Source organism: Populus alba, chromosome 1 (assembly GCF_005239225.2).
Source record: "Populus alba chromosome 1, ASM523922v2, whole genome shotgun sequence".
NCBI lineage: Eukaryota > Viridiplantae > Streptophyta > Magnoliopsida > Malpighiales > Salicaceae > Populus > Populus alba.
In genome coordinates this window covers 33,815,784-33,867,480 of record NC_133284.1, presented here as the reverse complement: position 1 = coordinate 33,867,480, position 51,697 = coordinate 33,815,784, and the positions used below count along the sequence as shown (strand labels likewise).

Sequence of the window (51,697 nt, the reverse complement as noted above, 5' to 3'; positions counted from 1 at the left end):
GAGCAAAAGATATTAGATAGCTTAATATTTTAATATAAAAGATGAAAAGAATTCTTGGCATTTAAATTCCTACAGGGCATCTCAAATTCGTTTCATTTTGGAAAAGAATTCAATTAGTCTTGCAAGCAACCTAATGCAATGGGACATTTGAGATTTCTTGAAACATGAGATGTTTTGGCTTAACAAACACTGGAATGTTTAGTATATGATGTGCCAAGAAATTAAAAATTCTAAAGGTCTGATGTAGCTCAGCCCAGGTATTTGGGCATGCCATCAGGTGCAATCCGACTACAAGAAAAATCTGGATTTTTTTGTGCATATTTTATTTTATTTTACATATTTTTATGTATATTTTCTTCTACTCTTTCTTTCATTGTAAGTACAATTATTTTTAATATTTTTCTATACACAATTCTATAGATTCTTTTACTTTTTTTTTTTTTTTTTTTTGCATTCAATCATATAAATTCTACCTGTTTTCACATCAATATTTTTATTATACAACCTATATAGTGAATCAAATACCATTCTTTAAACCAATAAAACTCATTTATTATTATTCCATAAGAACCTTTCCACACGGCGAGATATAAATAGTTGTGTTACCCTATGTGTAACCTCTTTCCTTTAAAAAAAATAAAGGTAATCTATGCAATGAATTTTCTCTATAAAAACTTAAGGATCATAGCGAGATAAAGGATCTATGATCCATACAAAAAAAAAAATAGAAAAAACATAATTTATCTTCTTGATTTTTCTTTATTTTTTTAATATGTTTAACAATTTTTTTTTAAAAAAAAAAAAAACTCAAATTGACTTAAGCATTAAGTTTTTATTTTGCATGTAACCCCAACAATAAAAATACAAGCCCAGTCCACTATCAATGAGGAAAAATCCCAAAGATTCATTGAATTTTTTTCAACTTCATTACTACTCTCATGGAAAAAATATTTTAGCTCTACTCATTGTTATTATTTAATGAAACAGTATAATAATATTTTTGTCTCTTCATCTAAAACACTTAAAACATGCTTCTAAAGATATTCAACTCTTTTCACATGGTATGTTTGTCATTATAAAATAAAATGAGGGTAAATGATTATTTTTTCATCTTGATCGACACAATAAAACGACCTCAATATCCTTGAGAGGAAAAAAATAAACTTGGCATCAAAGGGTATTTTTGTATATTCACAATGGTCTTCTGGCTATTATAATTGAAGCTGAGAGACACTTTGATATTTGTACAAATATAAAAAAACAATAATAAATAATTAAAAAGCACAGTGAAACTATAAAGATACCCTTAAAATAAAAAAAAATTAAACCAGAGATCAAGAGGTATTTTTTGCTATTCATAATGATTTTTTTCTTTTTTGTAATTACAAAGTCATTTTAGGAACAATTTTATATTTGGCTAAAAAAAAAAAACACACATGTACAACACTCAGGGGTGCATTGGAGGCGCGTGCACCACTATGGAGGCCCATGTGATTCCTCCTGGTATTCAAAAATACTCTTTCATTATATCATTTAAAGTACAATCATGTTATTTTTTTTATTGGTGCACCGGGTGGTATGATATGGTATTATTTGTCTCTTTTGTTTTTGTTCTTTTTCTTTTAAATTTTTCTTCTCACTCCACCTATAAAATTTTTGATTTGAACCTCTTTGTTGTTTACACTTCAACTCCAGTGCATAATGTTTTTTAACTTCTATTATTTTTTTTATTTTTTTTGTCATCACCCTTTTATACAAGGTAGCTACCGAAACAAGACAAAAAAACATAGTAAACAGCTTGTGTCCAAGCAACCATATCCTTGTTCTCAACTGTTACTCCAAGCAGTTGTTCAAAATAATTAAGTGAAGCAAATTCCAAAACTCAGCCACAGTAAAACATATTCAAATGAATCTCCATCAGCTTCAAAAAATACCAAATGTCTGGGGAAAACTCTGTTGAATTCACAACCAGGCTATAAAATCACAATTCCCAGACACACCTTGTTGAGCCAGACCATCACCCATATGTGAAAAAGTCAAGGGCCCATGAGAAGCAAGGACGAAGATTTCATGATAATACCATGGCCTAATATGGTTTATGCATCCAGTTGACCACATTAGAAGAGTCAAATTCTACAATAATTTTCACACCAGATAAATCTTCTCTAGAAGAGGATAATTCCAAGGTTTTAACCAAAACTAACAGTTTTGCTTCATTGGAGTCTCTGATCCCTGCAAGGATGGAGAAAATACCAAATACCATTCCTTTATGATCATGAAGAACCCCCCTATACCAGCAGGACCAAGATCATCAAAAAATCCTTTTAGGTATGAGTCCATTTAAGCAAATCCATCAACAAGTCAAGAGCAAAACAACGAAAATCAGGAAATAAGGCTTTAATCCACACACAAGGAAGATTGTGTCATAGTCAGGCTTCTTATGATTAAGAATAAACTCATTTCGCAGAAGCCATAATGACCATGATATAGCAAAAAATTGCAGAGACCATACCTTTTTTTTGAAACACTCCTTATGCTAGATATTCCTACTGCTGAAACAAGGCCGCCATGCTCCTGGAAGAACACCAAGAAAGACCCTACAAATCTATAAAATGAGACCATATAAACCGATGCTTCTGACAGTTGACAAGGAGATGATCAACATATTCCTCTAACAGTAAGCAAGTTGGGCACATAGAGCATCAATGTCAATAGTTTCTCTTCTAGCTCAGCCAACAAAAGACTTCAATTTTCAGGGGGACCATTTCTTTCTACAAACCATTGATGGAGTTAATATGATTAGGGGATGAAAACAGTTTACACATAGACTGGACATAATACTCTCCATTTGAATTTGGCTTCGAAATCAATTTATCCCATGTTTGTTTTCACACTTCGTTTTTGTTAAAGAAAGTTTATAACCATTAAAAAAAGGCTAAAATATTTTATGTGTCAAACAAAGCTAATATAAGTAATATAAGAGAAAAACTACGTCATACACTTAGGTCCTCAATCTTTAAAATAATACAATTTAGAGCCCTTTAAACTTTGAAAATTCCATTTTGATATGAAAATTTTTATTATTTTTTAGTTCCTAGTTAGAGATAGATAATTGGATTGAGAGAGAGAGAGAGAGAGAGATTCTAGATGCTATTTTTTACCACCAAAATGGTTGATTTTTGCATCCACAGGTTCCATGCAATGGAAGGGGTTTGGTGATGGCTATTTAGAGCTTCAATGTTGTCTACAAAAAACAAATATAAGTTAAGAAAAACAAATCTAACCCGATTTTATTTTGATGTTTTTGATAGTTGTTTAGGATTTTTGGGTCGATGTATTGGTTCGTAGGAGTTATAAGGGTGTTTGTGAGGAGGTTTTGGGTTGAAATGGCTTGAAGATTATTTTTTAAAAGCCTAAAGAACATTGACCTGATTTTCCAGCCATCATAATAATTTTCTTATTAAAAATAAAAATAAAAATACAAGGTTAATCTTTAAAAACAAATAAAATAAATAATACTAAGTCAAGGCTCGTGGGTTAAGCTTGAAGGCCACCCACATGGCTGGTCTCTACCCTGTAATGACCCAAACATGCTAAGCCATAGGCTAGGTGATTGCATTTTTTTTGGTCTTTTTGTTTTTTATTTTTTTTATTTTTATATCTAGGTTGAATATAAACTTAAGATAAAATGTACAATTGAATTTGTGATCTAAATCACAAATTTGACGAAGTAAAGTGTAACGACTAGACTATTTTTTTTTCTTTTTAATTTTTTTTGGTTAACTGATACTTTTTTAATTAGTCTTTTTCTTAACAATTTTTTAATTTTTTGTTTTGATTAGTATCCTTCCTGGGTGAATTAATTTTTTTTTTACTTATTTATCTTTTTTGAATTGAGATTTTGTTTTTTAATTGTTTTGTGTATATTTAATTTTTTAAGATATTATTTTAATTTATCTATAGGTTTTTTTTATCTTTTATATAGATAAATTTTTTTAAAATAAAAGAATATTTAGTTTTAGATAATATTTTTAGTATTTATAACCTTGCATAATTTGTTTTTCTTTTTATTTTATTCAATTAGTTTAATGTGGGTATCTATTTCTCTTATCATTTGGTTGAAAAAAAATTAATTTTAATAAATAAATTCAGCAAACATAATCAGCTAAATGTTCTATATTACGAGATTAAATATTTTGCTCTTCATATATATCTTGATTTTTCCAGTTTTATTTTTAGGTATCGTTAATAACTTTTTTTTCTTAACTGTTTACACAAATGATTTTTTATTTATTTAATTAGATACATGTATAGGTTTTTTAATTTATTTTTTTTTTATTTAATTAGATACACGTGTAGGCTTTTCAATATACATTTAGGAATTTTTTTCATGTAAGAAAATGGGTTGAATAAGCCTACATGTATGATTGTTTTCAATGGAAAAAAATATCTGACCTGCGGTGAATCATCACGAATTAAATAGCTAGTAGTTTATCTAAACTTGATTAGAAAGAAGCTCATCCCGAGTACATGAAAATTGACCTCAAAATACCGTAGGGGAAAAAATTCCCTTAAAACAACAAGTCATGCATCATCCAACACAAATAATACCCCAATTAGTTATTATTAGATAATTCCTCACACTACACTACACTGAAGGTTAGATTAAATTTTTTTGGACCTAAAAAAAATATTCAAGTGTTGTTAATTTTTTTTTTTAGTATAAAAGAATTTAAAACTATATAGTAATTGACTTGATATAACCTATTTAATTTGAAAAATTCAAAAATATAATTTGAACAATCATGATAATAACTTTTTTAAAAATTATTAAAATGACAACATATTAGATCAACTTAGATTAATTTAGGTGAATCTGTTAAATCCATTATCTAAGTCATAAAACTTTGATAGCTTTATAAAAAACAAATAAAAAATTATTAAATTCAATTATCAATTAACTTAATGTTAAAAAATAAATTTTTTTTAAAAAAATCAACTAAAAGAACGAGTCGAGTTAACTTACCAAATCTAGGTCATGAGACCAATAGAAAACAAATAAAATATATTGTGAAGCTGAATTTTAATTTTAAAAAGTACACAAAACACCTCCCTAGTCAACCGACAAAGCTAGTAAACCCAGGTTATAAGATCAAATAACCTCATAAAACACAAATCAAAAATAAATTATGAAGCTTAATTCCCAATAAACTTAATATTGAATGATAAAATTAAAAATAATAACAATTAAAATAGGATAAAAACCTGAGTCAACTGGCATAACTTGTGGCTCGAGTCATAAAACAGTGATAACCTCATAGAAAGCAAATAAAAAAATTATAAAGCCCAATTCCCAAATAATTCAACTTTGAGGGATTAAATTGTTGAAAAAAATAAAATAAAAGGATGAAAAAATAACTGAAAACAATTTGGGTTAACCTACCAAACCTGAGTCAGAAAACTAGGATAACTCCATAGAAAGCAAATAAAAAAAAATTATAAATTTTTAATTTTCGATCAATCCAATCTAAATAAAAAAAAATATTCAATTAAAAAAATAACAAAAAAAACTCGAGTCATCTTGGCTACACCACGAGTTAGATCAATTTTTTTAGTATAAGAAAATATCTAGGTGTTGCTAATATATTTTCTAGCAAAAAAAAAAATTAACTATTTAGAAATTAACATGATATAACATAGTCAATTCAATTATTCCAAAGACAATTCAAACACAAAAAAACAATAACTTGAACCAACCTCATTTAATCTATAAAATCTATAATAGAATTATGAAACCATAATAAACAAATCTATTGAAGAATAAATTAAAAAATTCGAAGAAAAAAAGACTTGTGAGAAGGAAAAATGAATTCCCTCCTGAGGTTGATAATAATCCAAGTAAGACGAGTGTCGTCTACACATCAGACGACACATTGTTTTTTAGTACATGGACGACAGATAGTCGCACGACAAGCTTCTTACACGGCCTTATTAAACGACATGCAGCTCATATAAAAAAAAATTGATTCTTATTTAGGAGTACATTGTCTCGAACTAGCCTACTCCGCTCACACTTTCGGGAAAAATGCAAACGCTACTCATGCCGGCAGTTCGCTCCGGCACGGCGGCATCCATGGCGGCGGTTCCAACGCCTCCCCTTATCCACCGTGAAAAACACCTACCTTTCCTCCGTCCTCCAAACTCCATCCTAATCTTTCACAAATCCACACAACCTCTCCCATCATTCTCTTACATTAGCTCATTATCTAGTTATGATCATCTTAGGAACAGAAAACCAAAAAAATTATTTACCCAAACAAACGCTTCTAATGCCACTGCTCCTGCTTTCAATTCCCAAAACGACGAGGCAGAAAGGGCAAAACTCGCTCAGGTTCAAACCCTCTCCAAATTCTTTGCTCAAGATTTCTAAAAGAAAGTTACATTAGAATTTGAAGTCTAATTTACTAACTCACATTGTTATGTGGCCATCCATTTGTGTAGTAAAAGAAAAGGAACTGTCTTTTATAAAGGTTTTTGTTTCCTCTTGATGTTATTTTTGTTTTATGCACTAATTTCTCTTTGCTTAGATGGGGGGCTATACATGCATTATTTTGGAAACCCATTAACATGTCTAAAAAAAGGAGCTGCCTTTCATATGAGATTTTAATTTTTAAATGTCATTTTCGTTTTGCTTTTTGTGTGGTAATTTTTCTGTTTGACTACTAAGCGATGGTGGGAATGAAGAGAAATCGAAGCGAAATGCAATTTTTTGTGAATATGAGACTTGAGTTGAGGATAGGAGCTGCTTTAAGACGGGTTTCTAAATGTCATTTTAGTTTCCGTTCTTGGTTGCTAATTTTTATATTTGGTTACCAAGAAAAATATGGGAACTGTTGTGGAGACTAGAGTAAGATTATTGTTATTGTGTGTGCAGGTAGCTAAGAGATTAGAGAATACATCAAGGTATTTTAAGCGGTTGGGTAGTTTAGGATTTTGGGGGCAGCTAATATGTAGTACAGTGGCAGCTGTGATTCTTTCCTTTTCTGTGGTTTTCACTGGGAAGATCACTTCGCCTCCCACTTTTTATGCTACTCTTGGTGGCATTGCAGCTGCATTCATTTCTGTTTTCTGGTCATTTGGGTACATTCGGCTTTCTGAGAAGCTCCGAAAAACTGTCAATGATCCTTCCAAGGTATGTATACATACTGTTTTAGTTTTTTTACTATGTGTTACTCGCAATCATAAACAGTGTTTATTTTGATCGTTCTGAATAATGGTTGTTTCCAAGGATTTTTAACTTAATCATTGGAAAGGACATGTTACTTATTCAGTTGTCATTTGTATTCTAAATGATTGTTTTAGTTGTCATTTGTATTCTGAATGATTGTTTTTCATGAGGTCTCCTCTCGTCTTGAGGTCTTTTGGATTTGGTAACATGATGAGCTTGATGACTGGCCTCAAATGTGGGCTGCCAAATTGAGCAGGAGTCATAATGCAACTTGCAAAACAAGCCTCATTGTGTACCTGTGTTTGTGGTAGGCCTATTCATTATGATCTGTGGCCCGTCGAAAGTGTCAGGAGGAGATGTTGCTTTGGGTACAATTGTCAGTTGGACTGTCCTCCCCGCATGAGGTAGATTAAGGTGGGAGTGCCATGTGTCCTTTACAATTGGCAAGCAATGTACTATTGTGAGAGCCTATATATTTTTTGTAATTTCAACCCTCATGGTTATCCCATGTCTGGGCTAGCCACCCCTTATTGGTGACGTGTCTGGACGTGAAGCCTTGGACTAGGCCCGTTCCTTAATGGGCCACTTGGCCTTGGGCCTAATCCTAGGCCATATGTCTTGTCCATTCATTCTTGGAATAGTTTTTGAATGATGAAGTTAGGGATTAAAAGTAGGCAATTGAAATTTCGATAAAGAAAGAGGAGAGGAAATGAAAGTTCTTATAAAAGTGCCCATTTGAGAAAGTGATAGCTTCTACTTTTGGGTGCTTTTTGAAAGTGTTTTTGGTTTGAAATGCTTCAAAATAATTTATTTTTCTTATATCAGTACATTAAAATCATTGGAAAGCGCTATAAAAAAACATCAATTTTATGTATTTTCAGGGCAAAAGCACTTTTGAAATGTAGTTGCAAACTCAATGCCAAATAGGACTGTGTAATTACTTGCCATATTATAATTACTACAAAGAAAGGGAGGAAGTTGCAACACACTGACTATCAATAAGTAGAGTTCTTGCTAAAACAAACATGAGCATACCCCATTAGTTTATTGGTTGATTGACAGAAATAACCTGGCAGTCTGTTTAAGAATTTGATTGTGCTCATTGACCTTGAGCAAATTACTTTGTTTATGCTAGTCGTAGTTTGTACAACTTATGCATGATGAAGTCAGTGGGTGTACATGAGAGAATCTTGCTGTTTCTGTATGCCACAGAATTAATTGGTAATATGGTGCTTTAGGGAAATGGGGACATTGTTTCCTTCTAATGCCATTTGCGGTAACTTAATGAGAAGTCCAATGTTGAAGTAAGAAACTTAATGGTTGGTTTCACAATGCTGGGGCATGGGATATTGTGATAAGTGGACATTCAAATTTAGCAAATATTTTCCTTGATATTTTTTTCTCTTAAAGAGGAATGATAAGAGGCAATTAGAGTCTGGATCCCATTTTTATATCTCCAAATAGTCCTTGTAGTTTAAAAAAATTACTGGGCAGGTTTAGTTTGTCAACGAGAATCTCTTGAAGGGACTTTCATGCAGTTTGTATTTTCTGACTCATCTTGTATCCTTTGTCTTTGCTTCCCATCTATCTATCTATGTGATTTTTCTTCTTTATTCATGTGAGTCATTGGTCTACATAAGTAAGACGAACTCCATACCATTGAAGTGCAGAAGATCATCAATAGTAAACTGCTAGTGCTTGTTGGGCTCGGGTTGTACAGCTTTTCACACCTGTTAAAAGAAACAAGAAGAATAGAAAGCCATACTACATGTGGATCGCATTAGGTTCGCATGAGGATGATGTGGTCTAAATATGGTGCTAGAATTAAGCACACATGAAGTGGCTGCTTTGATTGTCATACTGTTACTCAAAGACTCTTTTGCTGAAGTTAAATAACCAGACGTATATTGTTTGCATAATTCTAAAATATTTTTTCTATGCTTGGTGCTCTGTTTATTGTTTATATTTCCAGGCACCTCCTCGTGCTGATGTTGTGAAAAGCTTGAAAAATGGCATAATACTGAATTTGTTGGGAATGGGTGCTGCCATTCTTGGGATGCAAGCCACGGTTGGATTGTTGGTTGCGAAGGCCCTAACTTCTTCTGCAAATCCTTATTACCAGCAAATCTCTCCTGGTTACAGTCCAGTTCTTGCATTAGATGTGTTTTTGGTGCAGGTAAATACTATACAGATCTAATTCCTATCATATTTTAAAGTTCTGCTGACTACAGACTCACGGTAGGTGTTAGGTTCAGAAATCACACTTTGTGTTATTATAGAAGTCACTGTAGCTTTATCTGTTTTCGCATTTATGCTCTCAGCGAAATAAATCAACAAATGAATCAATGAGGATCTTTAATATTTGCCTATATGATGGAACAAGTAATTTTTTTTTACCTTTTATCAATTCCCTAATGTGATGTTCTTTTAACCCAACATCTGTGTTCAGTTCTCTGATAAATCAATGATAACTTTTTAATTGGGGTAAACATTTTGGTCCCAGTTTTTTGATTGATAGCAACCCTTACTGTTTCCCTTGTGCAGGCATCAGCGAACACCATCCTTTCTCATTTCCTGGGGCTTGTATTCTCCTCGGAACTTTTACGCTCAGTGACACTACCACCATCAGAAAATATTCCAGTCTTTAAGGTGGCATAAGCTTCTTCTGCATGATATTGTAGCCGAGGTTGAAGATGGTGATTTTAAAACTTCTGCATGATACTACAAAATGCGCGCAATTCTCGTAGTGATAATTTGTAGCCTACCGTTCCAATGAAATTTGATTGATTCCAAAACCTCGAGCACTTGTAATTGATCTCGTAATAACATCCACCAGCAACAGAGTAACAAGTGAGGTTAGAAACCTGTTTCTATGGTACAGTAGTTGCATAACAGCGAGAATTTTGCCCTTGTTATTATGTCGTGGAAGCAGCTCAGGAGCATGCATTGGTGTATTCAGAAGAAGCAACTTTAAGAAGTTGGATGAAGCAATACATTTGGACTTGTGCGTGATGCTATTCTTCTATTCAATTGTTGTTAAAAGAATGCAAACAGGTTGAAAGGTGGTGGATCCGCGCTTCACGCTTGCAATCGTAAAGTTGAATTTAATAAAAACCATTGTTTATGAAAAAAAGATGGTTGTGTTCCAAGGCTGAAAGGTCGAAAGACCAGGTGAATCAACGCTGTAAAATGACAGATCCAATCCCTGTTATGCCAACAACTGGAGGGGGTAGAGGAAGCGAGCAGCAAGGCAAAAACGTAAAAAGTTGAAGCGATTAAACAAGTACAGAGCTATGATAATACCGCGCTTACTTGCTCTTCAAAGAAGTAAAAGAGTTGGCTGTCATAGAATTCCAATATCAAAAGCTAGTTTCCTCTCCAGTCGGAGAACATAATCCAGTGGGAATGAAATAGTAAGAAATAAAAACAAACAGCAAGGACTGACAAAATTACAGATCAAGAGAATCAAAACAATGGCTTTCTTGCAGATAACAATAATGAAAAATCTACTGTTCTTCATTGGTTGTATTAAGGTTAGTTCTGCTCCTAAAGAGCTACCATGAGTAGCTGATGTTCGATGCTCATATTGACAGCATCCCAACCAAAAAGAAAAATCACCCCTCAACAACTTCATATGCTGAAAATCCATTCACTATGCGACTAGTCACTGTCTGCTGAACAACTTGAAACCCTGTATCCAAAGATAGTTTGCTCAAAATTGTTCAACGAACAAAAGCCAGAGAGATGGAGGACAGAGTAAACCACCAGTGACCAGATCCATCCAGTATGAATTGAGTTTGTCCAAAATGGTTTTAATTCTGACAACAAATGCAGTATATGGATATCCATGTAACAAATAAAGGAAGCAAATTGATGAGCAAGATGACGGTAGCATGCTGATAAACAGACAACCTAGGACATTCATCCCGCCTACCGAGGCTGTTCATGTGGAGATAGTTACAGGGAAGGTCAAAGTAAACAATGCTGAAATGAGCGACCAGATGGGAGGAAGGCCAGTGAATCAACAACATAAGATGAAAATACAATCCGGAGAACTTTCACCAGAGAAAGCAATTTTGGAGAACAATATTTGTAATCGTACATTTGTTGAACAGACTCCTTAATAATAATCCTGAATGCGAGAATCTTGGAGACCCATGTATTGGCAAATTTCAGTATGATCTGTGCTAATTCACCTCCTCGTTGCAACATGCATGAAAACTCAATTTCTTATGGAAAATGATGTTCCAAGGAAGTCTCAAAGAAGAAAAAACCATACCAAGGCAAGTCCATTAATCTATCGACATGTTAAATCACAGGTTAGTTTCACCATGGTGACAATTTCAAGCAAAAGTGTACCAAGCATGTTATTTATAATTCACACAAAAATAAAAAGCAACTAAGACAGCAAATGAGCATGCTTCTCTTCAACACGCATCCAATGTGGCAAAGATGTAATGTTCATTTTGCGCACAAGCTAACAGATCCTCAACATAAAAGTACCATATACTCAAAATGCCCTTGTCATAAGCAACCTAACTGCAGCCCATTTATAATGAAGACTTCTAACCTATTGGAGGTAAATTATCAGATTTTGTACCAAAAACTCTACCAGAGCCTTCATCATGTTGCCTAATCAGTCATGTATCCTTCCACAACATTAGCAAAATCATTGTAGACTCAACAATAATGACATTGAGATTGCACCAATGACATTATCAAAATTTCAAACATAATAAAGGCCACAGCATGCTTTGGCTCCATGTAAAAACACAGCCATAATCTCAGTCAGATGTGCACTATTTAGACACGGAATCATAAATGCTTACCAATGAAATTCTTCCTACTTTAGTCTATATTTACTAGAGAGGCAGAGGCAGCAACTTACCTACTGTGTCTTCTTTTCCTTGTTTGATGGTAATGGAATCTTCTTCAAGATGGCATCATCAATTTTCTTATACTGTTCTTGAATTATTTTATGGGCTAAACAAAGCTTTTCATCAATGTGGTGCTGGTACTTGTCATATACCAAAGGAACTGAAAGACTAAGAAGAACCCCTGTAGATGTAATCAAATATAATGAACTAATGCCTGCCCTCATATAATGGACTGATTAAGAAAACACAATAAGCAATAAAGAACTCACCAATGTAGACAAGAGTTAGGAAGTTGCAGAGACTACCAATATAAGATGCTACACAGAAACCAGAAACAACCTGCAGAACCACATGTGCATCACACATATAAATTCCACCCTCTTGCGATCAACAAAAGTATAGCTAATTCTTTCGTGGAAAGATAGAAATGGCTACTAACCTGGAGGAAAACCTTGAAATTCTTATCGATCACGATTTCACGCGCAATCGACAATGCATAATTGGCATACACGTGAATAATACCAGCTGCCATGGCAACAATCTCCTCGGGAATTTCCAAATTTGGAAGTGGAGGGAATGGCCTAAATCACAACTACTAATAAATATTCATGCCTAGAATCCAAAACCACACATGCACACAAATCTAGATCGTCACCCAAAACAGCAAACAGTGACGGAAAATCAGTAAATAAATTTGAAATTTAAGAATTATCAATGAAACATCTCTCTTTGATGCATGTAATCCATCAAAAAAATTAAGACAACAACATCCATAACTAAAAATTTATACCAATAAAAAATTGTGAAATGTGTTAGAATTTCACATACGAAATCAATAACCACAAAAAAAAATTAGACAAATAAATCCGCGAACATTTAAAAAGGTGCAAAAAAGCATAAATTAATTACCGATTGAGAAGCGAAGCAGATTTAGCCCAAAAGAAGAGAATAACAACAAGAAGGAACAACACGTTAGCCACAAACGATAACAAATTGTAACCAGCTTTCTCAAATAAGATCCAAAGAGTTGTTGCAGACACTAAAACACCGACGCTTGCGTACCATCTCTTCCATAATAACACATCAGCCACTACACATTTAACACCAATACTTAACATTAAAATCAAGATTATAAGTTGATATAAAAAATGTTCAGATCTATTTAGAATCAAAATGATCGAGGAAGGTATATGGTTTTGATGCACACCAGTATTCCTATACATGCATAAATACGTGTATACGTGCAGGTAAACGGATACCTGGGCCGCCGCCGAGAGCTTGATGTACGGAGATGCGACGAGGGGTGACGGACTCGCCCATTGTGATTCAATTTTAGAGGTAGCTAATTCAGAGATCGATCGATGAGTTGACTGATAGAGGAAGTGTGTTAGAGAGAATACTATAAAATACCAAACGGTGGAAACCGACGCAAAATCTAGCTTCCTCTAAAATTGCAAACTGGACGATGTAGAACTGGGCTGGGTCAAAATGGAATCAGCCCAGGCATTAAGGTTTTACTTTAAAGATATCGTTGCTTAACATCACTTTCTAGCCATTTATATCTAAATCAATGTTTTCACAGTAAATACTAAATATGCTACTGGTAATGCCTCCCTATATCTGTAGCTTATCATCTGAGTTGAATGAACTAATTAGTTTTGGTATTAGTGCTGATTAGTGTTGATGTTTAGTCTTTGAAAAATAATTATTGCTTGCTCATTGGGTATATAAATTATGGCAGAAAATGGGCCGATTAGGAATTTTGTTGCAATTGAATTCTTGGGCATTAACTAGTTCACTCGCTCATTCAAAATAATACAAGTGCTCTACAATAAAAAACCTGCTTGGCAATGATGAAATCTCATCTTTATATGTTTTAACCGGCACTCTGATGACGGAATACAATCAACAAGACGAGCATCAATCAAAGTTGACTCTTTCCTTGTCCAGTTCCATCTCTCTATGGAGAGGCACTTCACCGGTTACAAACAAGGGAATCTGACTTCAATAATTAGGAAGTTCGAGCATAACAACTAGAAAGCTGATTGAGATCGTTGCCTAAAGATTCCGGCAGGAATCAAGCTTGAACCTAAGCTTGGACTAAAACGATAAGGTAAAAGCCTGTTTAGTTTCCTGTTTCATCGCCATCATCATCAGAGTCCTCGTCATCTTCTCTCCGGCACTCTTCTCCACCAGCATTTGGTTTCATCTTCTTCTCTTTTTTCCTTTGCTTTTTCCTCTGCCTTTTCAAACGCTTTTTCTCTGTTTGTTCCTCTGCAGCCTTCATCCTTTCCTCTCTCCTCATAGTAAATTCAGCTAACTCTTTCCTTCTCTGGTAATCAGCATCCATCCTTGCAAGCCTGTCTTGCTCTCTCCGTCTCATTTGCCGATACTGTTGTGACCCAAAAAATTAAAAAAAAAAAAAAACAAACAAACAAACAAAATAGTGAGACATGAATATATGCAAACATGGATATTCACACACCCACCCACAACACTCATGTCTTCCTGCTTCACCGATGAACATATTTAATACATGTTAAACATTGAGCGCGCAGATGATACAAAACAACATGGTATTATTAGATAAGTTTAACCTGACATGATTCTTCTTTCAACGACACCAAACACAACTTCAATACAACCCTCAGTCTGTTACAATCCAATTACTTTGATCTCTTGGGATCACCAGGATGTCCTGTGAATTTAGACCTCTGTGTTCCTGCTTTTCTAGATTTTTAGTGGGTGCCAACAAACCATAAATGGCAGAAGAATCCTTTTTTCTAATAGAAGAGGTTTAAACCAATGCATTCCACGGGAAAAGATTATACACTAGGATCACTACTGTCACAACGCCATGAGCATGCATCTCTAATATAAAGCGCTATGGTCGTGCGGAAAAGGTTATCATCATGAATCAGTGTTAATTGCATTTAGTGGCAACGACTGCTAACTCGATACTGCCTAAAACCAAGTTCCAAATCACATTCAGTTTCTACCGAACATACTCGTCTAGACAAACGTTAACCAATCCAGCATCGATCTCTCCTGATATCAAACAAATAAAACCCTAATCTTAATACTGCAGTACAATTATTATTTACTCTTATCTATATAACACCAATACAAAACGCTTTAGAAAGTTGCTAACTGAAAAAACTATTGCACAAAAACTTCTCGGTTTACGATTTCGAAATTAAAAAAGAAATGATCATGTTACCTGGTGAAAATCACCGGAACCAGAACCCGCGGAACTACCGGAGGTATTACTAACTCGAACTGGCACATTCTCAAGTATTCTTCGAAGCTTCAACTCTAGGTCCTCCTCCTCTTCTTTGAGTACTGGCGCCGTGTACTCCACCAACGCCGTCGATCCCGTCCTTGCCGCAAGTGGAAGCGGAGGGAGCGCCGGTTTTGTCTTCTCCGGCGCTGCTACTAACTGCAACTCACCGTCCTTGGCCCCGCCCGTCGACATTCTGATCCAAAACCCTAATTCCCTGCTTCAGGGTTTCTGTCGTTTTGGATATCGGTTTTGATGTGATTATAAAGAATTATTGATTGAAAAATAATGGATGGGTTTAATTTAGTGTTAATCGCTCGTATCGGAGTTCGGAATTCAGCTTGGTTTGGAGATTTTACGGTGCTCGATTACCAAGCTATCCAAAAAACAGAGAAAAAGTAGAAAATAAAACTCCAATAAAAGCGGTCGATGTTTTGCTATACATCAACCACCGTTCATCCCTTGGCTATAGTTAAATTGTTTTTTAGATCCTCCAGCTTTTTATTGTCTTATACTTACATCACTTAACTTTATTTCTTTTTAATCTATTTAGATTTGTTTTCTCTCGCTTGAATAATATATTATAAAACATTCTAACATTAAATTAACAATTAATTTCGAGTTTTATCTTATTGTTTAAAAACAAAATTGAGAAATTAAGAACCAAAATTGGAACCAACGGTGCCCCTTTCTGCAAAAGGCATGTAAAAAGTTTAATTTGATTTTTCATTTTTTTCATCTTGAATCCCTTTTTTTTAGGTTATTATATTTTAATTATAAACTTTATTTTTATTTTTATTATGTTTTAATTCTTAAAAAATTAAGAAACTAAAAAAAAAGTCATCCAAAAAAACTTTAGTGTTTATAGATTTAGCTTTGAAAGATGAACTCAATTAAAATGTTTTTTAAATTTTTAATAATACTAGAAAAAAGAGACGAGGTCTGAAGTTTATTTTAAAATTTATTTATTCTTTAAGTTTTGAAACTAATTAAATTTTATTTATGGTTGCAAATGAATTTTTAAAGGTATAAATTTGGTTTTTCAAAGTGCATAATGATCAAAAACAAGTTTCACGACCAAAAAATGTTGCAGGTAAATGATGCTTTCCTCACAATCTATAAAAAAAAGATCTCGGCTTCCCAAGCTTATATGCGTGGGCTTAGATTGCAGGCCCAGGCCTACATTGTTATTACCCATGTAGAATGAGGATTTATGATTTTCAAGTTGTTGATTGGTATTGTGTTTACAAGATACACACAATGGGCCTTGCTCAAAGATTTTTGAAAACAAACACGATCATGTTTCATTATATTCTGACATTAAATTTTTTGGAAATATAGCAGACGCAGGAAAAAAAGAAGAAGCATAGCTAGAGTGAAAACGCAGGTCCTGGCAGATATTAAACTCAAAATTCAAAATCCTAAATTCTAAACCCAAAATTAAACTTAAATCCTAAATTTAAACCTTGAAATTCATGGGCAATGCTATTACTTGAATGTTTCGAGACTGGTGTTAGCCTAACCCCTTTGATAACACGCCAGCGGGAGCTGAAAAGAACATCCATGATTGCATCGCCATTGCTTCTAAGGTCAATGCCAGCACCTGAAAATCTCTCGCCTCGATCTCCTCCAGCAGTAGAATGTTGTCCTGGGAATCAGCTAGTTATGAGGGTCTCATGGCCCTCCTGGACTAAAATTCATTTTGCTGTGAAGTGTAAAGAGAAGCAATTGTTGATTCGAGTTCTGGCTGAATCGACGATGAAAACTCCTCTCCTCTACATCTCGAATCAAAGGATGTCCCATGAGGTGATATGCTCATAAAAGATGGCGCCTTTTTGGAATTTCCCAAATGAATTTCAAGGTTTGAATTTAAGATTTAGTTCTCAATTTTATAAAATTTGGATTTAGAACGCAAGGTTTGGAGTTTGTATTTAGGATTTAATGTATATGTCGAAAGAGATTGACACGTGCAATCTTGATGCTTTCAGTTCATTTTTCATAACGAGCGTACTTGACAATGTGATAGCGGTTACCATCTTTGTTTGGCTTTTTGCGGTCGATCCTTTGCCCTTTTCTCCAGCCCCAAAGAACCACCATTTAAGAAGAGCAACTTCCCAGGCCACCACACCCATCCCCTAAAAAGAAATGCACAGATCAGGTATCTGTCAATCGAGCACATATTTACCTGACCACTCGAGCTTTATTCCAATGCAGCTCTGCACAGCCACGACACGTAATTAAGCCTACAAAAGCTGCTAAACACGTGGAAGCAGAGTCACACACGTGCTTGCTCACTCATTATGCTATCCATGAAGTCGCAAGATGTTTGTATTTTGTCCGTTCAGCTCCAAAACCTTCTGGCTATCCTGTATGATTTATCATGTCCTCTGAGCTGTTAATGCCATGCTTTATTTTCATCCTTTCATCTTGTTAAATAGAAACAAGATTAAATTCTTGCCAGTGCTATGCTGCATAATAATACTTTTTTTTAATATTTCAAAAGAAATATCTAAATGTTACTAATATTTTTCTAATAAAAAAACATTTAAGTTGTACAGAGATTGACCCGATATAATTTAATTGACTTGATAAGTTTAAAAAATAACTCAAATAACCTGTAAAAATATAGTTTCTCATAAAAATTCAAGAAAATATCTTTTTTTTTTTGAAAAAATATATTAAAATAACAATATATTAAATCAATTAAGTTAACCTGCTAAATCTACGACCCGAGTCATAAGACTATGATAAAAAAGATGACTTGAATTAACCTGTCAGATCTGTGACTCCGATCATAAGATCTAAATAACTTCATAAAAAGTAAGCAGAAAAAAATAACCCGAGTCAACCCGGTTAACTTGCCAAACTCGTGACCCGGGGTATGCAACTTGGATAACTCTATAAAAAACAAATCAAAATAAATTATGAAGCTTAATTTTTAATAAATTTATTGTTGAATAATGAAATTTAAAAATATATATATAAAAATAAAACACAATAAAACAACTTGAATTTACCTGAGTTAACCCGCAAAACATGTAAATAGAATCATAAAAAAGAGATAACCTTATAAAAAAGCAAGCCGTAATAAATCATAAAATCTAATTTCTAAACTCGTGATATAAATTATAAGATCGAGCTAACATTATATTAGCTCTCTCACTGATCGATGGAATGTGTTTTAATACCTCTCTCACTGATCGACGAGGTTCTTGCAGATGTTGCTCATCGCACCACTACTCGTGAAGTACGGCTAGCTTTCACTATCTCTTTTACTATCTTCTTGCTATTTTTTAGCCTCAAAATGACTTACTTGTAACCACGGTTTCCATTTGTGATCACCAACTCCCATTAAAGGACGCCTATTCTATATTACTTACTTTTAACCACAGTTTTAATTACTTTGCATATCTAATTAACCCCTCTCTTAGATTCACCTAGGCTATCCCCCTAGAGCCTAACATGAACAACTACTTCATTTGAATATGATTAATGGAGACTGCTTCATATAAAAAAACAAAAAGATAATGTATGGAGTATTGCTCTCGTGTATCAACACTAGTGTTCTTTTTTTATATATATAATAATTGAATGTATTAATTAAAAGGTAGTCATTTAAAAATTGCTCCTGAAAAGTTGAATGGTTGTTTATAAGAAAATAAAATAATTGTGTTATAAATGACATAAGAGAAAACAAAAACAAACATTTAAATCAATGATGTGTATTTGTTCACATTTAAATACCATATGCATCATAAATGAAGTCGATACCAGTATAGCTAAAATTAGATTATTATATTTTAGCCAAACTGAAAATCTATATAAGATTGAAAATAAACTAGAATCTCAGCCTTGATATACCTTATTAAAAAACCTAATCACTTTTTACGAATAAAAAACTCCATGCGATGTCGAAGAAAAGAAGATTTCAAGCCCAAGTTTGAAATCTACTTTTTACTAAATAAAACCATTGATAAATTAATAAATTTAGATTACAAGGAATATATGTCAGGATACTCCCCTTGTAAGAATTTTTCCCAATTAGTAATATAACAATACACCATTTTAGCCAAACACAAGTGTTAGTTTACAACAATATTTTAGGCATTTCCATGCATATGATTTGTTTCTGTCATATGCAATTCGGATCACTTTAAGAAAACCATATGAGATCATGTACATTGAAAGGCCTCTGTGAGAGAAAATAGTGTAATTTCGAGTGTACTAAATAATAATTCTCGATTCATACCACACCAAGAAAATAAGCAAGCATTATACCAAAAAAATAGAATAAATATCAAAATCTGTGTGTAGTGTGATCGCGTCCACTCAGCTACGAATTTCCAGTGATTTATTATTTTCCCTTTTCTTTTAAGTTTCCTCCCTTCTTCATGCCGAAGGCATTCAAAAAGCAACCTTTTTTCTCCTGACACGTCAACCTCTAATCTTTTTCCCCTGTCCCGATTATGTCACCCGAAACTTTCTTGAATCACATAAATACAAATTCAAAATTAACCACCGGCTCGAGACATTCAAGCATCCTCGTCACTTTCGATTGCAATCAAGATAGCGACATGTGCAACGCTAGCTTGGGAAAAGCAAGGCCTGATGAATGTTATTAACTTTTTAGGAGGTAGCAACAGCGAAGGAAACATCCTCCATGGTTCCCTGCCATGTAAATATCGTTTTTAATAGCTATTTCTATATCAAAAACCCCAGTGTCCAATGCACTTTGATTTCAAGACGAGAACATACCTAACTGCACTAGCCTTTGCTGCTTTTATAATTTATGATAAGGGTTCAGTGCTGTTGACTGCAGCATGTCTTCTCTTCAGGGAGTTTCTATATGGCCGGCCAGTCGTCTCTAGTTGGTTGTGTTCCTAGATAAATATTGCAAGTTGATATCCTTTGTGTGAATAAAAATCCAGTTTTGATTCTTTTCCTACAACGACCTGCAATGAGTGCAGCAGCATGTGAATGCCTAGGGAAAGTAATATCCACCATTTTGTTCTGAAAATGAAACATCCTCGATTATTCCTTAACACGTGCACATTGCTTATATGATAATCTACTCATATCATGTCCACAACCCAATGCACCTTACGAGTAAAAATACATTTGCAACATGCAGAAATACATATTATGCTTTCCAAGATCGAGCCTTGTTTCAATTTCCCTACATGCCTTGTGTTGATATAAAAAAACGAAACTGTTCTGATAGAATTATTGCTACGTACTTATTCCCTTTCGAAATTGTTCAATTTTCCTACATACCTTGTGTTGATCGGTGCTGCAGCAAGAAAATTGTCTGTATATGATCGACAAAGTATAATGCCCTGCACTTTGCTTATAGTCTTCTTGTGTTTTTGTCCACATCCGTGACCTTAGGACAAAGTGCTGTAATTGTCAGTAGATTCCATATACGATCGAGAGCAAAACTAGCTAGTTTCAATGGACATTTCAGAAACATTTGCCGACATTTTAAGCGATTTAAGGAAAAAGAATTGTGTGTTTCAACATGATATTTGGCTCTATTTTTTAAAGATGAAATAAAAAACAATTAAATAAATGGTCATTAAGAATTCAATTCATGAAAGAAGAGGGTGAACTCAAATTATCCAAGCCCATCACCGCTCCGTTTCTTGGCACGGGGTCTGTCTCTGGATTGACGAGTTGCTTTCCTTCTCAACTAGATGCTTTCAATCCAATTATTCCAGCTACTGTACTGAACTGACAGTGATAAATCAGATTTAAATTTTTTAGAAATTTATTTAATTAATATATAATAACATTCGGTTGAGTCGGTGACCGCTTCATGTCGGTGACAAGAAGAGCCGTTATCATTCAAAGATGTGTCAGCTTCACAGACTAGACTGAAAGGACTGCCAACTTGTCAGAAAACATCGCTTCTCTAATTCCTTTTGTCGTTGTTGTCCATGTCATCACGTCCGCGCACCCCTAGTAACTCCGCGATTGACTACACGACAAAAAAACAGAAAACATCGCGTAATTGCGCTCCAGCCTGTCCAGTAACTTTTCCTCTCGGCAACAATTGTTTGTTACTGTGGTCGTGTGTTTTTTTTTTTGAAGAGTAAAACGATTGTTTTTGAATTTTTTTTTTTATTTTTGATGTTAATATATGAAAATTATTTAAAAATTATTAATTTAATTTTTTTTAAAGGTAAAATATATTTACAAATGCTTGGAAGTATGGATGTTTATTAAAATATTTTTCATTCAAAAACACATCTAAATAATATATTTTTTTAAAAAAATATTTTTGATTTTAATATATCAAAACAATTTAAAAATAAAAAAATTAATTTAAATTAATTTTTTTAAAAAATATAATTTTAAACGTGTTTCCAAACGCATACCGGAATTGGAGGTGTTTAACTACTTTATTTGAAAGAATACACCTTAGATCTGCCAAGTCTTTTACCATTGTTGTTCTCTGTATTTATATAACCTTTTTCCTTTCAGATATGATCAATGTAAGAATATTGCTGCAGAGCAGTGACAAGTTTACAAATTAATCCTGTGTTTCGTGTGCTTAACTTAAAAGAGACATGAGAAATAATAAGTGATATATTATTTATCTAAAACAACTTTATTGTTAGAGTGTATTTTTAAAAAAATTTAATAAGTTATAATATAATTTTAATTTTTTTTTAATTAAAGGATGAATATGTACTTGTTACTTGTGTAGCTCTTTTAAGGCTGCAAGCGCAAAAATATAACACAAAGATGGTAAATTTTATTGTTTGTGGACTTATTTGCTTTCTTTTTGTCTTTTTTTTTTTTACCAGAATATACTTGTACACAAGTGCGGAGGCATGTTAAAGGTTTGGGTGGGTTATAGCCCAGGTCAAGATTATATCAATATTTTCTAATTAGTTTTACGTAAAATAAATTCATAATTTTTTTTATTGAATTATCAAAACATTCTGAAAATTTATGTGACCCTTCTAATATGATGCTTTAGCTTAGGTTAAAATTTCATAATTTTTAGAGAAATTCAAAAATTTGATGAAAAATCATAGTTTAACCACTTTTATGTTATTTTGGCGTAATTTCAATCCGACCATCAAATTGAGTTGAAATTTTATAAAGAATCTTAAAATATATTGAATAAAATCTTGTTAAAAATTTAAGATTAACAAAGCTTGGTAATGCTAAAAAAAAAAGGTCAAATAAAAGCAAAACGACTCATTAATATTAAAATGATTATTTGCCATTAAAAAATGAAAACAAATCAACTCTTTCTTCCTTTTATATGTTGTCGACTGAACAAAAGCAGAATAAGAAAAGAAAGAAAAGAAAAGACGAGTGAGAAAAGTAAGGGAAAAATATTTAAAAAAAAAAAAAAAAACAAAGAAAAGTGAGAATAATCTTGTAAACTTACAATTTTCAACTTATAAAACACTAATTTAAGAAATAATCAAGTGAAGGAAGAGGAACTGAGAGAGAAAAAAAATGTAATTACTTTATTTTCCAGTTGATATTAAATTATTATTTTATCTTGGTTAAGAGGTTGTTACAATATCAATTCAGATTCGATTATAAATTAATTATATTTCATAAAATATCGAAGGATGTAACTTTAATAGTGAGTTTATTGTTTACTTTTATTTTAATTTTATGTACTTTTTAAATTTATTTTTTAATATTTTGGGTTGTGTATTTAAATTAAAATTTTATTGTTAATTTTAAAAATTCATATACATAAATTAATAATTAATTTTAAAACATATTTATATATTTATTTAATAATTCAAGGTAAGAAAAATTTATAATTCCATCTTGTACATTTGTGCACGAGGGATTGATCTGCATGCATTGAGGGGTGTGTGAGCCTATTATTTTTCTCTTTCACATTCACGAAATGATAAAACATGGGCCAATTGATTACCTGCAAAAGGGTTTGGCTCGTCCTAATAAAAAATCCTCCACTTATTTCAAGTTTTTTTTTTTTTTTTCCCTGGTCTGACACATATCAACAAAATTTGTCATTTGATACTCTGTCACCGCATCCTAGTTGCTCCTAGGTTGTTTTCCTCCGCAAGCATGTCTTATCAATTCTCTTGTATTTATAGAACCGTGATTCGACTTTTTCAATTTTATTTTATTTCATCTAAACTCTTTTTGCGTGTTGCTGTGCCATTCAATTTCTACCACTCATCAGTTAAATAAGAAAAGTTTTAGGTACAACTAGCCATTTCACCCGCAATTATTCACCGCAGTCGGAATTTTTTTTAAAAGAAAAATAATGAATATGTGAATAGCCAGATTCTTTCAATATATTTTTTAATAGTAAATATAAAACAAAAGGCTGCATGTTGGAGATGAAAATAAAAACATTTAGACTAAAAATTTAATAAAAAAAACTTGATTTAATCACGGTTAACCTATTAAATCTATAATTTAGATTATACACCCCATTTAATTATACATCAACTAGATGCAAGGATTTTTTTTATATTGAACCACAATTTAAAATAAAAAATAAAATAAATGTTATGCATGTAGCTAAATTTTTTTTAAAAAAATAGCCCTATTTCTTTTATGATGGATAACAAAAGGAGTTTTTTCTTTCTTTCAAGTCAAGTAAAAACAAACAATGAAATGATGTATTATTATTTTTTTAATTTTAAAGAGTTAAAAATACATTAAAAAAAACAAGCCGGTGAGTGGGCCTACACATACTTGGCCTATAAAAAGATCTAGTCAACGAGCCACACCTTTATGTTTTTCAATAATAGAGGGCAAATGATACATTGTTTACATTTTAATTTAAAAATGAAAACAACATACAACCCTTCATTTACTACTAGTAATTTAAAAATAGGGGTCATTACAAAATTAAGCCCTGGATTTTTTTGCTTAAAAATTTAATTTTTAACCCATTTTAACTCAGACATCTAGAAAAATATCATAAACACCTTGATAAACCTATTAAAGATATTAAAAAATCAAACAAAAAGCTTAATATCAAACCAAAATCAAGAAATTTTTCGAGTTTAGATTTGATTTTTTAGAAAATATAAAGGTGGAAAAAGCCTAAGTGAAACTCCTCTCACCACATGAAACACGTTGATACCAGGATTAACTATTTCAATGGTCGAAATCGGTGTCAATTTTAATTTTCTATATTTATCACCTGAATTTAGTGACTTTCTCTTTAACCATGAACTTGCAGACAGGGAAAATTAAGTTTTTGATTAAAATGTAAATTCTTAAAAAAAATCTTGAAAATCAGAGAGACTCAATATTTTTAATTTAAAAAGTATAGATTCACAAAGAGCATTTTGTCCAAGGTTTTAAAAAGTCATCCATCTCCTTTATTTTTTTTAGTTTGATTTTTTTGTAATAAATTAATCTAAATTGCCTATAATTTGGTCCTATAAGAGCAAAAAAAAAAAAAGTACTGGAAAAAAAAAATATGAATAGTGAACAGTTTAGTGAGAGGATGTATAATATATTTTTTGCATGGTAAATCTTCCACATCTTCTGGTGTTTGTTAAAATAAAATTAAAATAATACGACTAAATTCGGATCCATGACATCAGAGAGTACTAATTATCCCTAGCACCACTCATTTCCTAGTGAAAGTCATAAGAAGATGAATTTAATACAAATATGTCTGGATGTGTCGTGGGAGACTTCAAGATCCAATAAAAAAAAAATACTTATAATTAGTATTTGTACTGGTTTTGGTATCCGCACTTTGAGGTTCAACAATTTTATTTTATTTTTATAAAAAAATAATATTTAGGTGTTGAAATTAAATAAAAAAAAATAACATAAAAAACTAGTTATGACAAAACTTGTAACCTCAATAATTAAAGACTGATCCAACCTGGGAGATCTCACCAAACTCGTGGTTTAGATCATGAAATTTAAATAACCCGATAAAAAAATAAAAAAATTATAAAACACTCTTTTAAAAAAAAAATCATGTTAACTTTTCAAACCCTTGTGACTCAAGTTATTAAACTCAAAATACCTAATCTAAAAAAAAAACATAAAGTCCAAATTCTCAATCAATTAACTATTGAAAAATAAAACTGAAAAAAATAATTTCAATTATTCAAATGGATTTTAAAAAAGCAATTAAAAGAATGAGAATAAAAATTAGAAAATAAAATTAATTTTTCATTTGATTGAAAGGTGAAATTGGAAATAAAAACCAATTTAGCAAAGGAAAAAAAAAAGAGGTCATAAAAATGAGGACCATAATTCACATAAAAAATAAAAACAATGTTTTAAATGAAGGGTGAAGATAAAAAGAATAATAATTTTTACAAAATGACAAAAAATCAAAACAATGAGGACCAAATCAAAAAACATAATATAATCAATTTAAATTGAGAAATGAAATTGAAAATCAATAATTGTTTTTACAAAAAACCAAGGAAAAAAATAGAAAGCAAAATAATTTGGACCAAATTAGAAAATATAATATTTAAAAACTTTAATAGGATGATGAAATTGAAAACAAATAAAACTTTTATAAAAAAGTCAAGACAAAGAATATAAATAAAAAAAATAAGGATTGAAGTTAAAATACTAATAACAAAAAGAGTTAACTATACCTTTTAGGTGAGGAGATAGAAGAGAAGGACATAAAAGCTTCTCTGATAACAAATTGAACCACCACCAAAGACATGTACTATACCAATAAAAAAAGGATATAATGATATTTTCAATTATCTAATAAAAGAGTATTTTTGAATATAAAAAGACACCGCACATTCTACTTGAAAAGTCACACATGCTTTTAATGTGCCCCCAGATTCTATACATGCTCTCCATCTTCTTCTTTTTTTTTCAATTATTAGAACACATAATTGCCTTTGAGATGACTTTGTAACTACATGAAAACCAAAAAGTACCCCTTAATCTCAGCTTTTTTTTTAAAGGATATTCTTTTAGCTTGCTTGTGCATTTTAATTGTTTATTATATTTAGTTAAATATTAAAGTGCCCCTCAACTTAAACTACTACAATAACAAAAAAAAAATATTATTATAAAAATACAAAGACACCCCCTTAAGAAGGTTAATTTTTTTTTAATGATATTTTAGTTATTTTATTGCATAATTAATATATATATATAATATATATATAAAATAAACTTATCTATCACTAATTAATTTAAAAAATAATAAATAGATCACGTGAAAAAAAATTAATACTCTTGAAAACCAGAGTTAACGTTTTTTGGATTGATTGAAAAAAGAATCATTATATTCTTACCTTCAAAACAAGAAGAAAAGAAAAGCACGATCAATCATTTAAAAAACACAATGATTTACTAATGTTTTTGTTCACAACTAACGTGCCAATTGATGAGCGGCAAAATATAGATCATGTGAATAATAAATGGTTGACCTCACATGAAAAAAGTAATTGTCACATTGTTTGCATTCAAAATTTGTATGGAAAGTTTGTTCATGTACCGTTAATTACTTGAGTTAAATATAGTTAAAATAGTGTTTGGCAACGGAGATATAAATTTTTTAAACATTTATTTTTTATATGTTTTAAATCATTTTAATTCACTAATCTAAAAAATAATTTTTAAAAATAAAAAAAATATTATTTTGATGCATTTCAACACGAAAAGCATTTTAAAAAGTAATTGTAGTCCATACTTCCAAACAAGCTAGTGAAATAAAATACAGAAATTAAAAAAAAAAATGAAAATCTAAGATTATAAACATTGTTTTTCAAGTTTTTTTTTTCTTATATTGATTATCCTCAACAGTTAAATCTACTCTTCTATAAATGTGATTTTTCTCGCAATGAAAATTATCCTCCTTCCCTTTCAAGTTAGACATCCCAAGACATGTTTTCTATACTATCAATTGATATTTTTTCTCATTCTTATGTTTTTCAAACATATGGATCATGAAAAATACTATTTCAAATTTATTAAAATTATATGCATAGATTTTTAAAATACTTATATAATGAAAATTAATTAAAATCTTCTAAATACATCAAGCATTTAGAATAATACTTGTACTATAGTGAATGTTTAAGAACGCAATGCAAACCGTGTATCCCAAAAATTCAATTTTTTAATGTGTTTTGGATTATTTTGATGCGCTGATCTCAAAAATATTTTTTTGAAAATAAAAAAAATATTATTTTAATCAATTTCGACATGAAAAACACTTTAAAAAAAACCACAACCACACTCACTACTTCCTATCATGAATCAAACAAATAAAATTTTCAGAACCATTAAATTTAACAACATCATTTTGTGATTGATGCATTATTAATTATTTAAATATTCCATTAGTTGTGATTGTGCTTTTTAATATGGAAAGATTTACATTTCAAAACTTATTCACTACATTCATAATTTGAAAGAATTCAATAATTAATTTTGGATGATTAAACTTATCACATAATAGACAAATATAGATGTGATTTATTGAGAATCATCTTTTGCTCGGATGAAAAATCTAGATTTGATTGTATAATTTATTATTTCCTGAAAACTTTCTTCTATTCTACTCACAAATCTATATTTAATTGCCATTTATGACTATTAAGTTGATGAGTAATAAACTTGTCATTTATATATTGAATTTTTTTGTGTTGTTTTTTAAATATTTTTTTAAAAAACAAAATTTAAGTTCATTTTTCATTTATGATAGCTAACAAGATGAAGATACGTGTATTTTTTTGATTTATTTTCCTAAAAACTTTCTTCTATATTTCTTGTTTTATTTTTCTATTTGAGTTAAAAATTCAAAATTAAATGTCATGGTATAAGAAGATCTACAAAATTTTTCATATATTTTAAAAAATTAATTTTTTCTTCTTGTGTAATTCAATTTTGAACCAAAATCTGGTTCCTGCATTCAAACAAATATTTTTATGGAATGAAAAGAATGTTACTTTCACACACCATGTTCGTATTGGTTATAAATCACTATAATTTATTTATTTATTTTTCATTCTAATATCAAAAACACTTTCAGATTTTAAATGACAAATATTACCAAAATCCTTTTATTTTTCACATTGAGATTTACAGCCACAACAAACACCAACTCACCAAACAGCCCTTAAAAGGAGTTATCAGTTATGGTAACAACCGCGAGAAAAAAAAAATCCTTCAAATTCCCAAACTTGCCGAGTTTTTAATTGGATTCTCAGCGATCCAATGACCTACGTGGCAGTTACACAGTTGTATAATTTAAAACCGGTAACTGAAGAATACCGGTACCCACATTCTCAATCCACCTGTTTTCCTTAACCGGCTCAATGGCTTCTCCTAACCCTTCCTCTTATAAATCACCCCACCTCCTCCCCCTCCTCCTCGTCTCCAACACAGAGAACCTCTCTTTTAGAAAAACAACCATCTCATCTTTTTAGTTTTTAGGGTTTTCGATGGATTGTGATCGGGTTAAGGGACCTTGGAGCCCGGAAGAGGACGCGCTATTGAAGCATTTGGTGATAAAACACGGGCCGCGTAGCTGGACAATGATAGCAAGAGCAGTACCAGGTCGGTCCGGGAAATCTTGCAGATTACGATGGTGTAATCAGTTGTCACCGGTGGTAGAGCACAGAGCGTTTACACGAGAAGAAGATGTGATCATCATAAATGCTCATATCAAGTATGGTAATAGATGGGCTGCCATAGCAAGACTCCTTGATGGACGTACGGACAACGCCATCAAGAATCATTGGAACTCCAAGTTAAAGAGGAAATACGCGGACTTCATTGTACATGGCGGAATGGTCAATGGAGATGGAGTGAAGGATACATCTGCTAAAACGGTGTCGTCGTCTTCTGTTCTCGAGAGGGCTAATACTCCTTCGGGATCTGAAGTTAGCGATGCTGGGTTACCAGGGACGTCACCGTTGTTGGTACAAGAAAACGTGCCTGTTGTTGAAAGTGGGGTTAGTAACAACGCTGACGTTTCGACTGAACTTACGTTGTCCGTTCCAGGGATGAAGCCTGGACAGTTGGGGAGAGATCATGCGGTGGGTAATAAAGGATTGTCAACGGGAGATGCTGAGAAAACGATGACGTTTGCGCCGGAGTTGTTAGCAGTTATGCAGGAGATGATTATAAAGGAGGTGAGGGATTACATGGTTGGGATTGGGGGAAAGAGTGGTTAGGGTTGATGGAATTAAGGTTAAATAGAATTGGTTAACAAATGGGTCGGTAAAAGACGTGATTAAGGATTAGATGGATTGATTGGACATGTGTTGATGAGTTAGCAAGGTTTCAGGATTAGCAGAAGACATCTAACAAGCTGTTTTGTTTTGTTTGTTGTGGGAAAAATCTAGATCACAGCAGTGTTTCTCATTCAAGAATCAAAATTAATGTTGTTTCGAGGAAAATTCATCGGAGGAAAAAAACTCCTTGATGTTTTACTGGAAATTAATTTGTTTCTTGTTTAATGATTTTATTAGCCAGCTAACCTGTTTTTTTCCTACTTAATTTCCTGCTTTCTATATAGTATTGAGCCAGTCGGTTCACCTCCGTTCCGCTATGGTTTTTTTTTTTTTTCCTGTAAAAAATAATATGAAGGCTTTGTCGATATATTTTTTTAGCAAAAAATTTAATTGAGAGGTGAGAGTTATTGCATCTATTTAATAAAATAAATTTAAAATTATATGTATTTATAAATATTTAAAAAAAATATTAATACTAACTAAAAACTAAATCAGTAAATTGAGAGATATATGTGTGTTAACATACATGATCTAATGACATATGAAGCACTTTAAATTTTTAATTTAATTATATGAAAATATTTTTTTATATGAATAATGATTTAAATTCCATCAAGATAAAATAATTTGCCATTATAATTTCTCCTTTTCTTTTTAATATCTTTCAATAAACAAAATATAACTTTCTTGTTTCATGTTTTTTATTTAATAAAAATCAAAAGAAAAAAATAACAAATATATATAAACAATTGAATAGCATGAAATAAAGATAAAAAAATATATATCTTTAATTAAAACTCCTTTTATCTTGTTAATGTCTTCCATTTCTCTTAGATATTTTTTAAAGATGATATTTATTTGTAGACAACATCTTATTATAATCATAAAAAAAATAATATTATGATAATTTTGACCTAAATATATTAAAAAATTATATAAATAATATGTTGATGAAAACTTGTTGGTTGAGTTATGAATCCCAATTGTGGCTACAGGAGAACTGGTGTGCCATTAGACCTTCTTAGGTTTGTGATTTATAGTAAATTAGTTGAGAGTTAATCTGCTATGATTTGGTTTATTTGAACTAGTATTTTATAAACTAGTTAAATTATTTTTTGATTTAATTTTTTTTTAAATGACCTGATTTTTTTTTAAAATACTAACATAATGATGTTTTTTTTTATTAATCCAAGTTAAATTTATAAAGTTTATGACCTTGGTTACTATACACACGATGATGAAACCTCTAAAAAAAATGGTATTAAAAGAATTCCTTTTCCTTTGCAAGTAAAACGAACATTTTGCTCAAATCGGGCTGGCCTTAAATCTAGTTTGCTGGATATTGCTATGCACATATGGCCCTCTCTCTTTTTTATTAAAAGAAAACAAATGTGAGCCCAATCCATGGTAGTAATTAAAAAACGAAACAATAAATTAAAATGAAAGTCCAAACAACTTCAAAATACCTTTCTTTCCTCAATTATTTCTCTACGTTCCTTCTCTGCTCTTGCTCCAGCAGATACCTATTTTGCAGATCCAGGAACACAGTCCACACCATGGAACTCCGCCGGTGATGGGTTTCGTTTCTTTTTTTCTTATTATGTTATTGATACACACATTCATCTTTTTTTTTTCTAGCGATTCATTTTCAAGTCAACCTTTGCAGGAGCAGATGGATAATTGGTTTTGGGTTTTTTAATTTTGTGTCACTGGCTTGATTCCAGGGTTTCAATGGCGGGTTCTTTGAATTTTTGAATAAATAGAGCAATCTGGTTATTCTTTTAACAAAATCTTTTTCTGAGTTTTCTAGATATGTTTTCGTCACTTGATTTTTGGGTGGGTTTTAAAATTTTGGTTCTTTGAATTTTCCTATTCATCATTCCATCTTCAACCGTGAAAAATCCATCGTTCTTTGAAGTTTTCGGCTGCTTCATCAACTTACTTTCTATAAACTATAAAGGGGAGGAGTTTTATGTTTTGTTTTGATGACCAAAAGTTTTGCCTACTTGTAGCTGTATCCCATTTTTGGGGCCGCTGACTGTTACGTAAGGACTTAATTGAATGTTTTTAGAGGAAAAAAGATGTAGAAAGAAAATTTCTAATTTACAATGCTGGATATTAAATAATTGAAGTCAATTGACGTATACTAAAACATAAAATAATAAAAAAATTGATCTGATTTATTTAATATTTCTAGATGAATGCATTGATTTTAGACGTTAGGAAGTGAAAAAAAAAAAAAAAAAAATCCTCTCTCGAACTAACGGAAAATGCTCATGACCCACGCATTTTTGGTTTTAAAATAAAAAGTTAATAATTTTTAAAACAAAATTTAAGGGGCTGGTGCGAGAATTAAAATTTCCAGAAGTCTCATAATTTTGATAAATATATATTTAATTGGACTGCTGTTGTAGATTAGTGTGTTTTAGGAGTGGTAGACATTAAAATACAGCGAAACTGAGTTTAAAATTATTTTTTTAGGAGTGAACCTAGTTTTTGTTGAGAAATAGGCTTATTACAATGAACGATTAGGATTGAGTATTCAAGTACCATGGTTATTTTTTAAAATTATTTTTACTAAAAATAAATATATTAAAATAATATTTTTTTATTTAAAAATTATTTTTGATATTAGTGTATTAAAATAATTTAAAAATATTAATTTAAAATAAAAAATAAAAAATTTAAATTTTTTTAAAAAAATAATTTTAAAAACATAAAAAAAAACAGGACACACGACTCCAACTCAACAGAAAAAACAACCAAAAAAGGCCGAGAAAAGCCTCAATCATTCCTCTGTTGCTCAGAGCCAAAGCCCATCATAAAAAACCACGCTAGCAAGTCCATGTTAAAAGTGAAAAACTCGGCCCAGTAAATCCTTCGCTCCATATGGTTTCAGAGAGGGCAGACTTTGCACGAGTCGTCGTCGTTTTACGTTTTCTCTTCTCACAATCTCAAAACAGGAACGAAGAGAAGAAGGCAAGGCTGTGCAAAAATTCTCCACAGATCTCCAGTGAAGCAAATAGCACCTTGCCTGAAATCACAAAGAAGAGAAGGAAAAGCAAATCGTCAAACGTGTTAGTACATATATAGAAAAAAAGATGCTGCCTACAACATCGAAAGGGCGTGCATCATCGTCCTCCACTTCTCGAGTTAACTCCTCCACTATCCCTCAATACCTCCGTCGAATTATCAAGGTCCTCTCCTCTCCTCCCTCAAGATCTGACTTCCTTGTTGATATTTATCATTTTTACTCCATCCAATTCTCAAAATTCACCTTCTCAATTATTAATTGCTTTCACAAATTGTGAATTTCCTCGGTGAATTGTGTGATTTCGCTGCTAGTTATTAAATATGGTTGCAATGACGTGTGCCTCATCCAAGAGTCTTTAATGACTCGGTACTTTTTCTTATTAATGATTTTTTTTTTGGTACCTAATTGTGAGTTTAGGAGGATTCATTCTGTAGTTTTTGGTGCTCGTCAATGTTATGGAGAAATCTGCTCTTGCATCATAGAATTTTGATGTTGATATCTGCTTTGATGATGCCTAAAGTGTGGATTTCGGCATTTACAAACCCTTGTCTTTTGCTGTGCATTACAGTGGCAACAAATGGACATTGAATACACTTTCTGGCAAATGCTTTACTTGTGCACCTCACCGAAAGTTGTGTAAGTTTGCTTCACCTAAACTTACTCGCTACTGTCATTGCTGTTATGAGTATGATTAGGATTATGTTATCTTTTTATTGGTGTATAGTTGGAAAGATGAGTGTTGAATCAGACAGGACCATAAGGGCTTGGAGCATTGAGACTTTTATACCATCTTTCTTTTTTTTTTTTTTTAAATTTTCTGCAAAACTTGCATGTACAAGGGAAAAACCTTTACTTTTAACATTGGCTCAAACTTTGGATTAAGTTGTTTATAACTATTTTGTTTACTTTCTAGGTGGGAAGTTTCTAATTGAGTTATTATGTTTTGCATGCAGCTATCAGCATACTAAGTTTCACAAACGTAAGTTCATCTCCAAGTAAAGAATCTTTTATTTTTTCACTTGATGGTTGGCGACTAGAAACTGTTACTTTCCTGTGGTATATGGTTATTTGGAAATCAGAAAATCTTATTGACTATTTTTTAATATTTTTTTTTTGTAGTTTATCCCCCGTGTTTTGATTGAAAACCACTGGTTGTATTTTATGCACCAAAATTTTAAAATGCAATATTGCATGATAATCTGATGCCTTGGATGTTATATTTGATTGTCTTTCTGGTTGAATTTTATCGAGCACTCATTGGAGGTCTCAAACTATGAAATTTTCTGTAGAAAATTACATGCACTTTGAAAAAAATTTACTTTACTTTTTTTTCCTCTCCAGAAACTAAGAATCAATGGGCACGTGATGACCCTGCTTTTGTTGTTATCTCCAGCCTCCTTTTGGCAGTCGCAGCTTTGGCTTATTGTGCTGCGTAAGTTTCCTGTCTTTAGGAACCTCTCCTGATTGACTGTTATAATGATGGTAAAAATAATAAATGACTTTCAAACTCTCATCCTTTTTTTAATGAGAGACCTTCCAGGACCTCCTTTGTTTGAATTATTTTGAAATTTAAGCCTGCAGTTGTTAATTATGAGTATGCATGCTGAGACAATGCTCTTGGATGTCTAACTTCTTCCAAGTTTGGTAATGCTGCACATGCATGATTAGGCTGCATTTTGAATTTCGAACTTCCAAGTTAGCAATGTTATGGAAAAAACTTTTTAGTGCATTTCGTTTTTGTAGCCCTCATTACTTATAGATTGTTTTGTTTTCTATTGCTGCATTCAATGAGTTATTTGAATGTTCCCTCCAGATTAAATCTTTGTTTGTCTCTGATTTTCATTTCAGGTATGACCACAGTGCTGGACATGCTGTTTTTGTAGTTATTTCTGTATTACTTTTTCATTTTTTAATTACTGGAGCTGGTCTGGCTACATGTTGTTGGTAAGAACCACTCTCCACCTGATAGTAAATTTGTGCTTATCTTATTTTTCAGCTCTCCCAATATTTGATTGCCCTTATTAATAAATTAAATGACCGTGTAAATGCAAATTTGGCATTTTAATAAATATATCTTTTTTGTCTTTAATAACCCGCACTTCCTATTTTGCTGCCAATGCCACAGGCCTTGCACATGATATTTAGTTGGTGAACTATATCTTGTTAATTGAAGCCAATGAAAGAATCGACTTTTACATGTGTGAAACTACAATGGAGAGAGAAGAGATTTTGTACCATTAGTAATATAATGCTTTGTGTATAATTGGATAATTGAGATACTTGTTCTGAAATCTGAAACTTGTAAAGCCTTCAATTCATCAAAATATTGTTTTACCACCTGGAGATGACATTAATTGCCTTGGTGATGCTTTCCCTTTTTGTAAGAATTTAATCCTAGATAAAGAAATTAATTCTGGATTTCTTTTGTTGATGCTTTTTTTTTTTTTTTTCTTCATTCATAATTAGATCTTTCACTTCTTGATTTCCTTCCCCTGCTTGTGTGATTAGATCTCGAACATGGATGCTTCATCATGCTTGCCTAATAGTGATTCCATTTCTCAATTCCATACAGGTTCCTAACTAATGCTTACCTTCGGGAGGAGGCTCCAAATAGTCATGTTGTTGAGCAACGGGTTGAATGGCAAGTCTAGAACTTCATGCTCTTGGTTGTTTTAGAAATATGTTCTTAACAGGTGTATGCATGTGAAACGTTTGCAAATCATTATAGATTTGCTCATTTGTGTCTCTGATGTTTTATAGATGCTATTTATCTTGCTTGTATTCCTCGTTAATAACGCTTAGTGCTGACCCCTTTTGTCATTCTGCTTTCTGGTTGAAGGCTATATGCGTTTGATGTGCACTGCAATTCTTTCTTCCCAATGTTTGTCATGCTTTATGGTAAGTGCTATGTTAATATATGTTTCAGCTTTTAGTTCTTGAATCTCAGTTTATGCTACCACAGTATTACTAATGTCCTGGTTTTGTTGCAGTTATACATTATTTCCTGTCACCCCTTCTAGTTGCCCATGGTTTCATACCTGTATTGCTGTCGAACCTGCTGTTCATGGTGGCAGCCTCGTACTATCATTACCTCAACTTTTTAGGCTATTATGGTCAGCTAAATTTTCATAGTATCTGATTTAATGATTTTCTGAACAGTTTTTTTCCTACAAAAGATCACTAGCATGCAAATTATTTAGAGATAACTTCAAGGTCTTGGATGAATAGGTATCCATGTCATTACCTCAAATAAGTGTTTCGAGCAGCATTTTGGACCTAGATTGAACTGGAATGCTAAACCTGTTTCCTTAAAGCATCATCTTTTCCTAGTCTGAGTTAGAGCTTCTACCTGTTCTTGATATAAGCCTGAGTTGGACTGTATTGACTTGGTCAGACTGATTACCCGGTTGGAAACCCTTGTTGAACTGCTGGAATTTCACCTTGTTGTTTTCAAGACTCATCATCGCATATTCTCTTGGAGCCTTGACCCAAGGCTGTGGAAATTAAAGTGCACAAACAATGGTATTAAACATGATGACACTATTGCCAAGGATGTTTTGATGCAGTCACATCATGTGTTTTTTTATGAAATAAATGACCTATGAGATATTCTTACCACTTGTAAAGTTGTAATAGTATAATAAACCGCCCAAATGTTGTACATAAATAATAAAAGAGTTAAATGATAGAAAATAAAAATTGCAGTTGCTCAACTTTTTTGCATGAAAGATAGGTTTTAGGCGTCCATGAATGGCATTTAGGATATAGGTTTAGTTGAATAAGCTGACACCAAAAGACCCGTAGATTATATCTACTCCAGTATGTTCCTGGATGAAGCTCTGACACCTTGCCTCCTGTTCTTTCTGGTTCAATCACTGGATCGGTTTTTGAAACACTGGGTCTTAGTGGCAGGAGCTCACTGCCAGAAATCCAGTGATTCTTTTCCGCTTCCAGAAAACAAAAGAAAGTCATTGCTGAAGGGTTGCTAAACATGTTCAGTTGAAGGTTTTGCCTGGATATGGGTTCCAAACTTGGATGGCTATTAAATGCTTTTTTTTTTTTTTTTTTTTGCAGTAATGATACAGCTGCTGATAACCTTAATCAATTAAGGTACTGATAACATGTCTTTAAATTATTGCAGTGTTACCCTTCCTGGAGAGAACAACATTTTTCCTCTATCCAATCGGTCTTGTCATTGTCCTATCTCCTATTTGTAAGTACTTGAGTGCAATTTCTCAGTGGACCTTGGTATCAGGTTGTTTTGTATCTCAACCTCTTAGTTCTTTCAACATTGCAGTGATTTTGAGTGGCTTCAATCCTTCAAGATATTTAATGAATGTCTACTTTAGTCAAAGGGCGTGATTTACTAAGCTAACACCTCGGGGGGCACATCTATGTGATGGGAGGTAGTTCAGAGACTGCATCAACAATGGGTTGGCCATAATATCTTCACATACATGTTGTAAAAGTGACGGAGGATTGCAAAATGAGAATCTTTGTAGCTTTCTTGCAGGCCTTTTCCCATTGCAAAGTGGAAATCAAACCGATTGAAGACAGGTTAGAATCGTTCTTTTTTTTTTGACAGTCAATTTCATTGTTCAAGCGGATCTATTATTGAATGTAATGATTTGCAGATGTCTTTTATTTGGGAAGGTGAATATGATAGATCCCTTTTCACGATGTAAATTGTATTCGTCTTCTGCATCTCCAAGTGTCTGAATGTTATCATCAGAATGAAATCCATAATGTGATAGCCATTACCTTTGGCGCTGGCATATTTGATAAATGTTACTGGGTAATAGCTGCGATGGATATTCCAATAATTCTCAGAGTTTTTGGCACACAGAAGAGTTCTTAGTTGTTCGTAAGCACTAAAAAATAGCGCTATAAACTCATTAATGATTACCAAGGATTCATAATGATTGTCGTGCTGCCTATTAGCTATTTAGATCACATCGCGAGGTTGAAAAATTTGGTCGCTTGGGTGGATGGGGTCAATATGTAAAGGGTTGCGTGAGGTGGTTGTTTTTAACTTTTTTTTTTTAATTATATATATATATTTTTATTTTTTTAAAAATTTAAAAAATGTATTTTTTGATGTGAAAACAAACACGAATCAAACCTAACCTGGTAATTGAATTACTAATTCTACCAATCCAATTCACCCGCCTGGTTGGGCTCTAAATTTGTACCTTGCCTTCACTATCAAACCCAATTAACTTTGGTAATTAGGTTTAACCAGTTCGTGTTTTCCCAGTGAAGAAAAAAAAGGCTACAAAATGTCAATGCTGTCATTATGTTTCATCCGTAATAAGGTAAAGTTTGAAAGACAATTCAATAATATCAATGGATCATTTATCCTTGCGCTGCGGAACTGTAATGATTTTAGCTGGTTGTTTGATTATTCATACATAATCAATTATTTAATAATTTGATAATATTATTATAATCTTATTTATGTGTTATTGCATATTTACATGTATTATTCCTGTTTGTCTGAACATAAATAACAATAGATCACGTATTCATGAAAAATGCTAAATCCAATCTTTGTAATTTTTGATGGAAAATCTATTCAAAATCCGTTGAATCTAGTAAAATCTTTAAAAGAAATAATTAAAAGAAACAACCTAGCTTAATAATAAAGTATTTATTTGAAACGAGTAAGTGGCCGATGGTAACAGTTTGGAAACAAGAAATTTGCTCCGATCTCAAATTCAAGTATTGAGGTTGCTAAGATGATAGTCATTGGAGGCTTACATGGTCATTAACTTTAGGATCCGTGGAATTAGTTGAGATACACGTAAACTGGTCCTGAATATTTATATTAATAAAAAAAAAATAAATAAATAAACTATTTATTTGCCAAAAACAAACAACATCCCATTAAGCTTATAACACCGAAAAAAATCACAATCATTTCATGCAAAATGAATTAAAATTCAATCCGATTGCACCAACCTAACACTCTCCCAACAATCATTAAGCAACCGGGTATATTTTGTAGGTAAGACTTGTATTCAATGGCCAACCCTTCCACATTCAACAAACCAGAAGAATGTGAACCCATCAAACATCTATTGACCAACAACAGCTCAGTAACCCTAGCCAAGTCAAAACCCCACAAACCAACTAGATCCATTATTAAGCCAAGACGGCGTCCCTCTTGGACAGAGCCATCAACGAACCTAACCCTGAAGCCTCTCCCAAACCCGAAGATGCACCTGCAGCTGAGAACTAACATGCAATTAGATCCCCAACAACCCCAACTTCGCCCGAGAACACCAAAATGAATCCAGCTCTTCACGCGAGAAGGATTGCTCCAGTCCATAAGTAGCCACGGTAATAAATCGAGGGCCTTTAGTTTATTTAATTTTTTTTTTTTTTTTTGTAATATGAAAAATATTTTTGTTCAAGGACCAAGCTTGCTGCCATGTTGATATAATCCATTGTGATCACTTCAATCATGGAGGTTAATCCCTTTTCCTTGCAGTACTCAAGCATCTCCTCTGTTTCCTTCATGCTCCCTATGAAGCTCCCAGTGATTGACTTTCTCCCTACACAAAAAATTGCATAAGAAAAGAAAGCACCTTATCAGGGATTATGGATCATAACAAATCTTTTCCTGATATCTTCTTAAATGAAAATTAAGTAGAAAACAGAAAACTAGTCTTTGAAGTAGATTGAAAGAGACTCACCATGCATAACCATAGGTGTAACAAACTGCAATGGGGCATTGATAACACCCATCAAGATCAACTTGCCATCAAGTTTCAATAAAGAAAGGTAAGGCTCAGGAGGACGAGCCACAGGCACAGTATCGATGATATACAGTCGAGTGAATCAGCTGCTTTTTGCATGTCTTCCCCATCCGAGCTGACCAAGTATTCATCAGCACCAAGATGTTCCAAAGCCTCCTCCCTCTTCTTATCAGAAGAACTAAGCACAGTTACATGGTGTTCCCTTGCCTTTGCTATCGTCAATCCCATGTGTCCTACTCCTCAAAGTCCTAAAATCCCTCCTCTTAGCTCACTCTGTTTCAATCCAAAGTGTTTAAGTGGGCTGTAAACTTTCAATCCAGCGCACAATAACGGTGCAGCTTGTTCTGGTGACATCCTGTTGGGAATTTTCTCCACAGATCTAAGGAAAATATCGAATTTTATCAAAACAAGCACAAGTTTTGCTTAATCAATCAATTGAAGAAAATTATAAAATTATTGGAGTTTCAAATAAATATTATAATATTTAATTTTAAAATTGTTTCTTATTATTATTATTATTATTATTATTATTATTATTATTATTGTATCATTCAATAAAAATTAGTTAAAAACACAAAATTGTTAAATCCAAAAATCCAATATAATTCATAATTTGAGTTACGGGTTAAATGAATTAAGCTGTAAAACTCGAGTTAATATAACGTGTTACCTTATTAATATTAAAAACCAAAATATCTTTTTATCAATCATCTAGCTTTTCTTTTCATGTTTTTTTTTATTCCACCAGTAACATAGCTGAGACAGTAAACTAGCTACAAACCAAGCTGTATCGGGTATTTTAATAATTCTGCCAAGATATTAATTAAATACTATCAACTAACGAGGACTTATTTCCCCTGCTCAAGAAAATACAAAATAAACATTTTTATTTATAAAGTAGTGTAAAAAAGGAGCTCGTTGCAAATTTAAAATCTTAAAATTTTATCCCATATGTCACAAACCATGTTGCTTGTTCATAGGTTATCAAAAAAATATCACAACTTAACTAATTAAAATCTCCTCATCTCAGATCTTTACTTATTTTTTTTTATTATTTTAAATGTATCCTTTTGGATTAAAATCTTAAAAATCTTGATCTTCAAATTTAATTTTTGGTAGTTAAGTGTAAGCGACTCTGTTTATCATGTTCTACCATGAAAATTGCACTCAGAATTGTTATTTAGTTATCTGCATTTGTTTTTGTGGTATTCTCTGTAAGGATCACAGGATCTCAAGGAAGAATTCTTTTAATCCAAATTTAGAGCAGACCAAGGCATCAAAAGGTCATCAGCCCAAGAACTCCGCCACCAGCATTTTCTTGCTTGGAATTTCAGGCTCATTAGGCTTCGTTTGTTTGCAGGAAAGTGAATTCCAAAGTGAATTCCTGGAAAGTGAATTCCTGGAAAGTGAATTCCGGGAAAGTATTTTCCGATGTTTGCTGGAAAACACTTTCCAGTGTTTGGTTATGTCATGCTCGGGATCAAATCTAAAAAATTAAAGAAAAATGAAAATGAAGAATTAAAAATAATAATAATCAACATTTCATAAATTATTTCGATAAGAAAAAAGCAAATAGCAATTATAAAAATAAGCAAAACAATATATATAGCAATCAAAAGTTTGAGGATCAAATTTGCAAAATAATGACATTTCTAAATTTTTCACAACTTCCGGAAAGTGTTTTCCAAAACACTTTCCTGAAAACCCAAGGGAAAGTGTTTCCATTGACCAACTTTCCTACTGTTTCTTTCCCGGAAATCACTTTCTAAAAGGAAAACACTTTCCTGAAAACCAAGTCCTAAAATTGACGGGAAAGTGTTTTCCGCTGACCGGAAAGTGTTTTCGTTGACTAGAAAGTGTTTTCCGCTGACCGGAAATTGTTTTCCGTTGACCAACTTTCCTAATGACAAACAAACACAGGAAAGTTTGGAAAATGGTTTCCCGGAAACTACTTTTAAAAGGAATGCCCCAACTTCATTCCTCGACTTGCTTCCACTTTCTGCAGAGCCAGAGACTTGATTGGAAGACTCCAGATTGCCACCACCTTTCCTAATCATCTCACACGGTTTGATTTGCTCGTTCTGTAGAAGGAAGAAAAATGGAAGCATTCACATGAGGAAGTTCAAGTTCCAACTTCCAAGATGAGGAATTGTGGGAAATTAGGGATAGTCTTTTGCTTAAATAAGGTCTGATGGAGATAACATACAAGCAATTCATTAAACCCCACTTGACTTTCGCGACGCAAACTATATTTTTCTGTCAACTTTCTTTTTAGATTTCAATTTCTCACAGTGTTCTTCAAAGACTTTTACACATTGAAACCAAATCTTTTTCAGTGGACACAGATCATCTATATCTAAATTGATATTTAATGAAAATCTTATTTTATTGTAACATGAAAAAAACGCGGGGAAAGCAAATCAACTGACAGGGTTAAGTGAGAAAAAAACCCGAGACTTGTCAACAAGGAATGAAAAGGAAAGGAGGAAAACAGCATCAGGAAAAGATTAAAAAGATTTAGTCATTTATATCCTCGTCTGCGTAAGAAGCCATCTCCTGCTTGGCTGCTTCGGTTAGTGAGGTGTGAATTGGAAAATCACACCCCGCATCACCATCACCACCATCATCATCATAATCGTCGTCATTGCATGCTTGCTGCAAAGCCATCAACGCCAGTTGCTCAAGATGGCTGAGGCCACCACTCCATTATCTTACATCACCCATCTAAATCATGACCAGATCATGTCAACTAAGCAGAAAAGGACTCCATATAGAGCCACTAAACGACTTCATTAAGGCAGGACCTTGAAAATCAACTCCCCCTTCTTATTTTATTAAACTCACAGTTCTTGAATCTCTACTGCCCCATAAGATAACTCTGCTTCTCCAATTCAGTAGCAAATATACTGACCGACAAGCATGCCAAGGCTGTGAATATGTCAAAAACGCGCACAATATTCAGGTCTTAATGGTACTATAACTTCTACAAAAGTAAAAATGGAAATTAAAATATTACAGGAAGTGGTCGAAGTAAGGTGATTAGAAAAGTGATCAGCAAGCAGACAGTAGGCTTCAAGGAAGATAAACAATGCCAATTCATAGAATTGAACACGAAGCAGTTTTATTTTATTTATAAGATGTTAAGAGAAGTCTTTCATAAATACATTTGTAACAGCAACATGTTATAGATATATATGTATGTAGAAACCATGCTGAATGCACCAGACAACGGGTTACTATATATATTTCTATTGCAAATGGCATTATATTAATATTAACATTGACGCAGAGAGAGGATCTTCTATAAGGTCTGGCATGTCGAGCCAGAAGGCTTAACCAACTTAGAAGTCATTGTAAAGTTAAAACTAAAATGAAGATTAGTACGGCGAATGTTAGCTTCTCTTTTCAGACAAAAGAAGATTATATTAAGAGAAAAAATGAAGCCAAAAGAAAGAATTCTGATAAAGCAGCCATATTCTGCTAAATATCAGTCTAGGAAACACGCAAAAGAAGAGCGGAGACTATTTTATGCCATTACAATGCTTTAAGTGCACCTAATTGTTGGTTTTTAATATACATTAATAAAAACTAAAATTATTATTTTCACTTGTACATTATTTGTGTTTTTTTTTAAGGTTAGTTTTTTTTTTTTAATTTTATCATTTAATATTAGATTTTTTTAATCTTAATCTCATGATTCAAGCCACAAATTAAGTGGATTAGCTCGGGTTTTTTGTTCTTTATTATTATTATTTTTTCAAATTTATCCTTTAATATTTGGTTAATTTGCAATTAGGTTTCATAATTTTTTTTCATTTTACTTTTTATGAGGTTATCTCAGTCTCATTATCTTGGTCACGAGTTTGGTAATTTAACCCGAGTTGAATTAAGTCTTTTCTGGTCCTTTTTTTTATTGATTTGTTTTCAATTTTATCTTTCAACATTGAGTTGATTGAGAATTAGACTTCATAATTTTTTTTATTTGCTTTCTATCAGATTATTCTAATCACATGATCCGAGTTGTAGGTTTGAAAAATTAACTCAGGTTGACTCAAGTTGTTTTTTTTTTGTGTTTTTTTAATTGATTTATTTTCAATTTAATTCTTTAAAATTAGATTGATTAGGAATTGAGTTCTATAATATATTTTAATTTGCTTTTTATGGGGTTATCCCAGTTTTATGACACAAGTCTTGGATTTCGTAGTTAATATGAGTTTATATAGGTTGATCTAATATGTTTCTGTCTTAATATTTTAAATAAAGATGTCTTGAAATTCTTTTTAATCAAACAATGTTTTTAATATATGTTCAGGTTGTCTTTAGATTCGTCAAGTTGATTGGGTTATATCAGTTCAACCTTCACATGATTTATTTATTTTTTACTAGAAAACATGTTAACAACACCAACATCTGATTTTTTTATATTAAGAAAAAAATGATCTGACCTACAATAAAGCGTAAGCTAATTATCTAGTATACTATTAGTCATAAAAATATGCTTTGGGCGCAATATATATAACTTCAGGAATTCTAATGTAAGCTTTAGAAAATGCAATATTAATATAGGTAAGCTTTTTGTTTGTAATTATTACACATAACTTTCTTATATCATATTCTTGTTTGATTTTTGCCTGATGTATTTGTTTACCAGAATAAATTTTGATTTACTTGTAGTTAAAAGGAAGGAAAAATATTTCATTCGATGAAACTTATAATGAGAGAGAAAGAGGGTGTGAGGGTAAAAGAAGAAACCATAAATAAAAACAATCAAATACAAGGTGTACTTGCCTTCGAACATGCATGTAAAACCATAAGCAATTGTCGTTAACAGTATCTTTAAAGAACATTATCTTAAGACATAATTCAACATAAAGAAAAAGAGACCTAAAATTATGAAGATCATTGATTTCTTTGAAAAGATGGAAACTGAGAGAAATGAAAGATGTTTTTGAAACCCTCAATATGTATATTGTTTTGTCATGAAAAAGGAAGGCAAAGGAAAAGGTTGAAAGAAATGCTAAAGGTTGCAGAAAGAAAAAGGGAAATGAATAGTCATAAATGAGAGAGCTCAGGCCATTAAGTTTTATTTTTCTAATATCATTCTCATTCCAACTATTTCATTAAATTACAAAGAGAAATAAAAGGTCCTATATATTCATTAGGACTACTAACTAAGTCTATCCCACACAAAAACAATGTTACATGTAACTAGCTATATGACAGGCTGGAAAGCTAAAGGAAAAGACAAAGAATTCCTAACTAATTTCGACTGAAATAATGGAAATACAGTAATAAAATGGTAAAAAAATACTATCATTTCTCTTCCAACAACTTTCTATCTTCCATATTCTTTGACATCCCTCATAAGATGGAGCATAATAGTTTACTATGCCCGTCTTGGACATATGAGAAGACAACAAGTATGCAAACAGAGCTTTCATAAAAACATTAGCTAGTTGAGACTTTGTAGGGATGTGTGTAGTCTTCAAAATCCCTTCTTAAATTTTATCAGGGTTAAGGTGACAATCTAATTCAATGTGCTTGGTCTTTTCATGAAATACGAGGTTCGAAACAATATGCAGTGCAACTTTGTTATCGTAATGCAACACAATAATATAAGGATGAGAGACTTGAAGATTAATTAGAAGAAAACAAAATCAAGTAATCTCTGAACTGATGGTAGCCATGACATGGTATTCAACCTCTGTTGAAGAATGAGACATCATGATTGCTTCTTGGATTTTCAAGAGACCAAAGATGAACTAAGAAAGATGCAAAATCTAGAAATGAAATGCCTGGTATCAAGATATGATGCCCAATCAAATCACAATAAGCTACAATGTCCAAGATACTTGAAGAGGGAAAGAAAAACCCCTGCCATAGAGTCTTTTTGATGTATTTGAGGATTTCGAATGTTGCTGTCATGTGTAGATCAGTAAGGTAATCCATTAATTGACTTAAGATTTGCACACTATAAGATATATCCGGTCTCGTGACTGTCAAGTATAGAAATTTCACAATTAATTGCTTGTAATAAGTAGGATCAAATAAGAGTATACCCTCTTCTATACTAAGCTTTAAATTTTAATCCATTTGAAGCTTATAAGGCTAGGATCCTAGAGTGCTAGAACTTGCTAAAATGTTTAGAGCATATTTCCTCTAACATATTTGTATCCCTTGTTTTGTTCTCGTGACTTTGATCCCTAGAAAATACCTCAATTTTTCTAAATCTTTGATCTTGAACTTGTTGTTAAGAAAGACCTTGATATCCTCAACAATAACAGGAGAGTCACTTGTTAATATGATATCATCTACATACACTAATAGTTTTATGAAGGAATGATTATCTTGTTTGATGAACAAGCTATAATTAGATTTGGACTGACATAAACCAAATTCAAGCTAAAAGGTGGAGAATTTTGAGTACCATTAACTTGATGCTTGATTTAACCCATAATGACTCTTAATTAGTTTGCATACTTGATGATGTTGACTTTGGGTATATCTAAGAGGTCACTTCATATATATTTCCTCCTATAAGTTTCTATGAAAGAAGGCATTATTGACATCAAACTGATATAGACCCTAGCCTTTAACTTCAGCTATAACCAAAAGACATCTGAATGTGACTATCTTTACAATAGGGGAGAAAGTTTCGTGATAGTCGATACCCTCTTGTTGTGTGTACCCCTTTGCAACTAATCTTGTCTTGAATCTTTCAATTTTGTTATATGAATTGTACTTTATCTTATATACATATTTGTATTCTACAAGCCTTTTCTAAGAAGTATATCAGTCATTATCCATGTCTAGTTAGACTTCAAAACTTTTAACTCATTCTCTATGGCTGTGAGCCAATGAGGTTCTTTAATAGCTCAGACATATATTTATGGCTCAGTGTGTGAGGATACGAAAGCAGAGAATACTTGAAAATATAAAGAGAATTTATTATATGAAAGAAAATTACTCAAATGAAATTGTTTGCATGTAAGAGCCTTAACTATCGCGACCTGAATTGGATTGGGAGAGTTGAAGGAATTCAGGTGAGAGTGAAAGTCTTTCAAGTACTTGAAAACTTGTTTCATCATAGCAGACTTACGAACAAGAAGAGAAGAAGTAGGTGAGTGTACTATAAGAGATGAAGTTGTGGAAATAGAAGAATGTTGATGAGTTGGGCTGAATATTTATATCAATTGTATCAGGAGGAATGCTTTCATTTGAAAATGAATCATTTAAATTAGAGTGTGAGCAAGGATAATCAGACATTGGACTAGATGGAGTGTGGGTATCGTATATAGGATTTGAAGTAAAAGAATAATGAGAATTAAGTTGTTGTTGTACCATTTTTTCCAAAAGTTGTTGTATCAGAAGAAGAATTTTGGATACAAATATTTTAAAAGGAAAAAAATATGCTTATGGAAGGTTACATCTTTGGATGAAAAAGTGTTATTTTTTTTAATTCTATCAACTTATAACCCTTTACCCTAAAAGGATAACCATAAAATATACATCTTTTTGCCCTAGAGTCAAATTTCTTCCTTTCCTGACTTATGATGGTGGAAAAACAGAGGCACCTAAAAACTCTTAAGTAATGATTAGAGGGACTAGAATTGAAGATGACTTCATAAGGTGTCATGTTTTGTAGTAAACGTGTATGGATACAATTTATAGTATAAGTTATAGTGAGGATATAATCATTTCAGAATTCAAGAGGTAAGCTAACTTGAAATCTAAGAGATTTAGCAACATTTAAGATGTGTTGACGTTTTCTCTCAACGATCTCAATTTACTGTGAGGTTTTTTACATGATTCCTTATGATGCCATTTTTTATGGAAGAAATCTTTCATTTAGAACTCTGCCCTATTATTACTTTTTAGGTACTTAACTTTAGCCCTAAATTGATTATTAACCATATTATAGAATGACTATATAGATTTTCATGTGTCTGACTTGTTTTTGAGTAAATAAACCTAAGTACTACAAGATAGATCATAAAAAATGGTCAAAAAAATCTATTCCCACCATAAGCAATTATAGAATATGGCCACCATAAGTCACAGTGTATAAGTTCAAAATTGAAAGAAGATTTGTGCATGCTTTGATAAAAAAAAAAGTCTATATTATCTTGCTATGAGGAAAACAAAGCAATAAGTTTAATTGATAGTAGAGTATAAGTTTTTTTTTTTTATTACAATTGGATCTCTAATTAACTGTACTCTAGAGTTAGAAATATGGCCTAGATTAGAAACATGACTAGTATTTGCAACACAAGCAGAAAATAAATGATAAGTATCAAAATACTTGGATAATTTACACATTAAAGCAGTAAAACATACTTCAATGTTAAAAAATCAATTAACAAAAAGAAAAAAAAGCTAGCAAATCTAGGTGAGCTTACTAAATCCCATGACTCGGATTATGAGAATAAGACATAATAAAAGGCAAGCTAGGAAAAGTTATGAAGCTAAATGAAAAAAAAGAAAGAAAAAATGAACGATGAAACCAGAAAAAAAAATCCATTTTAAAAAGAACAAACCTAAAACAAATCTAAAATAAACCTCGACTAAACTGACATATCCATTATTAGCATCAAGAGAGCATAATAAATCTATAAAAATGAAATTGAAGATAACATGAATAACACTTTACAAATCTAAAGTGTTGAAGGATAACATTGAAAAAGAAAATTGGTGTAAAAAAAGATGGATATCACCTGTGTTAACCTTTCAAACCTGAACCGAGGTCATGAGCCTAGTGTACACCAGAAAAAAATAAATTCATGACCCTCAATAATTCTCAACCAATCTAGTTTTGGAAGACAAAACTAAAAAAAAAAAAAATCAATTTGACAAAAAGCCCCTCTAAAAACAATTAGAAATCTAAAAGAATGAGAGCCAAATGTTAAACAAAAATACAATAAGACAAAAAATAACATTGTTTGATTTTAGAGTAAAATTGAAAAAAATCATACATTTTACAAAAGGAATAAAAAAATATCAAAAGAAAAAAAAATCAAATTTGAAATAAAAATAAAATAAGAAAAAAATTAACATTTGAGAGAAATAAAAACAAATTTAAAGTTTACGAAAGGAATCAAAACAAGAATCAAAATAAAAATCAAATAATCAAAAGAATAAAAAAAACTTCAATAAAATAAGCGGGCACCATAAATTTTTTGATTAGACAACTCGTTTTTTTGAGGAAAAGAGAAAAAAAAAAAAAAAAACTTTATAACATCAAACACCACATACATGCACCACTTTATCAAGAAAGGGACGCCATAATGATTCTAATGCCGTTGTTGATGATCAATTTCTAATATTATAAGCCTTCTCATGCATAGCTTTAAGTGTGCAGAGCCTCCTAATATGTTGGTGAATAATTGTTTTTTAATTTATTAAAATATGAAATTATCTCTGACTTAACCTAGTTATAACTAAAAAACAATGATGAAATAAAATAAAAAGGTAAAAACCTACTTTCAAGGGTAATTAAGAAATTTTATTGTGCATTCAAAAGTGAAAAGACGAAACAGTCTAAAGTTTTAAAAAAAGGTCGATGTACTTGGATAGATTGATGGTCTTTGTCCAGACAACAGGGTTATCAACGAAACTTCATGCTAAGCCTATTGAAGCCTAAGGCGGCATGTAAAACATCCACTTGCTGACTTGCTCTTGCTTGCCTTGTCATTTTCTGATGCTGAAATGGTAAACGGGTGCACTGTTGATATCGTAAAGCAATCAAATGCCCCTCTTATTCGATGACTATGATTTTAAAATGGAGATACACTACAACTATATATATATATATATAGCAAGGAATGCTTTAATTAAACAGTTAAGAAATGTAACTTTAACTGATCAGAATTTTAAATTTATTTTTAGGAAATTTTTAATTCGAGTCTTATAAATCTTAGAATTATTGAAAGTTTATATGGTCGTTAACTTTAAACCCCGTGAAATTAGTCGAGGTGTACACAAGCTGATCTAAATACTCACGTTAATAATAATAAAAAAAAAAGAAATGCATTAACCAATAAAAGATAAAAGAAGACGGTATGTAAATATAATCTTTTAAAAACATTATTTCCCTTAAAAAGTAAAGGATAGCACATTATAATATCTCTCTATGTAAGATTATTTGAACCGGAAAAAAATCATACAGCGCTCAAGTAAAAGCTGTTCACTTCTGCCACGAAGTGAAAAAACCCAGCATCCAATTTTACAAGGACCTGCAGAATTTCTAAAAAAAGATTGATAATGGAAAAGGAATTGGAATAATAATAATAATGGCATTAGAAACGGCAATGTTGCTAGTAGTGCATGCCTACAGAGTATTTGTGTCCTACGCCGGGGCTCGGACCGGAGTTTGCAGGCTGTCCAAGAAGCTGAGCATTTCCTGATCTGTGGCCTGGACCGCCTTGGCTTGGCCCGGATTGCTTTATACCTCGAAGGACTAATCTAGTGAAGGAAAACTCCATGTTCTTGGAAGAACTAGCCACCTTCAAGCCATTCAAATGCCGAGCTTCGGATTGGAAAAGAACAGTACTGCTAAACCAGAGGTATAGAAAACACAGAGATCTTAGTTCTCTAGACATTTTCAAGTGATACGACAAAACTAAAGTTTCAAATGTTAATAATGCTTGCGGAAGTGTATATATGCAAGGAAACTTGGAGTCGAGCAACATATAGAAAACTGAAAGTAGGGTGCTTTTATAGCACCGAAGGTAAGTTACGTCCTTCCTTGCTCGATAGTAAGATCCCATGTGAATGTTCTCTCTTTCTTTCAATTGTCAGTAAAAACAAATTAAAGAAGCTTGAAGAATCCAAGAAGGTCGTGAATCTAGGAGGACACGAGAAGGAATGTAGTTAGTCCAGCCGAAAAGTTATCTTCTGATTTCTGAATTGCCGATTTCCAATATAAAGCAAAGGCAATATGCTATTTTTCTTGGCTGGCCGACGATCCTCAAATTTCAACATATAAAAAATATAATTTTATGTAAAAAGATTCAGATATTTTAAAAATATTGTTTGAAGCGTAATTTCATAGAACCCTAAAATAATTTTCATAAAGCACAACTTACTTCCATCGAGCTCGATTTGGGAATTATATATATATATATATATATATATATATATATATATATATATATATATTGTCCTTGCTCTTCGTGAGAAAAACAAGTTTTTGGTGGTTTTTGACCGAGTATCATTTCTTACAGCCTATACACCAAGATTTGTGTAACAAAATCCCCATTGTTTCCACGATTAATATAATTTTTTTTTCGTTGTTTCACGCACCAATTCTAAAATGAAGCGCACCGTGTTTATAGCCCTATTGGGATAATCAACCCCTTTTTGACTATCCACGCAACAATTTTCTTGTTTTAAGCTGCATGTGACCTCCATTGGCAACTTTTTCTTTACCATTACCAAGAACACAGCACCATCATTCCTTGGTTTTTGCTATCAAACGCCGCGGATTAAGGGAATTAATTAATTAGAAACTAATTATTTTCCTTTTTCTCGTGCTAAGTGACAAGATCTTAGAATTCTATATCTTAATTTTGGCCTGAAGAAGAATGCACGATGAGAAGAAGATCTCTAATTCCATTACACAAGATGTGGAAATGGTAGTTTTTCATTCTAGTGCTGGAAGGGGAAAGAGATCTAATGTAGCTATACCGGGGGCCGATAAATGCTTGATATCTTGATTCCCACTGTAAGAAATATATAATGGATCCTCACCCAATTTATTGAAATTCGAATCTAAGTTAGGTCACGAGGCGCGCCATTGGTTGGATCATGCAAAACCCTATTGAGCTCAAAATTTGATGGGACGGGCTCATACCTTGGAAATTGACAAGGCAACATTAAAAGGCACAGCTAGCAGGCCAGTAGTTGAAGTTGCAAGTCTTAGTTTGAAAGATTTGAAGAACAGGAGAGACGAGAAATTAAGAACCCAGCTAATCTCTGCTGGTCTATTCATGATCTATTGCACTCCCTTTCCCAATATATAGGATTATTCTATTTTACAATGACCACATTTGTTTTTTTTTTTTTTTTTTTTTTTTTGTGATGAACGAAAAAAATCGTCTGTCAATTTGGCACTCCTGTTGCAGGGTCTTACCATCTTTTTCTTACTTGAAAAAAACAAAAACAAAGAAAGAAACTTTTCTGCTTTTTAGTGCATGTTTGGATATGGTAATTCTTTTCCGTTTTCGTTACTGCCACGGTTTACAACAACCACATCAATATCCCGGTGCCAGGTGCCCTGGGAAATTATCTTTAAATTTTAAAATAAGAATAT

General features: G+C 32.2%; 5 protein-coding genes and 1 pseudogene across 6 annotated transcripts; 3 read left to right on the top strand and 3 right to left on the bottom strand.

The window, feature by feature from the left end:
* Positions 1 to 6,042: 6,042 nt before the first annotated feature.
* On the top strand, positions 6,043 to 10,146 carry LOC118055444 (protein TIC 21, chloroplastic). The gene is made up of 4 exons (XM_035067355.2): positions 6,043 to 6,391; positions 6,935 to 7,192; positions 9,201 to 9,404; positions 9,773 to 10,146. Exons 1-4 carry the CDS (start codon positions 6,086 to 6,088, stop codon positions 9,884 to 9,886), a joined length of 882 nt encoding a protein of 293 aa, XP_034923246.1. The 5' UTR covers positions 6,043 to 6,085; the 3' UTR covers positions 9,887 to 10,146.
* Positions 10,147 to 10,546: 400 nt separating this feature from the next.
* LOC118055445 (reticulon-like protein B11) lies at positions 10,547 to 13,643 on the bottom strand. Its single transcript, XM_035067356.2, has 6 exons — positions 13,365 to 13,643; positions 13,015 to 13,195; positions 12,545 to 12,686; positions 12,375 to 12,444; positions 12,117 to 12,286; positions 10,547 to 10,919 (listed from the first exon to the last, which is right to left on the bottom strand). The coding sequence occupies exons 1-5, from the start codon at positions 13,423 to 13,425 to the stop codon at positions 12,117 to 12,119; spliced, it is 624 nt and encodes a 207-aa protein (XP_034923247.1). The 5' UTR covers positions 13,426 to 13,643; the 3' UTR covers positions 10,547 to 10,919.
* A 289-nt stretch (positions 13,644 to 13,932) lies between these two features.
* On the bottom strand, positions 13,933 to 15,803 carry LOC118055446 (uncharacterized). The gene is made up of 2 exons (XM_035067357.2): positions 15,326 to 15,803; positions 13,933 to 14,497 (listed from the first exon to the last, which is right to left on the bottom strand). Exons 1-2 carry the CDS (start codon positions 15,578 to 15,580, stop codon positions 14,231 to 14,233), a joined length of 522 nt encoding a protein of 173 aa, XP_034923248.1. The 5' UTR covers positions 15,581 to 15,803; the 3' UTR covers positions 13,933 to 14,230.
* Positions 15,804 to 28,709: 12,906 nt separating this feature from the next.
* On the top strand, positions 28,710 to 29,935 carry LOC118055447 (transcription factor MYB73). The gene has a single exon (XM_035067359.2). The coding sequence runs from the start codon at positions 28,798 to 28,800 to the stop codon at positions 29,530 to 29,532; it is 735 nt and encodes a 244-aa protein (XP_034923250.1). The 5' UTR covers positions 28,710 to 28,797; the 3' UTR covers positions 29,533 to 29,935.
* Positions 29,936 to 32,502: 2,567 nt separating this feature from the next.
* LOC118055448 (uncharacterized) lies at positions 32,503 to 37,412 on the top strand. Of its 2 annotated transcripts, XR_012169327.1 has the most exons (11): positions 32,503 to 32,789; positions 33,195 to 33,262; positions 33,580 to 33,605; positions 33,968 to 34,058; positions 34,475 to 34,570; positions 35,199 to 35,267; positions 35,466 to 35,524; positions 35,617 to 35,739; positions 36,768 to 36,839; positions 36,924 to 37,183; positions 37,261 to 37,412. XR_012169327.1 is itself a non-coding variant. In XM_035067360.2 (10 exons), exons 1-10 carry the CDS (start codon positions 32,694 to 32,696, stop codon positions 36,986 to 36,988), a joined length of 765 nt encoding a protein of 254 aa, XP_034923251.1. In that variant the 5' UTR covers positions 32,503 to 32,693; the 3' UTR covers positions 36,989 to 37,412. The 2 variants fall into 2 exon arrangements, 1 of the variants encoding a protein (XP_034923251.1); XM_035067360.2 differs by having other exon boundaries at positions 36,924 to 37,412.
* Positions 37,413 to 38,770: 1,358 nt separating this feature from the next.
* LOC118055404 (probable cinnamyl alcohol dehydrogenase) lies at positions 38,771 to 39,750 on the bottom strand (annotated as a pseudogene).
* Between the last annotated feature and the right edge of the window lie 11,947 nt (positions 39,751 to 51,697).

Coding starts and splice junctions, on each gene's coding strand:
- LOC118055446 (XM_035067357.2), bottom strand. CDS start 15,580: ATGTCGACGGGCGGGGCCAAGGACGGTGAGTTGCAGTTAGTAGCAGCG. Junction 14,498..15,325: donor GTTCCGGTGATTTTCACCAG/GTAACATGATCA, acceptor GGGTCACAACAG/TATCGGCAAATGAGACGGAG.
- LOC118055445 (XM_035067356.2), bottom strand. CDS start 13,425: ATGGGCGAGTCCGTCACCCCTCGTCGCATCTCCGTACATCAAGCTCTC. Junction 12,687..13,014: donor TCTGCTTCGCTTCTCAATCG/GTAATTAATTTA, acceptor GTTGTGATTTAG/GCCATTCCCTCCACTTCCAA. Junction 12,287..12,374: donor CCTAACTCTTGTCTACATTG/GTGAGTTCTTTA, acceptor TTACATCTACAG/GGGTTCTTCTTAGTCTTTCA.
- LOC118055448 (XM_035067360.2), top strand. CDS start 32,694: ATGCTGCCTACAACATCGAAAGGGCGTGCATCATCGTCCTCCACTTCT. Junction 33,606..33,967: donor GCATACTAAGTTTCACAAAC/GTAAGTTCATCT, acceptor TTTCCTCTCCAG/AAACTAAGAATCAATGGGCA. Junction 34,571..35,198: donor GGTCTGGCTACATGTTGTTG/GTAAGAACCACT, acceptor AATTCCATACAG/GTTCCTAACTAATGCTTACC.
- LOC118055444 (XM_035067355.2), top strand. CDS start 6,086: ATGCAAACGCTACTCATGCCGGCAGTTCGCTCCGGCACGGCGGCATCC. Junction 7,193..9,200: donor CTGTCAATGATCCTTCCAAG/GTATGTATACAT, acceptor TTATATTTCCAG/GCACCTCCTCGTGCTGATGT. Junction 9,405..9,772: donor TAGATGTGTTTTTGGTGCAG/GTAAATACTATA, acceptor TCCCTTGTGCAG/GCATCAGCGAACACCATCCT.
- LOC118055447 (XM_035067359.2), top strand. CDS start 28,798: ATGGATTGTGATCGGGTTAAGGGACCTTGGAGCCCGGAAGAGGACGCG.